The sequence below is a fragment of the Humulus lupulus genome, chromosome 9 (assembly GCF_963169125.1).
Source record: "Humulus lupulus chromosome 9, drHumLupu1.1, whole genome shotgun sequence".
Lineage (NCBI taxonomy): Eukaryota > Viridiplantae > Streptophyta > Magnoliopsida > Rosales > Cannabaceae > Humulus > Humulus lupulus.
The window spans coordinates 175,942,944-175,996,914 of NC_084801.1; the positions used below are offsets into that span (position 1 = coordinate 175,942,944).

General features: G+C 38.5%; 2 protein-coding genes across 2 annotated transcripts; one reads left to right on the forward strand and one right to left on the reverse strand.

Annotated features, from left to right (window-relative positions):
* Positions 1-5,442: 5,442 nt before the first annotated feature.
* Positions 5,443-7,123, reverse strand: LOC133800348 (uncharacterized). Its single transcript, XM_062238306.1, has 2 exons — positions 5,696-7,123; positions 5,443-5,583 (listed from the first exon to the last, which is right to left on the reverse strand). The coding sequence occupies exons 1-2, from the start codon at positions 7,121-7,123 to the stop codon at positions 5,443-5,445; spliced, it is 1,569 nt and encodes a 522-aa protein (XP_062094290.1).
* Positions 7,124-19,928: 12,805 nt separating this feature from the next.
* Positions 19,929-40,421, forward strand: LOC133800349 (26S proteasome regulatory subunit 6B homolog). The gene is made up of 3 exons (XM_062238307.1): positions 19,929-20,423; positions 38,458-38,603; positions 40,382-40,421. The coding sequence occupies exons 1-3, from the start codon at positions 19,929-19,931 to the stop codon at positions 40,419-40,421; spliced, it is 681 nt and encodes a 226-aa protein (XP_062094291.1).
* Positions 40,422-53,971: the final 13,550 nt, after the last annotated feature.

Here is a 53,971-nt window from a genome sequence, read left to right on the forward strand (position 1 = left end):
GGTTCACCCCAACTTGAGATGAACCTGGCTCTGATACCAACTGTCACGAGCTGACATTTTGACAGCGGAAATGCCCGTGCGGCACCTTGACTCCTCTGAGCCAAGGTCAGCCTTCCAGCCATTCGAATAACAATGGGCGCATTTTTCGCGCGACCGTGTGCCTCTGCACACTTCCGTCTCTTGAACAACTCTCGCTGAGTCATGCTCTCAAGCATCTATGAGTGCAATCGTGCATCAAGGCTATCTAGTCAAGACACTCACAGTGTCCATAGGTTCTCACTATGGCAAGGCAAATCCCAACACCGATGCTCACCCAGACATTCGCAAGTCAAGGTAGCATGTGTGGCCAAGAGCCAACACCAAGCTGACGTGCCAACACCTCTCATCATGCCCCATTCGATACTATCCGATTAGCTCACGTCACAGACCAAGGACTCCCATACGTCCATGGTCCAATCCTCAAGGCACCATACCATCATGCATGTTGGCAGGCCCTCGCGACTGGCTGCCAGACTAGTAGCATACACTGGACCTCTGTCTTACTCAAGCATAGTGCACCCTCCAATGCTTGCATGCTAACAAGTCCAGTAGTAGTGAAGTTCACAAAACAGAACCTATAAAACTTATTTTGTCTACTGTAGAGCAGACTATCGTGCTAAAGATCATCCCAAAGGGTAGAGTTAACTACCTTGTTTTACTCTCTTAAATCGTTTGCAAAACCAGCTTTGAAATTAACATCACAAGAGGTCCTTCCAAGGACCATTAAAAGAAGGGGTATCTTCTAATAAGGAATTACTGTAGAGTCATGTTATGTTAGATACCAATCTAATCGAAAAAGAAAGAGCGTGTAGTGCCTACATGAGTAGTACATCGAAATTTATGGAAAGCATGGGATAGCAAAGCATTTCACAAACAAAAGAGAAGTAAAAGCTCTGAAATCAAATGTGAAAGGATTAATGGCAGTGGTGTTATCTGATTGAATTAAGAGAAAGAGAGATTAAAAAAAATCAAACAAACCTAGAAGACGAAGAAGCTAGGATCGAGAGGTTGGGTGACGACAGCCAAGCTGCGGTGGACGATGGTGGATGACGACAGCCAAGCAGACAACCTAGAAGACGGTGGAGGAGTGTCTGAAACCCATCCTCTTTCCCTTTATAAACCTCATTGTAGGAGCAGTACTACTCTTTTTTTTTTTTTTTTAATTTTCCAAAATCTCACATTTTCCACATTTATAACTTTTTAATTAATGTATTTTCTCTTATTGTTTATTTGGAATTGGTATTTTGATAAATTAATTTTTGAATTATGTGTTTTATAAAATGGTTTAAATAGATTCTTAAACTTAATTTTAATTAATAAAAAATTAAATATGTCAATACATTTTTTATGCAGAATAATATTACCTTTTTCTGAATTATTAAATTGGTATATTATATATGATTTTAGTTCAAAGTAGACAAAAATTAGATTTAAGGATCTATTTGTACCATTTTACAAAACACAAAGTCCAAAAAATAATTTGTTAAAACATAAAGTCCAAACAGATAGTAAAAAAAAATACAAAGTCTAATAAAATAGGGATATTTGCGGCAATTGTAACGCCCTGGCTACCCCAGAACAGTTACGGTGAACGGTGGACCGGAAATTTGACTCGTTACCTGAGTCTTTTGGTCAAAAACGTGCTCTAAGTGTAATTAACAGGTTAAGGTATAAAACCAATAAAAAGGAAATGGAGATTTTATTACAAACTTCTCTGCAGAGTTAAACAAAACATTTACAAGTGGTTCTCAGTACAAAATGGTCATTACAGTTTTAAATTTACAATCCCGCCAACCTAAGCGGCAAAAGTAGAGTAAACCCCCTAGTTCCTCTGAGAACACCTTGACCGTGGTGGTCAAACGGCTGCATATGTACACACCACCACATCAGCTCTCCACTCAAGGCTAGGTGAGCTTTTCTTTCTCTTTACCTGCACCACATAGCACCCATGAGTCAAAGCCCAGCAAGAAAACATAACACTTCTCATAAACATTATCAAATGATTATCATTATAATCATACTGAACATAAAGCTTTCAACAAGCAAATGAACATCACATGATTTTAGCGGGAGAGTGGCTGCTAAGTAAGCCACTAGCATTCAAGCTCTCTTTTCTAGCGGGAGAGTGGCTGCTAGGTAAGCCACCAGCCTCCAAGCTCTGTTTGTTCATCGACCCTCAGGGTCGGTCAGGCATTAATGCTCCTTGAGTCATTCAATGCTAATAGTTGATTAGATCTAATCTCCGTTGGCTTGCGTGAACCACGCTAAGTCCATTCTTGACTAATAAGTCAGCGCTAAGTGACCAGTGTCCAGTATCACCGCCGAACTTGACTAATAAGTCACAGCTTCACAGCTGACACTAACACCTTTGCCAATTCTGACTGACAAGTCAGTGCAACGTGACCAGTGCCCAATACCACTGCCGAACCTGTCTAATCAGTCATAGCTTCACAGTTGATACTAGCACCTTTGCCAAACCTGACTAATTAGTCAGTGCTATGCACAAGCGAACAACATATGCTAAGCATTCCACATTCAATCCATGTCCATATTACAAAATCAACATGCCTTACAAATATCCATGCATGTCACACTTGGGGTGCAGTTTTCTTACCTCCGGTTCGAGCAAGAACAAATAAAAGAGTGACCCTGAGAACGATCGACCTTTTGGTCCCTTAGCAGTTACCTGGTCATAACCAAATTATGAGATTCCATCAATAAAATGAATAATAAAAGGTTCCCAAATCAAAACCTAACCTCCGGGACCTCAAACACTACTCAACCGGGTAGTAGGTTCATTCCCGAGGCCTTAGGCTTGAATCCCCATGCTAAAAAGCTAATTCTGGCCAAAAATGCCTTAAGGGCCGCGACCCTCCTTGGCCATGCCGTGGCCCGCCCCTCAAACAGAGGCGCCTAAACCCAGCAGCCCCCAAGGGCCGCGGCTCACCCTGACCATGTCGCGGTGCAACGCCCAGTTCAGCCAAAACCCCTGTTTTTCTTCCCCTACGATTTCTCTTGGAACCAACCCTTCAAACCCAATTTAAACACCACCCAAACCTCTTCCAAACACCCATTTAAACCTCCAAACATCACCCATAACTCTCCCCCATCATAACCCAAGTAAAACACCACAAAAACTCCCCTTGATTCCAACTTTCCACACCAAAATCAAGAGCTGAAATCCTAAAACGAAAACAGAGCAAAACCAGTAAAACAATGGATAAGACTCACCTCAAATTCAAAACCAAACCCTCTTCAATGGCTGGGCTATATCTACAACCTCAACCTTCAAGTTCCCTAGCTTAATTCCACACCTTGAGCTCAAAACTCCAAAGAGGAAAAAGAGAGAGATGAACGTACGGGAAGGATGAAGCAAACTCTGTTTTTGGTTCTGTTTTTACAGCCATCTAAACCCTATATATCCAAATCCCAAATGACCATTATACCCCTAAGTCCTTTAAAGCTTCTAAAACCAACTCAAGGGCAATTTTGGCACTTTCCACTAATCCCGTTAATCATAACTAACGCTTCTCAATTCCCGCTAATCTCAAAATTCTCAAGCACCAATAATTCACCTCCTGATACCCTTTAATGCCCGGTAACACTCTAATCATTAAAACACCCCGAGACTCACCCCGAGCCCCGAGCTTAAGCCCGTTATAACCAAACCGATATTTAACATTCATTGATCGTCTCATGCCAAATAGCTCGAACAAACCTACATTATAATGTGGTCTCAAATTATATCACCAACATGCGAACAAATAATCAATTTACCCTCTATGGGCCAAATTACCATCACACCCCTGTGGATAAAAATATGGACTCACATGCATGCATTTCACATCATATCATAATATAATCAACATATACATGCATTTAATCAATTAATAGCATAATTAAGCAAGTATGGCCCTCCCGGCCTACTGTTCACGCCGTTAAACACAACGGAGAATTTGGGGCATTACAACAATAATGCCTATGTAGTTCAGTTTATTGCACTTAAATGCTTATGTAAAATTTTTGGCGGCAACAATGCCTACCGTTACGATTTTAGAGCAGCTGTTGGTCCCTGGGCCATTAGGGGTGTATTTGATACACGTGTCACGACCCGATTGGGTTAAATTATTAAAATTTAAAAACAAAAACAATTAATGGTTATGGTTTTTAATTAAAAACAAAAAAAAAAGAAAACTAACTCTGATTAATTAATATAACCAAAAAAAACCGTTTGTCTAAAACCAAGTTCTAAAACTAATCTAAAACAAAAAAAACTCAAAACTCCATACCCAGAAAAACGATGAAGATGAAGCTTTCCCCCCGACCACACCCAGACGATCCACCCCCGACAGTATAGCACGTGAACCCAGTAGAAGAAAACTTGTAATTCCTTCGAATTGGGGGTTAGGGCATCTTTTGCATCAGGTTAATGGAGAACGGAAAAAATTGCCATTGTCGACCACCAAGGCCAGTGGTAGAAAGAACGGCTTGGACAAACAAAAATCCTGGGCGAAGATTCAGAACATGCAACAAGTATCGGGTAAGATCTCCATTTGTTTTTGTAATCTGATTCATTGAATAAATGGTTATGGGTGTTCACTAGAAATTTTGTATGTTTTGGTCAACTCAGATTCATGGTGGGTGTAATTTCTTTATATGGATAGACCCTCCAATGTGCCATCGAGCAAAGGTGGTCATCCCTGGACTACTAAGAAAAATTGGTGACCTTGAAACTGAAATCACATCCCTAAGTATGACAACTGACATTGGAAGTCATTGGCAATGCAGTGGTTCTTCAAATGGATTTGAGACACAATCTCACAACCTTCAAAATGTTGGAAGAGAAAGCTGTGAAAGTTGTGCTGAAAGCAGGGGTAGAGTAAATGATGGAGGTCGAATGCAGTGTTACTACTTTTTGAATACTATGTATTTTGCTGTAATTCTATTGGTTGTGGTTATTTGGGCTACAAAATCAAAGTAGAAGTTGTTGGTATTGTTAGTTTATTTTTGGGTAATCTTCATGTGCAGTATTGACAATGACAAAGCTATTGCACCCTAGGCATTGATTTGTAATGAATTTTGTTGTAAAATGAAACCCCAAATCAATGTAATCTATCTTGGTCTATTTTGAATTCAGTGTTCTAGTTTATGTATTTTGTGAAATAAATATGATCAACAACTAGTTACATTCATTACCATAAGAAACAGGTACAAAAATATAGGCCTAAAAAGCCAAATGTATCTGATCTGTACATGACCAATATCATGGCCAGCATGACCCTGTCATGACTCAAAAAACAGACACCAAAATACATGACTCTAAAATGGTCAACATAACAAACACCAAAATACAAGATTCGACCACTAGTTCAAAATAAAATCAAAAGATGAAACTTCTTCCAGTCAGACAGTATCGGGTTGAGCATTGGTTGCACCACTAGTTCCTCCTTTAGCATGTTGTTTCAGTCTTCTTTCCTTCCTTAAAAGTGTGGATTCAGTTGGGTTCTGCAGTGGTGGACGACCTCGCTTTTTGACCACAAGATTCTAAAATAGGTTGAACAAACAAATATTTAGCTCCAAATTCACAAAACAATGATAAAGCAACTAATCAATGATAAAAATTATCTGGACTGAGAAGAAAGCATAAAGTTTATACCTCAACCACCTTAGCAGATTTGCATGTTTCTCTCCTGTGGCCTATTTTCAGACAATTGCTGCATGTTTTAACTTGTCCAGTTCTTCGAGCTTTCTTTAAAGCAGGTGGAGGTTCATCTGTCTCCCTTCTCCTAGCTTTCTTAGGTCTTCCAGGCAGCTTTGTCTCAGGTGGTGGATCAATTGGGTTGAGTCCTGTTTGAGGCCACATATTTGGACTAGGCATAGGATGCACACTCTGCTCATATGCTTTTTGCAATGATTCTTTTTTATAGAATCCGTGGACATAATCAAAGACATTACCTCCCATGAACCAGATAGTAGTTAGTGCATGGCCACAAGGAAGCCCAGATAGTTGAAACCTCCTACATGTACAAGTTCTGAATTCCAAATCGACAACCAAGGCACTACCATTGCTGTATTGAACCTGAAACTGAAACTTGTCAGACCTAGTAACCAGACAATGCTTTGCAACCTCTTTTTGCTTCTCAATTATCTTCAAAATTCTCTTCCCCACAGGTTGAGTCATCTTCTCCAACTCAGCTTTTTTGTTATAAAACCGAGACATCAACCAAAATCTAATTTTCTCTAGTAAAGTTATAATTGGCTTGTCGTGGGCATCAAGTATGGCTGCATTGAAACTCTCACACAAATTATTCACCAAAATGTCACATTTTGGGTACTTTGAAATATGTGACTTAGTCCATTCTGTGGGGTTCTTCCCTGCCAGCCAATAGTAAGCACCATCCGAGACATTCTTGACTTCTTGCATTGCTCGAGCAAACTCAGCTTGTGTTGTAGTATTAGCTGCTGCCCACAAAAGTTGCTTAAGTAAAAGTCCAGGATATTCCTTTTTAAATTTAGCATGAAGATGTCTAACACAAAACCTCACCTCACACCCACTGAAGATGGCTCCCACTGCATTTTCTAATCCTTTTTGAAGATCACTCATCATTGTCACCTTGGTGGGACTCAAACTCCCAATATCAGCCTTCAATAGCTCCAAGAACCAAGTCCAAACCTCAGTGTTTTCCTTTTCAGCAACACAGTAGGCAATGGGAAACATGGAGTTATTACCGTCAATGCCTACTGCAGCCAATAAAATGCCCTTACAATATCCTTTTAAAAAGCAGCCATCAAGACCAATTAGAGGTTTACAACCCCCCAACCAGCCATCTCTACATGCCTTAAGACAAATATAAATACGCTGAAATTGCCTTCTCCCATTAACCAAATCAGTTTTCAACTTCACAGTAGAGCCAGGATTGGTAGCCAACAACCTTTTACAGTAGTCATCAAGAATGGCGTATTGTTCCTTGACAGACCCATCCAACATCTTCCTTGCTTTTGTCTTGGCCCTGTAAAATGTCCAGCTAGACACATGTGAGTACTTGGTCTTTGTAGTTATCTCCCTAAATACATTGTATTCCATACTCGGAAAATTAAAAACATTCTAAAACTTTAGTTTGACACGTGTTTGTTTTTGAAATAGGTTACATCCAAATTATATTATACATGGATCCATAACTTCCCAAATAAATACCAACAACTTTTAGCCAATAACAATCATAAAAAAAAAGCATCACTGGTTTGGGCACCAAATAAAAATTCAATATACCGATTTACATCGCAAAACTTAATTATTCATATCATCAGTAGTCCAGTCCTTCTAAGTCTCAGTCTTAGTCTCTCTCTTAACTATCTCAAATTTGTCGTCCATAGTCATGGCCATACAGAGTAGTGAACATCCCTCCTCACTCACTTATTTGCACATCCCTCCTCTCTCACTCTAAGAAGACATCGAATTGACTACGCTTACTCTCGGAAGAAGCCTTCCCATCAATCCACATCCTCATAACCTTCCCCAACCACGCCACTCAGCTACCAACACTCCTAAAAAAATTATGAGAACACTCTAGAATATCCAACATCATGTACGTGTAAATAAATATCAAATCTCAAATATTTTGGTTTGAAACAAAATGTTGAAGGCCACATTAAGACATCTCATTTATAAAATAAACATAGTGTGTATGAGGTTTAGAAAAGGAAAGAGAGTGTGTATTGTCACTCCAATCTCTCCTGCTCTGTTCGTACTCCGTGCTCCATCTCCGTCTACGTCTCCGTCCAAATCTCATTTCTAGAATAGCCAACATCCTGTACGTGTAAATAAATATCAATTCTCAAATATTTTAGTTTGAAACAAAAAGTTGAAGGTCACATGAAGACATGCTCGTTTATAAAAGAAACATAGTGTGTATGAGGTTTATACAAGGAAAGATAGTGTGTATTCTCACTTCAATCTCTCATGCTCTGCTCCTACTCCGTGCTCTGTCTCCGTCTACGTCTTAATCTTAATCTCTCTCTTAACTATCTCAAATTTGTCGTTCATATCCATGGCCATACAGAGTAGTGAACTTCTGTCCTCACTCACTTTTGTGCACATCCCTCCTCTCTCACTTCAAGAAGACATCGAATTGACTACGCTTACTCTTGAAAGAAGTCTTCCCATTAATCCTCATCCTCATCACCATCCCCAACCACGCCACGCCATTACTAACACTCCTAAGAATATTATGAGAATACCCAAGAATATCCAACATCTTGTACGTGTAAATAAATATCAAATCTCAAATATATTAGTTTGAAACAAAAAGTGAAAGGCCACATGAAGACAAGCTTGTTTATAAAAGATACATAGTGTGTATGAGGTTTATTAAAGGAAAGAGAGTGTGTATTCTCACTCCAATCTCTTCTGCTCTGCTCCTACTTCGTGCTTCGTCTCCGACTACGTATCCGTCCAAATCTCATTTCGTAAAATACCCTTCATACATAATTAATACCCCTTAAATTAAGAAGAACACCAAAAGATAAATTAAAAAAATTAAATGAACCTTACATCTTCCTAGCATGTGCACGAGTGAAGCATGATTTAGGCCGGAACAATTGCTTCCCACAACAATTGTCTCTTAAATTTTTTAAGACTTTATTTTTTCTCCGCTTGAGGTTTCCTTAGACTTGTTTAATCGACAGGAAAATTAAAAACATTTTAAACCTTTAATTTGACACGTGTTTGATTTTGAAATAGGTTACATCCAAATTATATTATACATAAATCCAAACCTTACCAAATAAATACCCAACTTTTTCAACCAATAACAATCATAATAAAAAAGCAGCACTTGTGCGGGCACCAAAGGAAAATTCAATGTACAGATTTACCTTTCAAAGCATATTTATTCATATCATCAGTAGTCTAGTCCTTCTAAATCTCAGTCTTAGTCTCTCTCTTAACTATCTCAAATTTTTCGTCCATAGCCATGGCCATACAAAGTAGTGAACTTCCCTCCTTACTCACTTGTCTGCACATCCCTCCTCTCTCACTTCAAGAAGACATCGAATTGACTACGCTTACTTTTGGAAGAAGCCTTCCCATCAATTCTCATCCGCATCACCATCCCCAACCACGCGACTCCACTACTAACACTCCTAAAAATATTATGAGAATACTCTAGAATATCCAACATCCTGTACGTGTAAATAAATATCAAATCTCAAATATTTTAGTTTGAAACAAAAAGTGGAAGACCACATGAAGACATGCTCATTTATAAAATAAACATAGTGTGTATGAGGTTTATAAAAGGAAAGAGTGTGTATTATTACTCCAATCTCTCCTGCTCTGCTCCTACTCCATGCTCTGTCTTCGTCTATGTCTCCGTTCGGTTTGTTTCGTTATCTCTTTCTCATTATTCATTCCAATAATCACAAATCTTTTAACGTTCTTCAATCGAAAAAATTCTTCATGATTAAGTAAAAGATCATAGAAAAATTCTTCATGATTTAGTTTTAGAATTATAGAAAAAAAATTCTTCAGTTTCACTTATTTTCTACAGATAGACTTATGCTAATAATCTCGAGAGTTGATACTATTTCCGATTATATTAGAGAAAATTCGATTTTGCTTAATCTTACATAAACCATTATGTTAGATGATGAAATTTTATTTTGAGAAAAATCTTGATGAGATTCTTCACTTATAAATACTTATAGCCAAGCTTATTATCTTCTGCAATCCTTTGTTTTTATAGGAAAAAGCGTGATGAGATCACACCTCCAACACATATTCCTTGTTTTGTTGGTAGCCATGGCCAGGGCGATGGTGGTTATCGTTTCCTCATCCCCCTATTCCTCGCCAGGTTATATTTTACTTTTTTTCTATTAGAGTTTTGAGTTTCTTTATCAATTTTTATCTCAACTTTTTTCTTTTTCTTTCTTTCAGAACTAATGATACATTTATTATACTTGTGCAGCTAATTTGAATTTTTTTTCACTGAGTCCCACATATCACATATCAAAGAAAACTACTACCAAAAGGTTTTTCTCTACAGTGCTTTTACTCAATACACTAGTTTTTGGGAGTATTGTAAAGTGCAGTGTATTCGACCGCAGAGAAAAGTCTTGCGAAAATCGTGAAGAAAAGCCACATCTTTCTCCGCGGGTTTTTCATCACAACCGCAGAGAAAGCCTTTTTTAAAAGAAAATTTAATTTTAATTACTAATTGTATATATTTTTTCAATAATTCAATTATGATTATATATAATTTTTTTCAATAATTCAATTCTGATTATATACAATTATTTTCAATTATTCAATTCTGACTATATATATTCAATATTATATAATAATATCCTAATTTATTATGTAAATAATAAAAAAATTATGTAAAATATAATATTATAATATAAATTATTAAGTAAAATACAATGTATTTCAAAGATATAACATAATTAATATTAACATTATTAAAATACAAATAAATTAGATAAATAATATAAAAATACCCAAAATCTGAAATATTAAAAAAAATAAGTTTTAGTGATCAATACCTATTTTGAACAATAAAAATGTCTTCTAATCTTCCACAAACATTCAAAAACGTTATAAAAAGATTGAAAACCACCATATTAACATACATTAAAATCTCATTAAACGCACTCAATATTTCTTTATTTTTGCCCTAAAACTTCAAAATAAATAAATATTATGTATATTTACATGATTTAAAAGTGTTAATATGCAAGAAAATTACAAAAGAAAAAACAATGAAAAATAGTGAAAATGGACCTTACAGTGACTGGGGACGAAGGTTGCGCCGTTCCTTTCTTCGCCTCTGTGAAGTGAAAAATGAGTGAGAAATGAGGTTTAGGTTCGTCTTAAAGGGTAAGTGGGACTTTTCTTTGCGGTTTATTGAAAAAATTGCAGAGAAAAGTAGAATTTTCTCTGACTTTTCTTTGCGTTTTTTTCTATAAAACAGTGGAGAAAAGTAAAATCTTCAAAATTTAGATTGCGTTTTTTTTAAAAACTGCAATAAAATGGTATTTCAGATTCATAGGAACCTTTTCTTTGTGCTTCTTATTTAAAGTTGAAAAAAAAAGCGCAAAGAAAGCCTATATTTGTAGTAGTGGAACCACATACCAATGGGTAAGTTTAATCTTTTATTTCTTTCTTCATATTTATATATATATATATTTCATTATCATATATAATTAATTTTATTTATAACTTTTTATAGGATGGCTCTTGGCTATGAAGTCCATTCCCACACATACATTTGTGACTTTTCTACTGGCCTTCATAATAATGTTGGCTTTTGTTGCAACAGTCGTCTTTATCTTTATGCTGATGAACAATTAGGAACAAGGTAATATAATGTGTGTATTTTTTTTCTTTAAATTTTTTTTATGCATATTATTTGTTTCTTTCTTAAGGTTCTATATTATTTTGCCCCATTGTTTAGGCCATGATGTACCAGTCACTTGCAGTATGTGCTCTTACTGCACGCCGCAAGATGGTTCACCCACATGAGAAAAATCGATGCAGAAAGTGTCTAGTGCGCCTGAGAAACGAGGAGTATCTCACCCATCAATGTGATAATTAGACCATTCCGGTTTATAATGCAACTACACAATCTCTACAACACTTTAGTTTTTGATGTAATAGTCTGTCTTTAGCGTCTTTTAGAGACATAAGGATTTAGTATTGATTTACTATTTTACTAGAGTGAGTACTCTTTTAACTTTTCCAATTCCAATAACTAATGCTCTACAATAATCGTCATCAAGGGACACTAAGAATGGTGACTAAACTAATTAAAGACATTATTAGAAAATGAGAAATTTTATTTTTCCATCATCAATATATAGACATGTATCGATCAAGATAAGGAAGGAAGGTTGTAATTGACAAGTCTCTTAATTTTCAAACTCATATATCCAAACGTTTCATTACTACTTCTTTGTATCCTTTAGCCATCTTTTGAAGAAAGAAGAGGAATTTGTGAGAGAATATTCAAAGTTGTATTATGTGTGTTTTCTGTTATTGCCAGTTGAAGAAAAGAGCAAGAATATAAATATGTACATCCAAGCCAATAAAACTATACATGTGGCGTGTATAACAAAATATATCAGTATACAAAATATACACAAAATATATATGATTTATCATCCCCCCTCAAGCTCAAAGGGTTGGTGAGAACGTTGAGCTTGGTGCGTAGAGAGGAAAAAGAGCTCGCATGCAGAGGCTTTGTGAGGCAGTCAGCAAGTTGCTCGTCGGAGGAGACAAAATGAACAACTAAGGACTTAGCAGCTACGCGTTCACGGACGAAGTGAAAATCAATTTCCACATGCTTGGTGCGAGCATGGAGAATCGAGTTTGATGTGAGATTGGTAGCACTCAAGTTATCATAAAACAATGTCGGAGTAGATGAGGAGACAACTCCTAAATCAACAAGGACTATTTCCAGCCAAGTGAGTTCAGCAGTACCATTGGAAATGCTGCGATATTCAACCTTGGTGTTGGAGCGAGAAATGACCTTTTGTTTCAATGAAGACCAAGAGACAAGATTACCCCCAAGGAAGATGCAATACCCACTCTTGCTACGACGATCGTCCGGGCAAGAAGCCCAATCGACATCTGTATAACATTGCAGTGAATAATCAGAAGTGCGATGAAAGTGGAGACCAAAGTGAGGAGTGCCTTTGAGATACCGTAAAAGACGTTTCACAGCCAGCCAATGAACATCAGTTGGAGTATGCATGAATTGACAAAGCTTGTTCACGACATAAGCAATATCCGGGCGAGTTAAAGTACAATATTTCAAGGCCTCAACGACACTGCGATATTCTGAGCCATCGGGTAAAGGAGAACCATCATGAATAGACAAAGTGGAGCCTGAAACCATAGTAGTGGCTACTGGTTTGGTATCCAAGAGATCAATACGGCGGAGGAGATCTGAAATATACTTAGTATGGCACAAATGAAGACCTGGTAACCTCAAGCCCAAGAAAATAATGCAAGTCACCAAGTTCTTTGATGGCAAAGTGAGAATGAAGCCGAGAGAGCAATGTTTGAAGATAACTGAATTTGTTGCTAGTAACCAATATATCATCAACATAAATCAGTAGCACAATAATACAATCACGAGAGTGACAAATGAACATGCCAAAGTCACTCTTGGAAGCTGCATACCCCAAAGTAAGAAGAGTCGAAGTCAATTTGGAGAACCAAGCGCGAGGAGACTGTTTTAGACCATAGATGGACTTAAGCAACTTACATACATGATGAGGCTTGGTGGGGTCAAGAAAACCAGGGGGTTGTTGCATGTACACATCCTCAATGAGATCACCATGAAGGAAGGCATTAGAGACACCAAGTTGACGAATGGGTCAATCCATGTTAAGAGCAAAATGAAGCACAACCCGAATAGTAGCTGCCTTGACAACCGAACTAAATGTCTCAAAGTAGTCCAAACCCTCCGTCTGATGATAACCCTTGGCCACAAGGCGGGCCTTATACCTGTCAATGGAACCATCAACCTTTAACTTGAGTTGATAAGCCCATTTACAGCCCACAATCTTAGCTGATGGCGGAGGAGGAACTAAAACCAAAGTAGAGTTGTGCTGAAGGGCAGAAAATTCTTGTGCCATAGCAACCTGCCAATCTTTGGATTTAGAAGCTTGCGCATAAATGGAGGGCTCAACAGCAACACCTGTGTACACACTCAAATACAACTTAGGTTTGTGAATGACCGCCTTAGAGCGAGTAATCATAGGATGGTGGTTAGTAGTAGAAGAAGATAAGACAATATCAAGGCCATTTAAATCTAACACTAATGGACGAGAAGGAGGAGAAAAGGACATAGGGAGGGAGGCAGAAGCAGCGGAAGAAGGAGAAGAAGATGGATGAATAGGGTCAGGGGAGCTAGAAGTTGAAGAAGGAGGAGGAGAAGGAGAAGAAGGGGAAGAAGGAGCACGAGTAGGAGAGGGAAAAGAAGAGGAAGAAGGAATAGAGGGAGAAGAAGAGCTAGAAGGTAGGAAAGAGGAGAGGAGAGGGACAACAGAAGAAGAGGCGGAAGAGGGAGGAGATGAGGAAGGATAGTGAAATGGATAAGTGTGTTCATTAAAGATGACATGGCGGGAAACATAGACACATCTAGTGTCTTCATCAAGACAATGGTAGCCTTTATGGTGAGTGCTATACCCAAGAAACACGCATGGTTTGGACCGTAATTTCAATTTGTGATCTGTGTAAGGGCGCAAAAAAAGGGAAACACAAACAGCCAAACACCCGAAGGTGCGAATATGAAGGTGGTTTAGCATAGAGGACCTGATAAGGAGATAAAGCATTAAGGACAGGCGTAGGCATATGGTTGATCAAGTAAGGTAAGCCCCGTTTCCACAACATGATGATTTTTCGTTCCACACGCCCATTTTGAGCAGCAGTATGAGGGCAAGAAAACCGGTGATGAACACCAAGGTTTGTAAGATAAGGGAGTAAGGGGAGGAATTCACCACCACCATCTGTTTGGACAGTTTTTATTTTGGCATTGAATTGACATTCAACCATGGTTTAAAATTGAATAAAAGTAAAGTAAGTTTGATCTTTAGAAGAGAGAAAATAAAGCCAAGAGAAATGAGAATAATCATCAATGAGAAGGAAAAAATAACGAAAATCATTCACTGATGTAATAGGGGCAGCACCCCAAAGGTCCATATGTATTTATTCAAAAGGTTTTACAACTCTTGAGTTTGACAACGAAAAAGGAAGACGATGGCTCTTGGCCAAATGACAAGAATTACAAAAGGAAGAGCTATTGTCTGAAGAGATATTACAAGAACGAAGAACTTGGCAAACGATGGGAGGAGCGGGATGATCAAGGCGAAGATGCCAAACAGTGGTGTCTGTGGTGCGAGCCAAGAAAAGCTGAGGAGATGTGTTATTGGAAGGTGGTTGTAATGACCCAAATTTCCTAATAAGGTTGAGGACCTTGATTAGGAGGCCGGGAGGACCATAATTGATTTATTATGTAATTAAATGAGTATATGCATGCCCCACAAAAAAAATGATTATACGCATGCTTATGTGAATTATATTATTATATGATGATAAATGCATGCATATGGGTCCACTTTTCATTATAAGGGCATTTTGGTAATTTGGCTCGTTGATGGCATATTTGTATATTTTTATGCATGTTGATGAATTATTGATAAGGCCACATTATAATGTGGATTTGTTTGAGCTTTTCGGCATGAGACGATCTTTGAATGCAAGTTAGCAGTTTGGTCATAACGATGTTATTTTCCGGGCTCGGGGTGAGTCTCGGGGGTAATTTGAGAATTAGAACATTACCGGGAATTAAAGAGTAATGGCATATGGTTTAATTATTATTTGAGAATATTGGGTTAATGGGAATTGGAGGACGTTAATTATAATTAGCGGGATAAGTGGGGAAATGACTATTTTGCCCTTGGGGGCTATTAAGAAAATAAGATGGACATAAGGGCATTTTGGTCATTTGACCAAGGGATATGTTTAAATTAGGATAGCTGTAGAAATTGGACAGCCAAAACAGAGACCTCTTCCCTCTCCCACGATCATATTCTTCCTCTTCCTTCCCTTTGAATTTTTGAAGCTCAATTTGAGGATTCAAGCTAGGAGATCAAAGCTTGAGGTTCTAGGATTATATTCAGCCATTGAAGGGGGTTTAATTCTGAGTTTAAGGTAAGATTTCAGATTGGTTTTTCTGGTTCTTACTCTGTTTTTAAGTTAGTCTTTGAGATAGAGAAGTTTTGATTATAGAAGTGGTTGTTTGAGGTGATTTTAACTGGTTTAAAGCTTGGGTTTTGTGGATAAACTAGTGGACATGATGTTTTGATGATTGGTTTTGATTTTGGGTTGGTTTGATGGAGGTTTGGTAAAGGATTTTAGCTGGTTTTCATGAAGAACATGGCAGGGGATGCTGGTTCGAGGGGTCAAGTCGTGACTCAATAGGCCGAGTCGCGACTTGGACCCAAGTCAGAGGCTCCCTGGACTCAAAGGGGGAGGCGCCACGACCCAACAGGGGCCAAGTCGCGGCCCGTCCCTAGTCTTTTATGGTGGAGCTCTCTGTTTGAGGGCAAGTTGCGACCCACCAAGCCAAGTCGCGACCCGCCCTTCCTATTTGAACTAAGGAGGGTTTTTCAAGGGTTTTAGGCTCGGGGTTTCAATTCTTAAGGCTCGGGATCGAATTTACTAACCGTGTTAGTAAGATTCGAGGTCCCGAGAGTGAGGTTTAGATTATAAACCTTTTATTGATTTATTTTATTGATGGAATCCCATATTTGGTTATGACTAGGTAACTGCTAAGGAACTCAAAGGATTGATCGTTCTCAAAGGTCGTTCTTTTATTATTTCTCGCTCGAACCAAAGGTAAGAAAACTGCACCCAGTATGTGACATGCATGGTTATTATTGAGGCATGTTGAGTGCTTTATATGTGGACATTGATTGCATTGAAAATGCATAAGGTACATGAGATTAGGGCATGACATGAATGTTGATTGTGAGATTGATCAGAGCTTGAGTCTCTGTAATTGTGCATGATTATAATTATGCTTCTGATTATTGAATAAGCATGCTAAATGCCTTATATCTGAATATTCGACATGTGATATATGTCTGTTTGCATTGCCTGATTGAGGAAGCACTGACTTATTAGTCAGGGATCGGCATTGGTGTCAGTATTGATTGTGAAGCTGTGACTTATCAGTCAAGATCAGCAGTGGTACTGAGCACGGGTCGTATGGTATTGACTTATGAGTCAAGAACGGTATTAGCGTGTTTAACGCAAGCCAAAAAGATTAGATCTAATCGACATAAGCATTATCATCATAAGCATGAAATGCTTGACCGACCTTAAGTTTGATGAAAACTAAAAGCGCTTGTCTAGTCTAAAGGCTAGTTACTTAAAGCCAGGGCCAGAAGACCCAGGTGACTGCATCGTCACATGGCTAGGAGGGTATGAGACCTCAGAGATAGACTTATCAGTCATCTATTTAACAAGTGACTTATTAGTCAACTTTCAGAGATAGACTTATTAGTCATCTACACAGAGTGTAACTCATCAGTCATCTACACAGAGTGTGACTCATTATTCACCTACACACAGTGTGACTCATTAGTCACCTATCTCAGAGAGACTTATTAGTCATCTACCTCAAAGAGAATGACTTATTAGTCAACTGTTCAAAGAAGAGACTTATTAGTCATCTACCTCAAAGAGAGTGACTTATTAGTCAACTGTTCAAAGAAGTGCCTTATTGGTCATCTATCTCAGAGAGACTTGTTAGTCATCTACCTCAGAGTGAGTGACTTATTAGTCATCTACTTAGAGCACAGGAATCCACCAACATTTATTTGTACCTGCTTGCATGCATGAGTAGGGTTATTACTGCTAGGCATGCCTATTATAATTTGGTGACATGTTATTACTTGTTCATGAGCATATTGAGTTTTCTTGCTGAGCTTCGGCTCATGGGTGCTATGTGGTGCAGGTAAAGGCAAAAGAAAACTAGACCATCCTTGAGTTGGAGAGCTTATGTGACGATGTGTACATATGCAGCTGCTCGACCACCACGACTGAGGGTTTAAAGAAGAACTAGGGTTAAACCCTATTTTGCCACTTATGTCGGCTGGTTGTAAATATTTTATTGTAATTAACCTTTAAATTATATTTTGGGATCCCAATGTATATAGTAAACGTTTTAGTAAAATGTTGTATATTAACCAAAAAATTTAACCCTAAACCGTTAATCATACTTAGTTACACGATTATGGCCAAATGACTCGATTAACGAGTTTAGCACTGTTTAAAATGTACACTGTAACGGTCCCTGGGTAGTAGGGCGTTACAGTGGCCGAGAGGCTGGAAGTGTGACACGGTAGAGGCCATTTTCAAGAAGACCCTGTTACACTGTTGCTAGAGTGCTTAAGATGCTTAGTACAAGATTTGTAGTTAAACAATAAGAATATAGGTTCTTCAACGTTCACGAAATTGGCAAACCAAAAAAAATGATTCAAAAAAGAAGAGACAAATGTGCACAAATGACGGTAAACTTTGTTGACGCCATCTTTTGTCAACTTAAATTTGAAGAGCACTAAACAATGAATTAAGAAAATAAAGAAGAACAATCGGAATTTTACGTGGTTCAGCAATTAAAATCTTCCTAATCCATGAGTCAATATTATTGACTGGTGATCTTCTCTTAGAGCTTTTACAAAGCAATTTAGCAGAGTCTTTTCAGTACCAAATTGTGCGTATCTACAAATGAAATTCTCCAGTCTATTTAAAGATTGGTTAACAAAATATCTTCCCTTCATTTCAAGAAGTTACAATTCAAATTTGAAACAAATATAATTAAATGCATTAATTATATAATATCCCATGATAATTGAGATTTAATATCAGATATATAACAAATCCCTAAGGAATATAAATTTCCTAATAGTAACCGTGTTCAAACTGTGTTACTGACCTCGAACGCAAGGTTTACATGGTTTCGAGACCGACCAACACTTCGAGCTTGTTATTTTGGCCAGCCTCATCCTTAGCTAGTGATTTCATCGAGCTTAACCTTCGGAGATTAACCTCTTTGAGCTTTCAATGAAGGCTCGAATTTCCCTCACATGCATCGGAGAAGATCTATCCTTTCGAGCTTAATGCTTAAGTTCGAGCCTTCTTAACTGGTGCTTGATCGCCAGTTGGAACAATTCAGGTTACATGTAAATTTATGCAAGTGTTGAGCCCTTACGTGCCATTTTCAAGCTTACACTTTACGAGCCTACATTTCGAGGCTCATTTATGAAGATTTCGAAATTTGGGTGTAACAAACTTTAATATTTATAATTTTATGATAGATATACGAGTTTATTTTATTTTATGTAAAGATATTACATTAACATCTAATTAATTCATGCAGGTGGATACTTCAAATCTGGTTGTGTACAATTTTTATGACAATGAAAAGTCATACATAGTAGCTCTGGAGAAAAAAATATGAACATGCCAACAATTTCAGTATGATGAAATGCCTTGTTCACAATTTCAGTATGATGAAATGCCTTGTTCACTTGCAATGACGGTCATTATAAAAAGAAACCTGAATTGTTACGATTATATCTCCTATTACTACACAAAGGAAGCATACCTGACAACTTATGAAGACTCCTTCCTTCCTTCCGTTGGGAGATCCGAATTCATGGGATTTTCATCCTGAACTAATAAAAAATGAAGTGCTGCCACCATTGAATAAATGTCCCTCAGGAAGACCTAAGAAAAGCAGATACAAAAGTTGGAGTGAACAAAAAGTTCAAAATATGTGCGGTCAATGCGGTGAAAAGAGTCATAATAGAAAAAAAATGCAAAAACCAGCCATTGAAGAAACCACCCAAGAATAAAAAATAGAAATAAAGACATTTTATGGGTTTTAGTTTGAATGAACCTTTGATTATCATATCTATATTATATTATTTATGTTTTCAATAAAAAAAAATTAGATTGTTATGTTTATTTCAATGTGAATCGCTAAATATGCTTTAAATAATTGGTTAAAATTTTCACTTAAGTTACTTTCGTATTTTATAAAAAAAAAAGAGGAATTTACATGAAATATGGGAAAATTCAATAAAATTTGATATATATGGCTTTTTTTTTTTGTGTGTGTATTTTTTATGGCTTTTTTTGTTGTTTTACTTTTTTATAGGTTTTGTTTTCCCATATTTATCAAAATATTTGTTCTGTATCCCATATTTTTTTGTATAAGTTTATTTATTCCGTATGGGCATTTTTGTAAGGGAATTTCTGCCTTTTTTATTATTATTATTATTTTTATTATTTTGGTCACTAGCCAGAGGCTATGGTGGCTTCTGCTCTGATCATGGACCCGAAACCTTTGGAGCCACCGGCTTCTTTCCTGCCGACGAGATCTGACCCATGTCTTTCCGAACAGCATCAGTCCTCCGACGAGGACGATCTCTACAGTCGCCTCAAGTCACTGCAACGGCAGCTCGAGTTCATCGACATCCAGGAGGAGTACGTCAAGGACGAGCAGAAGAATCTCAAGCGAGAGCTTCTTCGGGCCCAAGAAGAGGTCAAGAGGATCCAGTCGGTTCCCCTCGTCATTGGCCAGTTCATGGAAATGGTTGATCAGAATAATGGGATAGTGGGCTCAACCACCGGCTCCAATTACTACGTCAGGATTCTTAGCACCATCAATCGGGAGCTTCTCAAGCCCTCTGCATCTGTTGCTTTGCATCGCCATTCGAATGCCCTTATTGATGTTCTTCCTCCCGAGGTCGACTCCAGTATCTCCCTTCTCAGCCAGTCGGAGAAGCCTGATGTCACCTATTCTGTATGCCCAATTCAATCTTTACTGGATGTTGTTATCATTTTTTTTAGGCTTATAAATCAGTTATTTTAATAGGGGTAACCAGTTACTTTCTTCTTCTTCTTCTTTACTGGATGTATTCTGATCTGTTTTTTTTTTCTTCCAAATCTGTCAGTAACCAGTTACAATTCACTCGAGTACTTGCCATCGTGACAGTTAAAATTGGTAGTAGTAACCGGTTACTGGCACATTACTAAAAAATCTAAATTGATAATCGTAACTGGTTACAGCGAGGTTTGAAAAAAAAAATCAAATCTAAAAAAATAACCAATTGCTATGGTACCTGGTTACTTAGTCAGGTGTGAAAACAAAATCAAATCTAAACAAAAAAATCTAAATTAATCGCTACTGTAACTGGTTACACCTATGGCTAAAAAAAATCTGATATGAATAAAATGATTCAGGCGTCATGGTACCTGGTTACTTAAACAGATTTGGAAAAAAAAAAACCCAGAAAAATCAAAAGTTTTGTTTGCTTGTTTTTTTATTTCTTGTACTTGTATTCTGAATAAATTTTGTAAACCTATCGATACATTTTTTGAGCAAACATTCTAGTTCTATTTCTTTAAATAATTAATAAACACATAAATATTTATGTTAGAACCTTATTTGATGAATGTTTGGCTGCTAAACCTATTGATCTAAACATCACAGAGAATAACCTTTTGACAACTTTTGCCCTTTTCAACCAAAAAAACTAATCAGCTAACCTAAGCTTTCATATGTTAAAAGTACCCTAAAATATTCAACTACCTAGCTTCTTATACTACCTTAGTCTACACTAAATAATAGCAGTTAACTTTTCTTAAGTAAATTTCTTAAATCAAATCAAATATGAAGTCAAGTACCTGGTTACTTAAACAGATTTAGAAAAAAAAAACCCAGAAAAATCAAATATGAAGTCAAGTACCTGGTTACTTAAACAGATTTAGAAGAAAAAAAAACTCAGAAAAATCAAATATGAAGTTCAAAATCAGATGTGAAAAAGAAGAAAACTAGATTTGAAGAAAGAAAAAGAAGAATAAGAAGGACCAAATAAGAAGAAGAAGAAGAAAGAAAGAAGACGAAGAAAAAGAAGAAAGAAAGAAAGAAAGAAGAAGAAGAAGAAGAAGAAGAAGAAGAAGAAAATCAGTTCGTCATCATCGTCGTCGTTGTCGTCGGAGGAGGCAGCAGCAGAGGTAGGATCGCCGGAAGAAATCTGAGATGGCCATTGAATTAGGGAAGAGAAAGAAAGAAATGAGAAGAGAGAGAGATCGTGAGGAGAGAAGAGAAAATAAGATAATTAAGTTTATGGTAATTTATTTACCATATTTTAAACTTTTTTTCCAAAACTTACCATATTTTGTACAATTATTTTTTTTCCCATAAATTTAGAAACTATATATATTTTTCCCATATTTATGTAAACTTCTCTAAAAAAAAAAGGTAAACATATGCATTTTAAAATATTATAATAAAAAAAATATTGTTTCTTTTTACATTGTTTATGCCAATAAATTACTTAATAGGTGTGTCCAATTAAATATAAATGACTATTATGTGTTATGAATATTTCTTTATATTATTGTTTATTTTTTAGATATAGGCCCTTAGTCCAAGGGCCCATTTTTTTAAAATTCTTTTGAAAAATACCATAAATATTTAGAAACTTCATACAAAAAGGATCTTCAATCTTTAATATTTCCTAGAATCCAATCATATTTAAGGTTGGTCTCCTGAATACACAAACTTGTTGATTTGAGTTAAAATGAAAACATGTTTTATTAAAATAATGGATAGATTCAAAATAAATATATGAGAGCGTGTTTATTTTTTACACCAAAAGTGTATATTCTTATCATATACTTGGGGTGTAATTTTAATTAATAAACAAAGAAATTGTATTATAAACTAATTAAACCTAACGTTTATTCAAACACTATAAAACAAATAATATGAAAAATTGAAATGGCATATAGCAAGAAGCATCATAACATTCAAAAAGATCCCCGAAATATATTGTTCTAAACTTTAGCAAAACATGTCCAACCAAAAATAAAAAAAACATAACTCCATTCAGTATTAACTAACACTACGACAAAAAAGTTTGTTGTTTAAAAAAAGATGCAATATCCATAGACATACAAATAACCTTAAAGGCCCATAAATTGATGATTAAGATAGCCTGGGAATGGGAGACCAAGGTCATTCTTTCTTATGCATTTAATAATCATCAAATATTTAATTTAGCTTGACAATTTTAGAAAAATGTAGCCATATGAACACATCTTTGAGTCTCATATCAACATAAACATTAAAAAGGAAATATAGAAAATAAAATGAAATTAAAAAACCATAAATAAGGGAAATCATCATACCACGACTTCTGCATTTACAGTATGCAGTTGCACAAATAAAGTAAAAATCGAAATGAGAAGTTTTTGGACTACTTTTAGAGTTGAATAGTCTTTATGGACTTTTGCATCTGCTTAACCATGCCTCAATGCCCCATCCCAAATCAAAAATATAATATCTGTTTATATTTGAAGTGTGTATCCAACATGCAATAGTGTTTTAAGAGAAATTTCTTGATTTAACAGACTACTTGGAGACATTATTAGAGAATCTGCTGTCTTTTGCAATTGGCTAAGTACATAAAGCAGTTAATATGGTTAAGACTGCATGGTCGGTCCTAGGCTATTTGTGGCCGAAGGCAAAATAAAATTTTGGGGCCCTTGTACATATAATTTTTTGGTCACTTTAAAATTGATTAATTGCAATAGAGTAGTAATGGTATTGAATCTTTTAGAGCATTGAGAGGTTAGAGTTTCGATACTCTACAATCATAAGTCCTACAATGAGCTATAAATGTAGAACACCACTACACTTAGGCCAATTTTTTTTTGTATAATTCTTTACTATTTAGCTTTTTATTAATCCTAACTATACATGCAAACTTAACTTTCATCACAATTTTGGGGCATTGGGCTTCGGGGCCCAAGGCACGGGCCTTGTTTGCCTTAGCCCAGGGTCGGCCCTGTGTATGAGGTTTATAAAAGAAAAAAGAATGTGTATTCTCACTCCAATCTCTCTTGCTCTGCTCCTCCACCGTCATCGTCTCAGTTCTATTTGTTTTGTTATCTCTTTCTCATTATTCATTCCAATAATCACAAATCCTTTAACGTTCTCCGATCGATTTTTTTTTCTTCATGATTTAGTTTTAGAATTATAGAAAATAATTCTTCAATTTTACTTATTTTCTACTGAATCTATCGCCGAGACTTATGCTAATAATCTTGAGACTTGATAGCAATTCCGATTATGTTAGAGGAAATTCGATTTCCCTTAATCTAACATAATCTATGTTAGATGATGAAATTTTTTTTGAGCAAAATCTTGATGAGATTGGTATCTAACATAACACGACTTTCTTAATGTAATAAATTTCGATGCTGGTTTTGCAACCATTCACAAATATATTTTCATTTTTCACTTATAAATACTTGTAGCCAAGTTTATTATCTTCTACAATCCTTTGTTTTTACAGAAAAAAGTAGGATGAGAGCACACCTCCAATACATATTCCTTGTTTTGTTGGCAGTCGTGGCCATGGCGATAGTGGTTTTTGTTTCCTCATCCTCCAATTCCTCCCTAGGTTATTTTTTATTTTTTCTCTATTGGTGTTTTGAGTTTCTTTATCAATCTTTCTCTGAATTTTTTTTTTCTTTCTATAGTTTGAAAAAAATTGTTCAACACTTTCTTCTTTAGTGGGAGGGATTAGGATTGTTATGTTGTAAGATTGAATACGAATTGTTCTTTTTTTACTCTCTGATTAAATAAGTCATTGCTGAATTATTGAAAAAAATAAATAAAAAGAATCTGTGTTTCACAATCATATATATGTGTATACATTTATTTATAATACTAATACTCTCTCTGTTTCTGTATCATTATATTAAGATAGATTTCTGGTTACCAATTAATATTAATTTATTATTTTGTTTATTTTCCTTAGTTTTTATTTTTATTTTTTTAAAACTAATGATACATTTATTGTACTTGTGCAGCTAATTTGACTTCTTTTGTCATTGAGTCCCACTTATCACATACCAATAAATAAGTTTAATTTTTTATTTATTTCTTTATATTTATGAAAAATGCTAATTATCACGATGGAAGTTTAACCAGACCCAAATGTCATGATAGTTGGCATATATTATTTATTTATTTGACAATAAAAAAAAAACATAGCTACACTATTCATTTCCTTTTTCAATTACTGTAACGTTTCTGTTTTCCAAATAAAAAACTACTCAACGAGTTCTAAAAAAACCACTCGCCGATATCTAACAAAAAGAGAAGAAAAACCCACCTTAAAATATTATTATAAAAATGTATTTCCACTAATGTAGGTGAAGAGTATGGTGTGATATGCAGAAATATTATTATTTCATTTTTTTTCTTTGCCCAAGTTAGTAATCTTTCGCTCTCTCGATATATAGTATATGTTCATTAAATCTTTAAAAATACAATAACAAAGTGTATCCTATAAACCATTTTACCAAGGAAATCAGCATACACACTAGAGTGTTCAGATAAAACAATATCATAATTTAAATTTAATAAAGATAAGAACCAAAGATTCTAACAGAAAGGAGAATTTCTTAACCGAAATAGAAACAATAAAGATTTAATTTGATTGGGTTCTGAAATGAAGAGATGAGTGTGCAAGAATAAGTCTCTGAATGATATTTATATTAATATATATATATATATATACACATATAAATATAAATTGGGTTTCTTCTCATGCAAGAAGTCTTCTTGGAACAGTCATGTCGTGTAACTCATGATGTATGTGTAATAATGACTAAACCAGTATGTGTATCTTTCAGGTAAACTATATTGAGAATAGAATGCGACCCTGTATAATAAAATTCTTTCGAACTAATTATATATAGGTTCTAGTGTTCATTTACTGTCAATATTATTAACTAATTAATCAGAACTATTAGAGACCTAGTTTGTACTAATATTTGTAATTTATATGGTTATATATATATATATATATTAAAATATACTTCCAATCCCTATAGACATTCCCTATAACAAAATTTTTATATGATGTATATAGTTTAACTGTAAATTAGTCATATGTGATTGATTTAGTACTGGTAAAAATTTATATATGAAATTTCTTTTATTTATGACGTCAATATCAGAATATGTTCTAGAAATAACAGGAAGCTAAGAATTGTATGAGAGAGAGAAATTTAAGTAAATATATTGCATGTGACCTATATATGCTATGCTCATAGTTAGAACCTTTGGAGCCTAGTTTATACATGTATTTAGATTTAAATGTTGCAAGTCTACTTTATGTAGTTTATTGGTATATGTTCAATTTGATGACATTTTTCATAAAACTCCATGGTTTTCTTATTCTATGTTCTCATGAATTGAGTGATTTTCTTTTTAGTTTAGTTGGAACAATGAGAGGATTTTTATTGCTCTTGAACTCATCACCTCTAAGGACAATAAAATGTGGCATAGGGTTAAACTTGCAATTGCGGTTATTGGGAAACCCTTATACAAGATCTTTATTTATTTTCATGTAGATCTAATATTAAAAAAATTAATATGAAATAACCTAGAACATGTTTCTAAAATTGAATTCAAATAGAAACAATGATAAGAATACTTACAGTATACGCTGCGGAATAATAGTGTCATTCCTTCACTTTCTCTAACACTTGTATCCTTTTTGTCGCAGAGTATTATCAAGAACTGAAGTGTTCTTCTCATTTCTTCACAGTCTTCCAATGTATCATTAGAATCACCTAGACTAATGTGGGAAATTCTCAACACATGAGATAGATACAGAGAGAAGAAGAGAAAAGAACAATAAGAGGCTTAGAAAATGACTTGTGTTTAGAGAGAATCTAAAACTATATGAAAACCAGAAACTTATCTGACTTCTTAATTTCATCTCTCACTTAGCACTCCTTTTATAGACTCATTTAGGTCATTTAATGTAATTAAAAAATCAATAACATAATAGCCAATTAGAAGTCCTAGGTCGAAATTATCATGGGCTTTAGGCTCGTGAAATTTCTCATTTGATTATAAGTCTATTGGACTTAAAATCAAGGCATGTATTATTTTCCATTGATTTAATTATTTAAATCATTTATCAAATTAATTATTTATAATTTGAACCTTGATTTAAACTTATTTATTAATTTAGATATCAATTTATCTTAATTAATAAATCTGCCCTAATTTCTCTTTTCTTCTCAAAATTACACAACTCTGTGAAACTATTCAAAATTGACCTGGTCAACTTTGATAATTCTAATTGATAATTAAATCAATTAATTGAGACTATCTAGATGATTTTATCCAATGTATAGTGGGGATCATGGGCCTATGAAATCAAGCTCCAATAAGTTATCATAAATCTAACAAATAAATTTACTAACTTATTAATTTATCGTGACTTCACTATAGACTCGGAATTGCACTCTTGAATTCATAAAACACTCTATAACAAATATAGATACGTTATTAATTATCCATTATTACAACCATAATTTTCACTCAATCCTCTATAGACGGTCTACAATGAGATGGGACTAAAATACTTTTTTACCCCTCATTGTATTTTATCCTTAAAACACTTAGTTCCTTGTAAATGATATTTCAGTAAACTAATATTAATTACTGAAATGAGATCTCAATCATTTAACACATTGAACCAAACTAAAAAGAAACCATCATTCACTTCTTCATCAGAAGTTATAGATGTTCATATCTATGATTAACACTCCCACTCAATTATACTACCGAGTTCCCAAGAAGTAAGTATGGGCTAGTCCGTAGGGTAAGCTGGTAACGAACACGTCAAAGAACTCAAATAATACAATCAGTTAGAATACTAACCACTCAGAATTGAGATTTGTTGATGCGGTTCTTCGCCAACAGGTAATTATACGAATAAGTGGGATGAGGCCACTTAATATCGGTCTTGTCCACTTAATTATACTAACCACTCAATATCGGTCTTGTCCGATGAGGCCACATCATTATGTGGATATATTTGGATTATTCGGCATGAGTCGATCCTAGTGAGAAAAATAGCGGATTGGTCATAATGGGGTTAAAAATCAGGCTCGGGGTGAGCCTAGAGGTAATTTGGTAATTTAGCGCATGACCGAGAATTTTTGGGTAATGGTAATTTTATTTGGAGATAGCTGACCTGAGACTTATTTAAAGAAATTGTGAATTGTGGTGGTAAAAGACCAAAATGGCCTTAAGGGCATTAAGTGGAAAATTAGGGGCTTAAGGGCAATATGGTCATTTTGGGTGTTAATTAGTGACTTAGTCACTTACCCTTGGCTGAAGGAAACCACAAAGCAACAGCAAAACAGAGTATGCTTTCCTATCTCTCTCGGATGGTTCTTTCTCACTCTAGCTCTTGAAAGTTTTCATTGAAAAGCTTAGGTTTTTGAAGGTTTTTAGCTAGGAAGTTGTTAGGGTAAAGCTAGGAAGCTATCTCAATTATTAAGGTAAGGATTTTGGCCTTAACCTCCCTGAACTTCTGATTGTTTTGCTGAAGTTCTTGGTGTTCTTGAGTTTCAAAAACTCAAGTGTTGATTTTGAGTGTTAGTGGTGAATTTTGTTGGAGTATTGTGTTTTTGAGCTATCTTGGAGGTATTATAGCTATTTTGTAGTCTGTTTCTTGGATTGGGACAGGTTTAGGATCCATTTTGAGGTTTGAGACTCGGAGAACACGAAAAGAAAAACTCAGAAATTGGGTTCTTTGTCATTGGCGCTATAGCGTCCAGTAGGTGGCACTACAATGCCATTGGGTCTCTGTCATTGGTGTTATATCGCCCAGTGGATGGCGCTACAACACGGGTCGGGTTGTCAGGTTGGCATTTCTGACTTTGGCGCTGAGCGTTTGGTAGGTGGCGTCGTAGCACCGTATTGTTTTTCAGGGCATGAATTTTTGTACTTTTTGGGGTTTTGGCCCGAGGACTCGGAGGACGATTCCACCACCCTGTTTGGTGGGATTGAAGGTCCTGAGAGCACATAATTGGTCTCGGAATTGGATTTTGGAATTTAAACTCATTGTAACACCATTTATGGTTGTGACTAGGTTACCGCTAGGGCTTGAGACAGGATCGCTCAAAGGTCGTTTATATATATATATAACTTGTGTTGACAGTGAGAACTCTTCAACTATGTTAGGTCGGGAAACTCAAAGGTTAGTAAGATAATAACTAAGTAAGAACTTAGAATAGACTTGAGGAAAGATAAGTGCAGATCAACAATAGAGTAAAAACTCGTATATTGCTTAATAGCCTGAGTATACAATGAATTTTCCAACCCATTATTCTGACAGGTGAGGTCTATTTATAGTTGGGCTCTAATGGCCCCTTATACATGGTGGTCCCTGGGGACAAAATAGTACATAGGTACACTGTTAGGGTAGTAGCATAGGTGGTAGTGGTGTTGGATGAGTGGTGGTCAGGTTTAGTACGTGTCAGGGGTCTGCAAAAGAACTCCTGCCTTGGTACCATATTATACCTCCACTAGTTGTCGGGTATGGACCTCATAAGCATGCTGAGGGAGTCCTTACCATGTACAATTCTTGTACTATCACCACTTGTCCAGCGTGGACGTCGTGTCCTACTCTAACTCCTCTTGGTTGGTAAGTGCATTTCGTACCTGTACGAGCTCTTCGATTCATACATAGGTTCTTACCCACACAAGGTACCTTATTCCTACAAGCTTCAAGTATTCAAACCATTATACGTTATCACGGATGATGTGGTCCTAAGATTCCTGTTGGGGAAGGACCCCACGAGATGGCCCTATGAAAATGAGATGTGAAGGGGCCTCTCAAACCTTAGGCTTGATATCTTCAGAGCAAGGTACAACATCATAAGCGAGGCATGTGCCTTGCGATATAATCGGCACAAGATGTGCACCAAGTATGAAGGATGACCTCGCAAGAATCTTGGTGCGAAGCGAGGCTCCGTAGACGAGGCTGCGTCTCGCGAGACCTTTGACGCAAGATGTGTGACTGGGTAAGCGCTTGCTGGGTGTGAGGCCCCTCGGCTGGACGCGAAGCCCTGATGGGCATGAGACCTCTGCTAAGCGCGGGGCCCTTTAGCAGGGCGCGAAGTGCTTGATGGGCACGAGACCCCTGCTGGGCGTGAGGCCCCTGCTAGGCGTGCTACATCTGTTGGGCGCAAGGCGCCTACTGGGTGTGAGGCCCTTCGGTTGGGCATGAGGCGCCTATTGGGTGCGAGGCCCTTCGGCTGGGCATGAGGCGCCTACTGGGTAGAGTCCCTTCAGCTGGGCGCGAGGCGCCTGCTGGCCGCGAGACCCCTGATGGGCGTGAGGCGCCTGATCAGCGCGAGACGCCTACTGGGTGCGAGGCCCTTCAGCTGGGTGCGAGGTGCTTGATAGGCGCGAGGCCCTTCGGCTGGAGGTGAGGCACCACCAAGACTCAAGTTACAATCCAAGGCGTGAGATGAGGGTCTCACTAGGTGTGAGACGCGAGCATGTTCGAGACCACCTTTGGAGTGTGTCACCTTGGGACTATAGGATATGCGTTTTTGGCAATTTTCCTATATTCATACTTGGTGTGGAACTTTTGCATCAACAACCTCTTGGTAGCACATAGTAGCATTTTGCCTCCAACATGTGATTGATACCTTCGGTGACCCTTAGCCATTTATTTCAATAAAGGACTAGACATTTTTTCCTTGGCAGATTTTTGGCATCCACAACTTGTGCTCGAACCAAAGGTAAGTAAACTGTACCCAAAATGTGATATATATGTGATTAGGGCTTGGCCCGATTATTGATTATAGCTATGAATAGGGCTCGGGCCTTGAGAATGAGCATGATTAAGGCCATGTTTGTGCTTGTTGATTAAGCATGTTTGAATGCTCTGTGTCTGGATAATTATTTACTAATTGTTTACATTGTCAGCATAATTATGGTTCGGACTTGTTAAGGAACATTGTTATTACTATGTTTGTATCTGATTGGCTGAAATATATGATTATCTTGTATGCATACTTGAATTATCTAAAGTATGCTTATCTGTATCTGTATTTGTATATGCACCTATAGCAGGATATCCGGGTACCTATTAGAGCCTTAACTTATTAGTCAAGAGAGTCAATAACGCACTGCGCACTGATCGAAAGGCTAGGGCCCGATTAGGGATGTACTATTACGTTGACCGACCCTATGGTCGCTTGAAAAACAAAGCCCTTGGCAAGCTCTATGGCTACTTACTCAGAGCTAGGGCATAGGGCCCCAGGTTGACTATGTGGTCATCTATTCAGGGCAAAGGGCCCCAGGTTGACTCTATGATCATCTGATTAGGGTTGCGAGCCCTAGAATGATTCTATAATCGTTTATTTTTACTTTTATGCATGCATGAGTAGGTTATTACTACTGGGCATGCTAGATATATATTTGAATCTGTATATATTGTTCATGCACTTATATTAAGTTTTCTTGCTGGGCCTTGGCTCACGGGTGTTATGTGGTGCAGGTAAAGGGAAAGGAAAGCTGGAATAGCCATGAGTTGGAGAGCTTAGGTAACAATGTGAACATATGCGGCCGCTTGACCACCACAGCCAAGGTTTCTCAGAGAAAATAGGGTTAAACCCTATTTTTGCCACATAGGACTGCAAATTGTAAAGTTGTAATGACCATTTTTGAAACTGTAAACAACTTTGTAAACGTTTATTATGGGATCCCATGCACAGCTTAATGTTTTAATGAAATATCTTATCCTTTTGACCAAATTTTTAACCCTAGACTATTAATCACATTTAGATGCATGTTTATGTCTTAACGACTCATTTAGCGAGTTAAGCACTATTTAAAATACACAGTGTAACAGTCTTGGCTAACCAGGGCGTTACAAAGAGAGTACTGAGAACTTGAGATTCTTATAAACTAAGTTTGATAGAGAAAGTTACGAGGCTCCCGAAGTTATAGTGACTTTGAAAGAGTTAACCATAAGAATCATAATACTAGCTTGAACAACCCCGTAGATTTTAGTTGGAAGTCTAAGTACAACTACCACGCATCGCCTATTATGAATTTTGAGCAAAATTTTCCTAACCTCCTCCATGAACCTCAATATAATGTCTGGATTGATAGGAATTCCATAGTGGACAATTTACACACATTTATAGGGGCACAAAGAGCGTTCAATAAACAACTTGTAGAAGATTTTAGGGAAACTAGTACTCAACTTTTAGAATTAACCAATGCTATTATGTAATATAATTTAATTCAATTCCCATCCCAATCTAAGACCATAACACCATCCCCTAATCTCAGTTTCAAACATGATGAGGATGATGTCATTGCCCTTTGCAGTGAAACTCTTTCCGATACATAAATTCTTCCAACCACTTCAAAGGAAAATGAGAGCTATCATACTGATGTGATAAACTTAATCATTGAGTACATCATCAAAATATTCGCAATGAAATATTCACACAAGTTCCTCCACGATTTTGAAACCGAATTTTTTTCTTTATCCTTAAAATGTTACGAACGCTTCTATTTTTAAGATGCAGGATAAAAGAAAATTCATTTTTGATACAGGATAGTACATAACCATGTAGTTGGTAGACTTACCTAAGAGCGATGCTTTTGTCTACCAAAGACTGATCAGGTTTTATCTTTTTTTTTGTGTCTTTATTTTATGTGTCCACATAACCACAGTTTTATATTTTAATTTGTGTCTTTATTTTATGTTGCGAATTTTACTTTTTGGGGTTTTGTTGCTGTTTGTTGGTTATCATTTCTCATTTACCCCCACAATGTGCACAATGTTAGACATTGAGGGCAATGTCTCATTTAAAGTTGGGGGTAGTGGACATATTCATGCGTTGGAATATATTTTGATTACCATTTTAAAATTTTGAGTTCATTTTTTTGCAAAATTCATGACAACAAATTTTTGTGAGATAGTTTTTGCTATTTTTACTATTAGGAAGTAATTTTTTAGAGTAATTTCATGCACAACCAAACATGTGAAAAAAAAAGTTTTTAAAACATTTAGTTGAGAAAAATACCAAAGTTTAAAGCTTTTAATTTTTGTGAGTTGTGAGAATGAGAAAACAACTTTGAAAATTTCTATTGATAATTTGAGTTGGTAAAATTAATTTTTGGGAATTTAAAATATGACATTTACTAAAGGGATAATTTTTGTTTTAAAGAGTCTTTGTTGTAATTTATTGTAATTTTCTTTTTAAATTCTTGTATCTATTCTTTATTTTTATGTTTTCTCTTGTAAAAAAAGGAGAAAAAAATGAAATATATAAAAAAAGAACGAAAAAAATGACAAAAAGAAAAGAACAAGATCAACATTTTTTGTTTTCTCCTTTTGTAGTTTTGATGAAGAAAAAGAAGTTGCTAAAAAATATCAACCTTACTACATTTGTTTTCAATTTATGTCATCAAAAATAAAATAAAAAATTGTGTATTTTTTTTATTTAATTCTGTTTTGTTCTTTATTTTGGCTCTTAGTATCATTTTGTAAAATCTCAGGTTTTTATGTCATTTAGATTCAAATTCATTGATTAGTCTATCTTTTGATCAATATTCGTTAACATTGTTTGTCCTAAAATGATTAAATCTCTTTTTGAGCGTTAATTGATAAATGTCTAACTCCAAGAGTTTCAACCATCTCCCGTAAAAATATTTTCAATATCTTTGTGAGGATTTGGAGTTAAGACTTTATTCTTTGGTGATTTTTCGAATCTGTTTGTGTTATAAATTTTGGACCAGCAGCGCGCCATGTGGCGCATCCTCCGAGCGGCATGCGTCCAGCCTAGCCGCCTGCTCCAGCTCGCAACCCGAAGCCTTGCCTTTCTGCCCGACCCGACCCACACACCTAGCTGCCCAAGGAAGCCACATGCTTCCTTCTTTCCTTTGGCCCAACACCCACCTCACCAGGCCCAACCCACGCCTGCCAATGCTCTACGAACTTGCCTTCATCTCTTCAACAGTGTGCCACATGGAATTTTCCCATTGGATGCTCTAGTTAGCTGGTCCAAGGACTACAACTCTCCCATCAGCTCCTTATTTTACTCTCACTCCACCTCCATCCACAATATATACCAAAATAGCAATTGTAACGTCCTCCTAATCAAGGATCATTACACTATGTATTTTAAATAGTGCTAGACTCGCTTATCGAGTCATTTGACCATAACCATGTAACTAAACATGATTAATGGTTTATGGTTAAAAATTTTGGTCAAAATGTATAACTATTTCACTAAAACTTTTACTTCCATACATGGGATCCCAAACTAACATTTTGAAAGGTTAATTACAATTAAAAAGTTACAACCAACCGACCTATGCGAAAAAATAGGGTTTGATCCTAGCTCCTTTGAGAAACCCCAACCGTGGTGGTTGAGCAGCCACATATGTACACATCGTCATCGAAGCTCTCCAAATCATGGATGGTCCAACTTCCTTTTCCCCTTATCTGCACCACATAGCACCCGTGACCCAAGGCTCAGTAAGAAAACTTAAACATGCTCATAAGCAGTTAATAACATGTTACCGAATCATAATAAGAATGCCTAGCAGTAATAACCATACTCATGCATGCATACCATTCATATAAATGACTACAATGTCATATGGGGCCAACTGCCCTAATTAAATGATTAATTAATCATATTGGGGTCCGTTGCCCAAAATACATGATTAATGGATCATATTGGGGTATGTTGCCCAAAATACATGATTAATGAATCATATTGGGGTCGTTTCCCAAAATGCATGATTAATGAATCATACTGGGGCTCAGTGCCCTAGGATATGGGACTAATGAGTCACCCCTAAGCTCTTTGCCCTATCCTTTGTATAATCAGCCTTGGAGCTGACCCAGCGTACTTGGCGCTGAATTTTCAACAAACATTGGGTCGGACAAGTGTATGATGTGCTCCTGATTAGGCCTAACCATTTCAACCAGCACTCAGCACGCGTCGTTTAGTCGACTTGGTTCAGTTTATATGTTGTAAATATTTCTAAACTGTATTTTGGGATCCCAAGTGTAAAACTTTTATGATTTTCTATGGAAGTTATTATTTCTAAAACTTTTCCTCTGTTTATGGCTTAGTTACACTGTTTGACCTAAAACCTCGATTAGCGAGTTGGAAGCACGTTTTTAAACTCACTTAGTAACGGCTCTAAGGAAGTAGGGCGTTACAACTTGGTATCAGAGCGAGCCAAGGTTATTGGTTCTGGAGATTGACTGAACATGTACACACGCTGTCAGTGGCAGGCTCAACTCAGGGTTGGTTGGTAAGATTGGCTAATATGTTTGAAAATGTGTTTGAATGCCCTGTTTGCCTACTTATTTTATATGGAGCATGATGAATGAGTTAACATATGCATGATGCTAGGGCATGGCCCGTTGTGTGTTATATGTTATATGAGATATTATTGTGGATGACTGATGTGCCTGAGAGGTGGTTTTGGATGTTGTTATCATGCCTGATGAGCGGCGTCGTTGGTTGCAGGCATACTTTTTGAGATGCCTCGACAATCAGCTAGACTCCGCAGCAGTAGGGCCGAGGATGATAACCAGGGTCAGGACCCTCCACCTGCCCCACAGAATTGGCAAGAGATGTTTGCTGAGATGGAAGCAAGATTACAGCGAACAAAGGAGAAGTTGCGACAGTTAAGGCAGCAGGCCCCGCCTCAGGTTACCGGGCTGCCAGTGCAGCAGGTTGCAGCGCCAGTGGCAGTGCAGTCTGCTACGGAGAATAAGTGGGAACCTTTGTATGAGAGGTTCAGGAAGCAGCATCCTCCCACCTTCGAGGGTGGATCAGACCCACTGCGGGCAGAGCAGTGGATGAATATGATTGCCTCAATTCTGGATTTTATGAGAGTTCAGGGGAATGAGAGGGTAGCCTGTGCTAGCTACATGTTCAGAGAGGATGCCCGCATCTGGTGGGACGTGGTAGTTCAGAGAAGGGATGTATCAGTTATGATCTGGGAGGAATTCAGAAACTTGTTTAATGAGAAGTACTACAGTGTGGCAGTACGAGCTGCGAAGGTTGATAAGTTTATCAACCTGACTCAGAATCGATCGACAGTGACAAAGTATGCAATAAAGTTTGATAGATTGGCGAAGTTTGCGCCAGATCTAGTGCCGACTGATGCGGCAAGGAGGGATAGGTTCGTGCGAGGATTGAATGTCATGATCGCCCGCAATGTGAATATTACCTTGGATTTAGAGACTACTACTTATGGCCAAGCTGTGGACAAGGCCCTTACTGCTGAGAGGGCTGAGGATCAGATTTGGAAGGATAGCTCTGTTAGGCACGATGCCAGGAGGACAATGCCTCCTTTCGTTGGGTTCAGTCATGGTGGTGGTTCTAGTGAGCAGAAGAGGAAGGCCCCAGATTCCTTTGTTCCTCCCAGCTCAGATAGGAGGGTACGGGGTGCTTCTACTGGCCGTCAGAGTGGCAGTGATAACAGGAGGAGTTTTCCTATGTGTCCGCGGTGCAGGCGTCGACACCAGGGTGAGTGTAGGATCAGGGCCTGCTTTGTTTGTGGGAATGCTAGTCATCTGAAGAGGGATTGCCCTCAAGTTAAGAAGGAGGAGCAGAAGCAGAGTGACAGTCTTGCTCCTGCCAGGGTATTCACTTTGACACAGACTGAGGCGGAGGCTAGCCCCTCAGTTGTGACAGGTTAGATCTCTAGTGCTGGTTCTTTGTATACTGCATTGTTTGATTCAGAGGCTACCCATTCATTTGTATCTGCTAGGGTGATAGATCAGCTTTGTAGACCTAGTGGTGTGTATGCTAGGGGATTTCAGACTTTGTTGCCAATAGGAGAATTGGTAGTCTCTAGGAAGTGGATTAGAGTATGGCCAGTAGAGATAGATGGTAGGGAACTGTCTGTGGATTTGATTGAGTTAGAGATGGATGATTTTGATATGATTCTGGGAATGGATTGGCTATCTAAGTATGGAGCAACGATTGACTGCAGGCGCAAAATGGTGACTTTTGAACCAGAAGGGGAGGCACCCTTTGTGTTTGTGGGGTCAGTTAATGGATCTTGTGTACCATTGATTTCAACCCTAAGGGCTAGAGACCTGATGCAGGAAGGTTGCATAGGATTCCTAGCGAGTGTTGTGGATACTTCTAGAGTGGTGTCGGTTGGACCGGGTGAGATCAGATTGGTGTGTGAGTTTCCAGATTTGTTCCCAGCGGATCTGCCGGGGTTGCCGCTGTAGCGGGAGATTGACTTCGTTATAGAGTTAGTACCAGGAGCGGAGCCAGTATCTAGGACGCCTTATAGAATGGCTCCGGCGGAGTTAAAGGAGTTGAAGATTCAGTTGCAGGAGTTACTTGATTTAGGGTTCATTAGACCGAGTTTCTCGCCATGGGGTGCTCCAGTGTTGTTTGTTAAGAAGAATGATGGGTCTCTTAGGATGTGTATTGATTATAGGGAGCTGAACAAGTTAACTATTAAGAACAAGTACCCATTGCCTAGGATCGACGATTTATTTGATCAGCTACAGGGAAGAACAGTGTTTTCCAAGATAGATCTTTGATCAGGTTACCATCAGCTAAGGATTAAAGAGGAGGACATACCAAAGACCGCTTTCCGAACGAGGTATGGACATTATGAATTCCTGGTTATGTCCTTTGGATTAACCAATGCCCCAACATCTTTCATGGACATGATGAATAGGGTTTTCAAGGATTATCTGGACAAGTTTGTGATAGTATTCATCGACGACATTCTAGTGTACTCCCAGTCAGAGGCAGAGCACGAGCAGCATCTGCGGTTGGTACTACAGCGGTTGAGGGAGCATAAGTTATATGCTAAGTTTAGTAAATGTGAGTTCTAGTTGCCACAAGTTACATTTCTGGGCCACATTGTCAGTAAGGATGGGATTCTGGTTGACCCAAGTAAGATCGAGGCGGTCAGAGATTGGCCTAGACCGAGCAGTGTTCCTGAAGTGAGAAGCTTTCTGGGTTTAGCAGGGTATTATCGGCGGTTCGTTGAGGGATTATCCAGAATAGCTACGCCATTGACAGAACTGACAAAGAAGAAGACAAGGTATGTTTGGACAGACAGGTGTGAGAACAGTTTTAAGGAACTGAAGTGGCGACTGATTCCTGCACCTGTGTTAAGCCTGCCAACAGAGAATGAAAAGTTTGTGGTATACTGTGATGCATCTAGGCAGGGTTTGGGGTGCATGTTGATGCAAGCTGGTAAGGTGATAGCCTATGCATCGAGACAGTTAAAGGAATATGAGCAGAGATATCCTACGCATGACCTGGAGTTGGCAGCGGTGGTGTTTGCACTTAAGATTTGGAGGCATTATCTTTATGGTGAGAAGTACGAGGTATACACTGACCATAAGAGCCTAAAGTATTTCTTTACACAGTTTGACCTGAATATGCGCCAGAGGCAGTGGCTAGAGTTGGTTAAGGATTATGATTGTGATATCCTATACCATCCTGGGAAGGCTAATATAGTGGCTGATGCATTGAGTCGGAAAGGCCCAGGACAATTGTTCAGTTCGAGGCAGATATCTGGTAAGTTAGCTGAGGAGATGACCATAGCAGGTATAGAGTTGGTGGTTGGTCAGTTGGCCAACATCACTCTTCAGTCTACACTCCTTGAGAGGATCAAGGAAGCGCAAGGGAAAGATTCTCAGCTGCGAGGTCATAGGGAGAGTGCCTTAGTCGGAGCGACAAAGGACTTCTCCATTTCAGAGATGGGGTTACTAAAGTACAAGGGTTGGATCTGCATTCCGATGGATTCTAGTATCCGGCGAGAGATCTTGGATGAATCGCATACCACTCCCTATTCTTTGCACCCGGGTATGACGAAGATGCACCAAGACTTGAGAGCTCTATATTGGTGGTCGGGCATGAAGAGGGATGTGATGGATTATGTAGCTAAGTGCTTAACTTGTCAGCAGGTTAAGGATGAGCACCAAAGGCCAACGGGGTTGTTGCAGCCTTTGGGGATTCCAAAATGGAAGTTGGAAGATATTACTATGGACTTCGTAGTTGGCTTACCGAGAATTGTGGGACAGCATGAGTCAGTGTGGGTGATTGTGGATAGGTATACCAAGTCCGCCCACTTTTTGCCTGTTAGGACAACTTATACTGTGGAGCAGTATGCTGAGTTGTATGTGAAGGAGATTGTTCGACTTCATGGGGCTCCGAGGTCGATAGTGTCGGACAGAGATGCCACTTTCACCTCCAAGTTTTAGGAGAGTCTGCAGAAGGCTATGGGCACGCAATTACGGTTTAGTACCGCTTATCATCTTCAAACGGATGGGCAGTCTGAGAGGACGATTCAGATATTGGAGGATCTGATGCGAGCCTGTGTGCTTGACTTTGGGGGATCGTGGAGTAAGTATCTCCCTTTGATTGAGTTCTCGTACAACAACAGTTATCAGGCGACCATTGGTGTGGCTCCGTACGAGATGCTTTATGGGAGGAAGTGTAGATCACCTATCCATTGGGATGAGACAGGTGAGAAGAGGTATCTGGGTCCAGAGATGGTTCAGAGGACCAATGAAGCGATTGAGAAGATTAGAGTGTGTATGCTCGCCTCCTAGAGTCGACAGAAATGCTATTCAGACCTGAAACGCAGGAGTGTGGAATTTCGGGTTGGTGATCATGTGTTCCTCAGGGTTTCACCCATGAGAGGTGTGAAACGGTTTGGTGTTCGGGGCAAGTTGAGCCCTAGGTTTGTTGGCCCCTTCGAGATTCTAGAACGAGTTGGAGAGGTAGCTTACAGATTAGCGATGCTTCTAGCTTTATCAGGGGTTCATGATGTATTCCATGTATCCATGCTTCAGAAGTATATGTCAGATTCAACGCACGTTCTAAGTTTTGAGAATCTGGAGCTTGATCAGGATTTTTCCTATGAGGAGAAGCCGGTTCAGATTCTTGACCGAAAGGATAAGGCCTTGAGGAGCAAGACCATCGCCTTGGTGAAAGTACTGTGGAGAAACAGCAAGGTTGAGGAGGCAACATGGGAGCTTGAGATAGAGATGAGGGAGCGGTACCCCAAGTTGTTTAGGTAATTTCGAGGACGAAATTTCTGTAAGGAAGGGACAGTTGTAACGACCCGAATTTGCTAATCGGGCTTAGGGCCTTGATTAGTGTGCCTGGAGGGCAATAAATGATTTAATATGTTTATATGTGGATTTATGTGAATATATGATTATGATGCATGTTTAGTTGAGATAAATGTGCATGTGGACCCCGTTTGGATATTAGGGGTATAAATGTGATAAATGTTATATATATGTGATATGTCTGTGCAGCATGATCCGAGACAGTCCTGGGGAGCGGTTAGCCAGAGAGTCACAACGGGGTTGAGATTCTGACTCGGGGCGAGTCGAGGGGTAATTTGGGTACTAGGAGTGTTATGGGATTATTGGGACATGGAAATAAATATTTGGAGATATATTTGAGGATAGAATGTCTAGGCGGGAGTATTGGGGAAATTTACCATTTTGCCATTGGGGACGTTTTGGTACCCCGACCCTTGAGGTGACCACATAGACATAAGTTGAATAAGACAAATCTTAGAACTATTCAGAACACTTAAGGAACCGACTCATTTTCTCTCTAAGCAAGTGGATGTTTTTCTCTTTGGAGACTTAAGGAGAACTTGGAAGAATTGGCTAGAAACTAGAAGGATTTCAGCTGAGAAATCTTGGGGAGCTTGGAGCTTGAGGATTGAGGATAAACTTCTGGGATTGAATTCAGCAAGGGGTAAGCTTAAATTATAAGAATATGCTTAGATTTTCTGCTGGTTTGTAAGAGTTTGCATGTTGGTTAAGTTTGATCTGCTTTAAGTGTTTTGGTTGAGCTTTGGAGTAGGATTCAATGGGGTTTTGGTGCTGTTATTGAGCTGAAATGATTGTGCTAGTTATCTGGGATTGTTAGTTAAGTTTAGGATGAATTGGCTTGAGGAAAGGTTTAAGAAAATGGTGTGAAAATCTAGGTTCGGTGGGGAGGGCCGCGGCCCTAGGAGGGGTGCGCCGTGTCACGGGCCGGCTATTTGGGAACTCCAACTAGACAGAACGTGCGGCACTTGCAGACTCTTCAAGCTAGCAAGTCAGCCGACAACACACACCTACAGGCAAAAAGCAAGTCATTCCTAGGAACGTCCACACAACACAAAGCACACAACAAGGCAAGTGGCACACAATGGCCCAATGAAGGTAACAAACAAGTAACACATAAGCAACAAGGAAGCACACAGGGGCAAGTATGGATAAATGTTATTTCATTAATATATAGCCTTGATAGGGCAAGGGAGTACACAGCTTTGGCCCCTATCTGCTGATGGCCATGGTGCTTCCCTAAGTCACCAGGTCACCTCCCCCTAAGGAGCCTTCTAGGGAAATAAAGTCTTCCCAGGAACATATATGATTTTTGTCTGGGAGACATATGCAATATTACAAAACTGCCACTACCCTATCCCATGAGGTTGCTTGGTGCAAGACTTGACTAATGATCAAGCACCAAGGCATGCTCATTACAAAATGGCCTCATGTGGGTGTGCCAAAGGGGCAGCACGCCACACGCCGCGGCCCGTGTGCGTGCGTGGCCATGGGAGGCCGAGAAGTTCATGCGCGCCGCGGCGCTTGGTGTGCGTGCCGTGACCCGTGTGTGTTGCAGGGGTGTGCTAGCCTCTGTTTTGAGGCTAGCCACGGCTCTTGAGGGTGGGGTTGCAGATCTTAGTGCCAATTTGTGTTTTTAAGAGTGTTTAGGCTTGGGAACTCAATGGCTAAGGCTCGGGATGGATTTTATCACCCGGATTGATAGAATTCAAGGTCCCGGAGGTTAGGGTTTTGGCTCGAAGTTATTAATTGGATTAGAATTTGATGGATGGATATTGTTAATGTGTTGTGACTAGGGTTTCGGCGAGGCTCAAGTTAGAGGATTGTGCTCGGTGCATCGGTGCTCGGAGAGCTCGGGACTCAGGTAAGAAAACCCTTGTTCCCATAGAGCTTGTATGCAGGGCTGAGCCTAGTGTGTTTGAATAGAATTGGTATGCAGGGCTGAGCCCAATATGTTAGAACTGCGGGGCGTAGTCCTTTAACTGATTATGCTAGAATTTTGTATTTGCTTGCTATGCTATGTATGTTAACCTGTGAATGATCGCCAAGGGCTGGGAACGACGAGGGGCCGGGAACGGTGTTGGGCACGTTGAATGCAAGGCCGAGAACGGCAAGGGGCCAGGAGCAGCGTTGAGCACGTGGAGTGCGAGTTGCCAGGGCGAGTCCCTAAAAGGATACCTGGGATATCCTCACGGCGTGGTCCGCGAACCCAGGGCTTGGTAAACGCTTGGGACGGCTAGGTCGTATGTGTTTAGCCCATTAGCGGTCTGTTTATATACTTGATATATGTGTTGCATATGTTATCTGTTTGTGGGTTTTCTTGCTGGGCTTCGGCTCACAGATGCTCTGTGGTGCAGATAAGGGTAAAGAGAAGGTCAACCAACCATGAGTACAGCAGGCGTGAGGCGGCGTGTACATGTTTGGCCAGCCTGGCTGCCACAGCCAGAGGATTTTGGGAGATGCTTGTAAATAGATCTAGATTTTGTCGTTTAGTCGACTTGGTTCAGTTTATATGTTGTAAATATTTCTAAACTGTATTTTGGGATCCCAAGTGTAAAATTTTTATGATTTTCTATGGAAGTTATTATTTCTAAAACTTTTCCTCTGTTTATGGCTTAGTTACACTGTTTGACCTAAAACCTCGATTAGCGAGTTGGAAACACGTTTTTAAACTCACTTAATAACGGCTCTAAGGAAGTAGGGCGTTACAACAACGACCCACTGGTCATCACTCTTCAGCTTGCGAACAAGAGGGTTCACCGAGTTCTCATTCATAATGGGAGCTCAGTGAACATTCTCTATAAGGTCACCTTAGAAAAGATGGGACTCACGCTTCTTGACCTAAAAGCTTGTGCAACGACGTTGTACGGTTTTTCAGGAGAAGGGATTGCCTGTATGGGATCCATTGAACTCCCTGTGACCTTGGGAGACTACCTAGTCTCAGCAACCAAGATGATGGAGTTTGTAGTAGTGGACCTGCCATCGGGATACAACGTGCTGCTCGGGAGACCCGCCCTAGTAGGGCTGGGGGCAGTCTCGTCTGTAAGGCATTTGGCCATCAAGTTCCCGACTTCTAGTGGCATCGGGATGCTGAAGGGAGACCAGTTAGCCGGAAGGGAATGCTATAGCATTTCCACAAGAGCTCAAGAAGCACCTCGCAGAACCCCCCATTTTGTCAAAACCCGTTACGGGAGAAGTTCTGTACCTGTACCTCGCTATGACCGAGCACGCCATAAGCGCGGTATTTGTGCGGGAAGAAGAAAAAGTGCAAAGGCCTGTGTATTACGTTAGCAAAAGATTACTGGGGGCAGAATCAAGATATCCCTTAAGGGAGAAGTTAGCTCTCAGCGTAATTCACTTATCTTGAAAGCTTCGACCCTATTTTCAGGCGCACCCCATCCATGTACTTACTGATCAACCACTAAGACAAGTCTTGTCCAAGCTAGAAGCTTCAGGTAGACTACTCAAATGGGCCGTGGAACTTGGACAATTCAAGATCACTTATCATCCAAGGACGACCATTAGGGGGCAAGCCTTGGCAGACTTCATAGTGGAGTGTACAGGCGTGGCCAACGATGAAGTTATAACCCCGGCCTGCGAGCTGTGGAAACTTTATGTTGACGGGTCCTCTAATGAAAATGGATCGGGAGCAGGAGTAATTTTGATCACCCCTGCAGGAAGCCGATTTCACTCTGCCTTAAGATTTTACTTCGACACGTCGAATAACGAGGCCGAGTACGAGGCTCTACTGGCGGGACTTCGCATAGCGAAGAAGCTGAAAGCCAGAGCAAATTTTAGGAGAGTAGCAGGCTCGCGATACGAGGATGGCAGCATACTTAGAAAAAGCGAAGTCGACACTAGAGTAGTTCGAGTTCTATGCGGTAGAACAGGTCCCCCAAGAACAGAACTTGAATGCAGACGCCTTAGCCAGGCTTGCTACCTCTACCGAGAATGACAAACTTAATGTCGTGCCAATCTAACATCTCGCGACACCCAGTATTAACATGCCAGAACAAGAGGATGTTTGTATGATCAGTTCTGAGCCAACCTGGATGACTCTGATAGTTGTGTACCTCGAGACCGGCGTTCTCCTGGCAGAACGGGCCAAGGCTCGAAAGTTGATGTACCAAATCCCTAGGTATACCATTATAGATGGAAAGCTGTATAGGAGAGGATATTCTATGCCACTACTCCAATGCGTGACCCCACCCGAAGCTAAGAAAATCATGGAAGAAATTCATGAAGGGTTTTGTGGAGACCATATTGGGGGGCATAGCCTGTCCAAGAAGATCATACGTCAGGGATACTTCTAGCCTACCATCAAATCAGACTCATTCGACTACGTCAAGAGGTGTGATAAGTGCCAACAGTTCGCCACAATTCCTCGAGCTCCACCATCCAAGCTAACTATGATGACCTCCCCGTGGCCATTTGCAATCTGGGGAATCGACCTCACAGGCTCCCTTCCGACTGGCGAGGGCAGAGTAAAGTACGCAGTGGTCGCCGTAGATTACTTCACAAAGTGGACTGAAGCCGAACCTTTGGCAACAATAACCTCAAAGAAAGTCCTTGAGTTCGTGGTGAAAAACATCATCTGCCGATATGGGATGCCAAGGAAGATTGTATCCGATAATGGTACCCAGTTCGACAGCGATCTGTTTACCAAATTTTGCAATAAAAATGGGATAATAAAGAGCTTCTCATCAGTGGCCCATCCCCAGGCGAATGGCCAGGTCGAAGCTGTAAACAAGACCCTAAAGAGCTCGCTAAAGAAAAAGTTGGAAGAAGCAAAAGGAAGATTGATGGACCCAAAACGGGTATGTTTTAAATATTTATACTCGCAAGCGCACGAATTGTATTTATAGAATAGTTTTCGTGTAAGCACGAGATCAAACCCAAAGGAGTTATCTAAAATAAAAAAGAAAACTATTTTAAATCAAAAGTAATAAATTCTAACCTAGCTCCAAAGATTGATGAGTTTTAATAGTATGAACATAAAATCAAATATTGAAAAATAAAGCTATTTAAGAGAATAAAAATAAAGCAATAATGAATTGACAATAAGTATTAAAAGAAAAGATTATTAAGATACTAGAATCCACAAAATGTAAGTTTAATAATATTTATTAGTATATTGATTCCCAAGTTTTAGTGATAGTTAAAATAATTTAAACTATCATTTTCCAAAAAGATTTATAATTTTAAGCACAAATTTCTTATAAAAAGATATGATTTTTCTTCACTTTTCAAAATTATAATTTCAAAGCATTTAGTGTAAATCAATCTAATGAAATAACAAATAAATCAATGAACATTATTTATAAGGCAAAACATAATATTTTTGTTCTAAGCATGGATGTGTACAATTTAATGACACATCTTACACAAAGAATATTATGTTTATGCACTAATGAAGAACAAAGTGTAAATATGTTCTAACAATCTAAAATACAAGATATTTAAGATGAAAGAAATATATATAGAAGAAAAATCCATAAACTTTGTTGTATTACAAGGGAAATCAACATACAACATAAATATTACCTAGTTACAAGTTGCTTCATCATGATCTTAATAATCTTATGAAAAAGATTAGAAGCACATAACTAGAGTAGAAATTACAAAATAAATGACATACATACTTGCAAAATGCTCTTGAAAAACCCAAATGGAAGAGAGAATGGTAGAGAGAAAATGGGAGAAAAAGATGGTAACAAAAAATTAAGCCCCAAAAAATGGTCTTCAAAACCCTTATTTATAGCCGAAATGAGATTATTAAAATAATCAATTTAAATTAAGTAAATTGATTAAATTAATAATAATATGGTAAATAGGGGTAAATTATAGGAGTACAACTTGATGGGCTCAAGAGGGGGCTGGGTCAGATTTGGGCGGCCTTGCTGCTGGCAGATGGGGCAGGCGGCGTTGGGAGCTTTGGTTGGCCGAATGGGCTTTTGGCTGGTGAAGGTAAGCCCATGTGGTGGAGTCAACGTGGAGGCATCAATTGGTAATGCTGAGAAGTATTGATGCTTGGCTTGGAGAAGGCAAGAAAATTAGCAGGCGTTGGAGGCAAGCATATGAGGAGATGCTTGGGTGACAGCTGGCGTGAAGGGTTGGAAATGTGTGATGTTGGAGTCAATGATAACTCTACAAAATAAAGTTATTTTACCACTTTTTATGTGCTAATTGTTGCTTAATTCTTGAGTTTTTAATTGATTTATTAAGTTTTTAAGTAATTTTGAATTTATTAGTCTTATTTTGATTTTATATATTTTGATGTGTTTTTATAGTTATTTTGTTGTAAAATGTTGTAGTTAATTAATTGAATTATTGTTGTTTAATTTGTGGTAAAAAAATGTTATATTATTGAGCTTAAGTGTTAAATAAAAATTAAGTTATAATTAATATTTTCAAAGAATTAACTTGATTTATTTTATAATTGAAAATATTTGAATTTGATTTAATTTATGTTTATTTTGTAGGGAGTAAGTTGTATTTTTTTGGCTTTAAAAAGTAAAGAAAAGAAAGGAAAACAAGTGGCAAATTTGAAAGAGAATAGCTTGAGATATGGCATGTTTCCTTCAGCCAAGCCCAAGTCAGGCCCAATTCGCCAGGCCCAACATTTAGCCTCCAGCCACTCACGCCTGATGCAGCCCTGCTCCTGCCATTTCTCCAAATGCCACCTCCAGCAAGTCTTCTCTTCCACATATCATCAAATGCCACAACTCAGCAACACCAAAGCCAGCCCTCCAAACATCACGCCTGCCATCCTCCAGCCAGCCCACCGTGGGCCTGCTCACACCAGCCACCCAAAGCTGACACTTCCCCATTTTTTCCTTGAGCCCAACAAAAAATTGCTTTTGTACCATTTGTTCCCTATGACAAAAATGCCAATTTTTTACCAAACTTTCTACACATTTTACCCCAAAACATAATTATTACACCCTATATTTTACCCATATTTGCCATATTATAATTAATTAAATTAATGTAATAAATTTAATTAATTTAAATTGATTATTTTAATCATCATTTTTGGCTATAAATAAGGGATTTGTGGTGTCCATTTTAAAGGGAGGTTACTATACCAAAAACTCTACACATTTCAAAACCTCTCCATTCTCTTCTTCTTCTTCTTCTTCTTTTTATTATTTTCTATGTATTTTTAGAGGAAATTTTGGGGGTTTCTCCTCCAAATTTTCCTATTTATGTTTGTAATTTTTAGTGTGTATTTGTTATTCTAGTTATGTGTTTCTAATCTTTTTAAGATTATTAAGGTGATGATGAAACATTTTGTAACTAGATAGTATTTATTTTGTATGTTGATTTCCCATTTTGTGCAACAAAGTTTATGGAATTTTCTTCTTCAAATATCTTCTTTCATCTTAAATATCATGTATTTTGGATTGTTAGCACATATTTACACTTTGTTCTTCATTAGTGCTAAAACATGATATTCTTTGTGTAAGATGTGTCATTAAATTGTACACATCCATGCTTAGAACACAAATATTATGTTTTGCCTTATAAATAATGTTCATTGATTTATTTGTTATTTCATTAGATTGATTTACACTAAATGCTTTGAAATTATAATTTTGAAAAGTGAAGAAAAATCCTATCTTTTTAGAAATAATTTGTGCTTAAAGTTATAAATCTATTTAGAAAATGATAGTTTGATTTATTTTAACTATCACTAAAACTTGGGAATTAATGTACTTATAAATATTATTGAACTTATATTTTGTGGATTCTAATCCTTAATAATCTTATTTTACCATCTTCATTTCTATTATTAATTTATGTTATATATATTGTCTTTAATTTCTTTATTATTATCTTTTATTTTATTTTTATTGTTATAAATTATCATCAATCTTTGGAACTAGGTTAGAATTTATTAATTTTGGTTTAAAATAGTTTCCTTTTCGATTTTAGACAACTCCTTTGGGTTCGACCTCGTGCTTACACGAACACTATTCTATAAATACGATTCGTGCGCTTGCGAGTATAAATATTTAAAACATACCCGTTTTGGGTCCATCAGTCAACAGTGGAGCTGCTGAAGGCAGCTAGAGTTGGGCCAGGCGTGGGCCTTGGGGCTGGCCTTTGGTTGGCTAAACATACTTCAAAAATGCCATTATCCATCTCTTTTTCAGCAAAAATGCCACTCTTTATCTTTATTTTTCTTGCTTTTCAAGAGCAAAAATACACCAAAATCCCTAACAAAAGAAACATAAATTAAATCAAATTCAAATATTTTCAATTATATCATAAATCATATTAGTTTATTGAAAATATTAATTAAGACTTAATTTAATTGAACATTTAGTTTCACTAAAACAACATTTTTTATACCTCAAACTAAACAACATTAATTCAAATAATTAACTACAATATTTCACAACAAAATAACTATAAAAACACACAAAATTATATAAAATCAAAATAAGACTAATAAATTTAAAATTACTTAAAAACTTAATAAGTTAATTAAAAAATCAAGAACTAAGCAACATTAGCATATAAAATATGGCAAAATAACTCTAACTTGTAGAGTTATCAAAGATGGCCCGAAGAATTGCCCCAAGTCCTATGGGCATATAGGACCACGGCCCATACATCAACATGACAAACCCCATTCTCTTTGGCGTACGATTGCGAGGCTATGTTGCCAGTCGAGGTTGAAATTCCCACAATTCGAGGCCTCGCTTATGATCAAACCTTGAACCACTCTCAGCTCGAAGAAACTCTGGACCTGATCGAAGAAACAAGAAACGAAGCTTAATTAAAAAATGTTGCATACCAACAATGAGCTACTCAGTATTTCAACAAAAGAGTTCGAGATAGAAAATTCGGCGTAGGAGACTTGGTGCTGAGGCGTGTGTTCTTGGCAACACGGGATCCAGCAGCTGGCATGCTCGGGCCAAATTGGGAAGGACCCTATCAGATAGAATCAGTCATCCGACTCGACGTGTACAAGTTGGCAAGATTGGATGGAAGTCTGGTACCACGAGCATGGAATGGCGAACACCTAAGACTTTACTATCAATAGTGTAGGAAGGATGTCGCCTATAACCATGCTTGTTTGTCTGTACTGTTTTTCTATTTTCAGATTTATCAAATAAAGTTTGATTTCGTTCTTATACGCTGTATTTTTTGCAATCTCTCTTAATTTAATAACCTATGGTTGCATTCATAGGATATTAAGGGGGTATTAGTGGTACATATACCATCAGCTTGAAAAAATTAAAAGCATATATAAAAAACATACAAGCGTTTGAACATAACCAAATGCGCAAGCTAAGATAGTTTGGATATAACCAAACTATCGAAAACATACAAGTGTTTGGATATAACCAAATGCGCGAGATAAGAAAGTTCGAACATAATCAAATTATCAAGAGATAAAAATATAAGTGTATGAATTACAAACCTAACACGACCTTAATAGGTTTGGAACAAACCAGCAAAAACTAATCGACAGTAAGTTGGAACATAACCCACATCGTGTTAAGTCGAGATCGAGGCTGGAGTATCTTGCAAAACAATAGTTTCGACCTCATAACCTCGGGGAGCTAACCAAGGACGAGAAAAAGTAACTAAAAAAATAAGATATAACTAAACCATTTGCATTACAAGCCATATAAGCACTTTCGGGTGCATGGTAAAAGTAATATCCGACCTTGACAAATAACGAGATCGAAAGCGGATAATTCGAGAAAACTGTGCATGAATGCACTGAACCTCGAGCTTAAATCCAAACTATGTTTGTATGAATAAACAGGCATAAATAACATTTTAATATAAATTGTGCAAAATATTTCAGCCTAAGAAATGTAAAGCATATATATTAAAATAAAAACAAAAAATGGTATCTCAAATATCATATAAAGGCAGCTCTTTTATGAGCTGTAGAATTGTCTTGGCCCTATGGGCATAAATAATAAATCAAACATAAAAGGCTATTACAAAAAATTATGAGGGACGCAGCCCTGAGGCAAGTATTAAGAAGGAGGAGCATTCTCCTTGGCCTTCTCAGCATCTTCCTTGGCCTTCTCAGCGTCAGCATCCTCCCCGACTCCCTCCGCCTCATCTCGAGCAGTCTCCTCATCATCCAGCCAAGCCTGCCATTGGGTCACGAGCTTCGCTTCAAGAGGGCCTAAGAACCTGGTGTCGAGGTCGACGTTGTTGGCCTAGATTCTGTACATGGCCATGTCGACTGCCCGGTCCTTCTTCTCCTTAAATTCTTCAAGAAGACGAGTCTTTTCACCCTCCATGATCTCGAACGTGACGGCCTTCTCTTCTTCAAGCTTGGCATTGGTCTCCTTGACCCGAGCATTTTCCTTTTCAATCTCCACGAGCTGGGCATTCAGCTTTTAAAGCTCGAAAGACTTGGCCTTTAGCTCCTCAGCTCCGGTCTCCACCTTTGCTTTTGTTGCCTTGAGCTCGTCACTCAGTTTGAGTTGAAGATCCTTCGCCTCCTGAGCAACTGACATGCTCGAGTGGACCTCGTTGTTCAGCTTATAATTGAGCTGGGCAGAGACAATAAGAGTCTGGCATACAAAGAAATCAAACTAGCATACGTACCAAGTGTAAATACGGCTAATACCGAAAGATGAGGGAAGTTACCGCAGCAGTGAGCTCGATACTCTTCTCATAAAGCGTATTGCAGTCTCGAGCATTGTTCAAAAACTGCCAATGAGGGGCGTCAAAGCCACTAAAGCTCTAGCCCACTCGAGACAGAATGTCCGAGCCAAGTGTAGCCCCATGGGATCCAGCAGCATTGTCAATTACATACTCATCGATGTGAGTGAAAACTGACAACTTGCGTGTTGTGGAAGCTGAGGGTTTTTTCGGAGGTGGGCTGAGTGTTTAGTGAAACATGATTGGAGGGGGTTGGAGCTCGACCGTAGTGGACACTTTGACCTGAGGAGTCGGCTCCACAGTCGGGCTTATAGCAGCTGAAGCTGGTGGAGGAGGAGTCTTCTCAGTCCTCTTGAGGACCTTGGCGGGTCGCTCAGACTTCCGCGAGCCCCTCGGGTGCTTACTTCTCTTGGCCCCGCCACTCTCTAGGATGTTGTCAAGATCGGAGTCCATCTCGCCTACACATTTACACCACATAATGAGTTATCCCAAAAAAAAAAAAAATTTAACATGATACAGACAAAGAAGGGATAAAAAGACAAGTGGAGAGAAACCTAACTGGAACTTTCCCCTGAGCTTGTGCTCGGCGACCATGAAATTCCCCCATCTTCAGAAGAGGCGAGGGGAGTGCCTTCCCTATAGGTGGATGTCAACCTCGAAAGGTCCCTATAGTCGTTAGCCCCGTATTGGACGGCTATTCCGTGCCATACCTCGTTCAGGCTATACTTGGTGTTGTATTTCTCGAGCCAGCTATTGAACCTATGTACCCTCTCATCTACCCAAGACCATACATAAAAATGGTTCCTATCATCCTTACACAACACTAATCTATTTGGCTTATGTTTTAGTAGTGAGGGAGACCACAAATCCAAGCTAAGGATGACTGTACCTTGTTCATTCGAGCCCGAGCTCGAGGCCTCGTCGTTGGCCTCATTCCCCGATTGTGGACTCCTTTGACGTTGAGCCGGAGATGGAGGCCTCGCACCTCTCCTTGGGGGAAGGTTGCCGGTCGGCTCAGCCATGAGCTCCCATCGATCGTACTTCTTGTTGGACCAGTCAGATGTAGACTGATCCTCCCCTAAGAGCCCACATGCTCGAAGCTTGCCTTCATGTAGGAGGTAGGAGAGGGACCTCCTGCCATAGGGAAGCTGGATCAGAGTCTCTCTATGCTCCCTCATCTCCTTGGTTGGAGTAGGGCAATGGTAATTGGCTGGAAGATCAAACACATTTCAACTAAATACGAGCCTAAGCAAAATTCGAGCACAAAAAAGAAAGAAGTTGAGATACTTACGAATCCGTCTGAAAGAGAAGAATTGAGGCAGGCTAGGCCATCTATCCAGAAGAAGGCCTTCTTGAAATTAGGAGGGTGGTTAGGAAAATCTTCAAACATCTTCTTCTCCTTGGGATAACTCGAGAGATAGTAGAAGCCATCTCCTCCCCGAGCTCGAGAGGGATTGCTTTTCAAGCAAAAAAGATATAAGATCTCTTATGGTGAAGATCCTTTCCACTTCAGCTCGTGGTACAACGACCTCACGGCAAATAGAACCCTGTAGGAATTGGTGTTGAGCTGGAAGGGAGCCAACCCAGCAAAATCTATGAAGTCCTTGAAAAAATACTTCAAGGGCAGTATCGCCCCTGCCTTCATATGCTCCTGGCTCCAAGCTGCGTATCTCAGCTTTCTGTCAGGATTTCCATCTCCTGGAGCGTGGCAACTCCGTTCGTGGGAGGTCGGAGCTTGACACCTCAGCGAGCCTGATAGTCCTATGCCGTGAAAGGCCAGAATATCAGTTATCTGACCTAACAACGTAACCGAACTCCAGTAATGCTCGGCCTTGAAGAATTCTCTCATCGGCTACGAGGTAGAAGGCTCCCCCATTAGTGAAAATTGAAGAGCGCCCGACTTGAAGGCGATTGTCACTTTGAGCGTAGGATCGAGAGGAATCGGTCTGAGCTCGGTGTCCAGATCCGGATAAAGGGCGACCCTTAATCTTTTCCTCTTCCTTTCTTCGACCTTGTCTATCTGACGTCGGAAGTGGTCTCGAGTATCCTCTTGCTCACGCCTCAGTTCGTGCTCCCAAATTAAGCGTTGGTTCCGAGTAAAGGAAGATTCCGGGCTCGAAGCTACTGGTGAGTAAGGAATCGCGAGCTTTGACCCCCACCACTTTCCCGAATTCTGCGACATCTAACAAGAAAGCAAAAGGGTGAGGGCCAAGCGAACAAGAAATAAAGAGACAAATAGTACCTAAGCTCGAATGATCGAGGCTATAAGGCAGGCTCGATCCAAAGGATGAAGCCAATCTCAGAGCGTGTATTCCACCGAAAGAACGGAAGGTGGATGAGTTATGGGAAATCCCGAAATATTAGGGAAAAAAGGTGGCGATTATTAAAAAGGTGATATTTTTGGGAATCATGCATTCCTTAAAAAATCCTGATTTTGTACCCAATATCTTGGTGTGCAAGATATGGTCTCTAAAATTTGAAATCCCAAAAAAGGAACCATATTTGGACCCTTTTTCGCAAAAACTGGGTTTGAGCCTAATGTCTATCAGTCGAAGCACCCTAATCCTAGTGCATTAAACTAATGAATGGGTCGAAAATAAATCCTAGTGCCCATGGTGTAACAGAAGCATAAACATACTGTTATATTATTTCATATAATATAATATTAGATTAAATAATGTGACAAAATGTGATTTGTCACGCAAATGTGATTTGTCACACAAATGTGATTTTTCACACCTTGTAACATATTATTGAGAGTCACAAAATTAGACACATGTGTGTGCCCAAATGTGACATATTTTGGAATTACAAAATCAGTTACAAATTTGTAACTCCCAAATATTACCCAATAATGTGTATATTATATGTTACACATTTGAGATTGGATTTCACAAAGTCATGATGATATATGACTGTTGGAGACATGTTTTTAACTCCTAATAGGTGTTTTGAGGTTACAAAATCATGTGGGAAAGGATTTTGGACGTTTTGGAACGTTTTGGAAAAATGACTTTTTTGTGCTGAAAAATGGCCTGTGGCCGCGGCCTGGGGGACAGAAGCTAGTGGCTGTGGCCACTGAAAAGCCGTGGCCACGGCCAGTGAGGCTGACAGCCTATGTGAATTTTCAGTTTTTTCCAAATTGAACGGTTCTAACATCCCAAATAACTCCCAAATCTCCATTTTAATTCCATAAACATCCAATTAAACATTGGTAACAGCCATGAGGGTTGGTGGAATTTGAAATTCAAAGGGGTATCTCAAACTCTATAAATAGGAGCCTAATGCTCACTTGTAAGACAACACCATTTTTCATCCACAAAGCACTTGGCTGAAAAATACACCAAAAGGCTTGATAATTCCAGAGAGTTATTTCCTTGAGAGATCCCTTAGTGCTTAGAGAATAGGGGGAAATAAGCTTTTGGACAAAGGTCTTGAACCTTGTTCAAGTTGGTGATCCCCACTACTCTACACTTTGGTTGAGTGTGAGAGTTTGTTTGTGTTTTCATTCTTTTGTTCTTCTTATTTATTTGTATTGTTATAGTATTGAGTTTGTAATCTTCTCTTCTTCTACATCTTTTGATTTACTTGTATTTTGAGCAATTGAGTTGTAATACTTATTTAATCAATATTATCTTGTCCATTTTATTTTTGCATAGAGTTGTATTTGGTTTTTCCATAATTCCATTGAGCAATA

What these genes read in the sequence shown, in the direction of transcription:
- LOC133800348 (XM_062238306.1), bottom strand. Translation starts at nt 7,123, where the DNA reads ATGGAATACAATGTATTTAGGGAGATAACTACAAAGACCAAGTACTCA. An exon ending in AATCTGCTAAGGTGGTTGAG is followed by an intron (nt 5,584 to 5,695) that starts GTATAAACTTTA and finishes AACCTATTTTAG; the next exon opens with AATCTTGTGGTCAAAAAGCG.
- LOC133800349 (XM_062238307.1), top strand. Translation starts at nt 19,929, where the DNA reads ATGGTGGCTTCTGCTCTGATCATGGACCCGAAACCTTTGGAGCCACCG. An exon ending in AGCCTGATGTCACCTATTCT is followed by an intron (nt 20,424 to 38,457) that starts GTATGCCCAATT and finishes ACTTGTCAGCAG; the next exon opens with GTTAAGGATGAGCACCAAAG. An exon ending in GTGTGGGTGATTGTGGATAG is followed by an intron (nt 38,604 to 40,381) that starts GTATACCAAGTC and finishes GCTTTGGAGTAG; the next exon opens with GATTCAATGGGGTTTTGGTG.